The sequence below is a fragment of the Lygodium microphyllum genome, chromosome 27 (genome assembly GCF_053477565.2).
Source record: "Lygodium microphyllum isolate KBCC chromosome 27, Lygodium_microphyllum_v1.1.10, whole genome shotgun sequence".
Taxonomy (NCBI): Eukaryota; Viridiplantae; Streptophyta; class Polypodiopsida; order Schizaeales; family Lygodiaceae; genus Lygodium; species Lygodium microphyllum.
This window is the reverse complement of record NC_141161.1, coordinates 66,818,120-66,890,208: the sequence shown is the minus strand read 5'-3', so window position 1 is coordinate 66,890,208 and position 72,089 is coordinate 66,818,120. Positions and strand designations below refer to the sequence as shown.

Here is a 72,089-nt window from a genome sequence, read left to right as displayed (position 1 = left end):
TTGAGCTACGCTCATCCCGCTAACTTGATTTTGAGTGAGAAACATCTTTTGAGTTTTACAGGATGATGGAACCACATATGGATGATCTTATGGCTGAAGACGACCTACCTGAGCCTACGATGGAGCAAAAGCTGGACTTAATCATGATGCAATTGGAAGAAGAACGAAGGGCTAGGCAAGCATTGCAAGCGCAACTGGCAAAATTACAAAGAGCGTCTACCGACAAAGAAGAACCTCAAGCTGAAGATTTGATTCGACGTACCATTGACGCCACTCTTGAAGCTCAAACCATTCACAAGGAATCAAAGTTAAGTAAACGAAGTTTCAAATTTCACACTTTCAATGGCATATGAGAAGGAAAGACTGTTCTAGCATTCATTAGTCAGTTTGATGACTATTTCCATGAGGAAACTTATCCAGAAAAAGATAAAATCAAGTGTGTTACTAATCATTTGGTAGACAGAGCATCACTTTGGTGGACTGTAGTACGCAAGAGCATAGAATGTCCTGCTACTTGGGAAGATTTCAAGAAGAAGTTCATGCAGAATTTCCTTCCACCGCAATTTCATGAGAAGGCTATCAAGCAATGGGATCTACTCCAGCAACGGGATCGTGAGCCTATACCTCAGTATACAGAGTGTTTTTGGAATGCACTCCTCCAGCTACGCATGCTTGAAGACGTACCAGAGATGACACATAAGCGAAAGTATATGTCTGGACTTCTTGGACATTACTACGCTGAAGTTAACATGTTCAAGCTTGCTACCCTTGAAGACGCCATTTCACTAGCTCACGACACTGAAGATAAGCTACGTGGTAGAGACAGACGACCACAGCAATTCCAAGCCAATGGTAATTATGGATCTAAACAATTCAATTCCAATTTTAGAAGATTTAATCCAGGTCGTTTCTCTTCATCATCTTTCCGCAAGAATTGGGCTAAACCACTTGCATTACCATCCAATGTCAATCCAAACCCTAAGCCTATTCCACAGCCAAATCCAAATGTACCTAGACTTCCCGCCATTGCAAATAATGTAACCAAAGCCAAGCCAATAGTATGCTATAAATGCCACCAGCCTGGACATCTCGCAGCAAATTGTCATTCAAAGAAGCCACCAGCTCATATTAACTATCTTGGAGCCATGGACGAAGACGAACATGAGGATATGCCTGATTTCACTGAAGATGAGGACGACACTACTACTATTTCCGATACTTTACCAGGTATGCCTACTCCACATTCTTTATTGACTATGAAATGTTTGGTGCATGGAAAGAAAAAGACTATTTTACATGATGACGGTAGTACTCATGATTTTATTTCAGCAAAATTGGTAAAGGAATTGAAATTACAGACTGTACCTACGCATTATCGCATAAACGCTGCATTTTTAGGCACTAGGTATAATGGTACACAAGAAGTGCAAGACTTAGAGATTCAAATTGGTTCATACACTGAAAGAAGAAATTTCTTAGTTGTTCCATTACAGTCGAGTGACATTATTCTAGGTATGCCTTGGTGACACCAGCATAATCCAGATATAGATTATTCCACACACACAATGAATATTAATTTTCAAGGAAAATCTATTATATTATATGGTATGCATGCATCTAATGTTTTTCCACTACTTTCGCATACTCAAGCTAAACGTGCATTACGCAAGAGTAGTAAATCCTATCTCATTTGGGTGAATGAATTGCAAGTAAAGGAAAATCATATGCACCCTAGGTATAAGGAATTTCTTGCATATTTTAAGGATTGTTTTGTAGAAGACCTACCACCAGGTTTACCTCCTTCACGATCATAAGACCATAAGATAGATTTGATCCCTGGCACACAACCACCTTGTAAAGCACCATATAGGCACAACCAGATAGAGCAAAAAGAAATCCAGAGTCAAGTTGAGGAATTACTAAATAGAGGTTTAATTCGACCTAGCAGTTCTCCATTCGGTGCACCTGTATTGTTAGTCAAGAAAAAGAATAATACTTATCGTATGTGTATTGATTACCGAGCTTTAAATAAGATCACTGTAAAGAATAGGTACCCTATTCCTAGAGTTGATGACCTTATGGATAAACTGCAAGGATCTTCTATATTTAGTAAAATTGACCTTAAGTTTGGTTATCATCAGGTGAGGCTAGATAAGTCTGACATATTCAAGATTGCATTTAAAACACAGTTTGGTCATTACGAATTTTTGGTCATGCCATTCGGATTGACTAATGCACCTGCTACCTTTAGTAGAATGATGAACTGTATCTTTTTGAAATATCAGTATTGTGTAATTGTTTTCTTTGATGATATTTTGGTGTTTAGTCAAAATGAGAAAGAACATTATGAGCATTTGTCATTGGTTTTTCAGTTATTGAAAGAAAATAAACTGTATGCAAATCCTGAAAAAAGTGAATTCTTTAAGACAGAAATTGAGTATTTAGGTCATATTGTATCATCTGATGGAATTAAAGTTGATCCTAAGAAAATTGATGCAATATTGAATTGGCCTGTCCCTAAAAACGTGCATGAGTTACGCTCATTCCTTGGTCTTGCTAGTTTCTATAGGAAGTTTGTACGTAATTTTTCATTACTTGCTTTACCATTAACCAAACTTCTCAAGAAAGGAATTGTTTATCAATGGACCGAAAATCAACAGAAATCATTTGACTTACTGAAACATGCATTAACCAATGCCCCTGTTCTACAGTTGCCTGACTTTAATAGACCATTCTTTCTAGTAGTGACTGATGCTAGTGGATCAGGAATATGAGCTGTACTTATGCAAAACAATCATCCTATAGCATATTCTAGTTGTAAGCTGAAACCCTCTGAGCTGAAATATTCCACATATGACAAAGAACTATTAGCAGTTGTACAAGCATTAAGACAGTGGAAACACTACTTAATGGGTTCAGAATTTATGATAAAGACCGATCAGCAAAGTATTAGACATTTACTTAGCCAACCTTAAATCTCTGACCGACATATCAAATGGGCTTCCTTCATTCAAAGTTTTCATCCTATCATTCAATACCAACCTGGAAAAGAAAATGTAGTGGCTGATGCATTGAGTAGAAGACCTGCCATTCATAATATTTCTGTCATATCTTTTGATTCTTTGATTGCTATGAAAGATACATATCACCAGGATATTACTTTTCATTCTGATTGGAATAAATTAGTTCAAAATAATTTCATTCATGTTGATTCATTCTCATATAATGATGGATTTATGTTTTATGAAAAGAGACTGTGTGATACCATTCCATTCCGATCTTTTGTTTTGAATGAAATTCATTGTCCCCCATATCAAGGTCATAGAGGTATCATATCTACATTACGTATGTTAACTGAAGATTTTTATTGGCCACATATGGATGCAGATGTATCTAACTTCGTTTCTGAATGTTTGATTTGTCAAAGAGTTAAGAGACATCATGGTAAACAATATGGATTACTTATGCCTTTGTCTATTCCATCTAAACCTTGGGAACAAATTTCTATGGATTTCATTACTGGTTTACCAAATACTAAATCTAACCATGATATGATTTGGACAGTTGTTGACAGATTTAGTAAACAAGCATATTTCATTCCATGTAAGAAAACTTTAACAGCATCACAAGCAGCACAATTGTTTTTGAAAACTGTTTTTACTAACCATGGATTGCCAAAAGTTATCATTTTAGATCGTGATTCTAGATTTTGTAACAATTTTTGGATTACACTGTTTGCTAACTTAGGCACAAAGATTGATTTCTCATCTGCATTTCATCCAGAAACTAATGGACAAACAGAAGCCACAAACAACACTATTCTAGATCTTTTACGCGCATGTACTATCTCTAAACCTCAGACATGGGACACTCATTTGCATTTATTACAGTTTGCATATAACAATACACCGCACACATCTACAAAGAAAGAACCGTTTGAAGTCATTTATGGATATAAATTATCTACACCTGTTGCATCTTTGTCTAATAGAATTCAGAGTGCTGATGATATTGCTAGTATGCATAACAATATATTTGATGAAGTTAAAGATATGATTGCTAAAGCCCAGCAATCATATACCAAACAAGCCAATAAGAAAAGACAAGCCATGAATTTCAAAGTTGATGATTATGTTTGGCTGAGAATAGAAAAACGTAGACTGCAAAGTGTAGATAGACATCCGGTTGTCAAATTAGCTCCCAGATTTTATGCACCATTTAGAATCATTCATACAATTAATGATAATGCATTCAAGTTAGAATTACCATCTCATTGGAAAATTCACAATACCTTTCACATTAGTTTATTGAGACCATTTAGAGGCCAATTACCTGTCCACCCTGTTTATGAAAACCCACCTTTATTAGAGGAAGAGACTGAAATACTTGAACCAGAAGTTATCATAGACACTGACTTTATGACCACTAGAACTGGCTGAAGGTATTCTAGATATCTAGTTAAATTTAAGAACCATCCTGTAGAGGAAGCACAATGGATGCACGGTAGAGACTTAAATGCTTTCCCCACTCTGTTATCTCCACATTGAGCTAATAGCAATTGAGGTCAATTGCTATCCCACCCCGGGGGTATGATGCCAGGAGGCATATTCCACGGTGGATTCCGTGAGGTTTTACGGTGGATTCCGTAAACTTTGATGACCGGGGCTCATACACAAAGAGGATTCTTTGTGTGAGAAGTTGATGGGGACGCTTGTCCTTTTCGGGCGTTTCATTAATTTAGTGTGTACATGGGTGATTCCATAGCGGGTGATTCCGCAAAATACATATTAAATTAATAAACGTTTATGAGTTTAGAGTGTGCACTCGTAATAAATTAAGGTTAGGATTTATTTCTAACCAGTTGATTTATTTATGTAGCTGAAGACTGCTAGGTATTCACTTTTGTCGGTTTAATTGTATTATTTTACTAACGATTGTGAATGCTTCAGTTGATGTGTAGAGATAGCAGCAGTGGCGGAGGAAAGCATTGAAGTCTAGCGAGTATTCGACCTATGTATTATATTTTGATAGGCGCCACGCCTATATTTTGTTATGTCTATTGAGGCATCGATTATTTATCATTATTTTGTATGCACCTATGCGCACGGATATGTTATTTCTATTTGGACATTGTGTTGGGCATGCCAGACTCTATGGGCACCGTCCATTAGCTTTATTTCTATTTTTGTAAAAACAAACTCAAAAGCTAAAAGCTTGATATATTTTTGTAAATTGGGCTATTATTGAGCATGAAGATGGAATATACATAAAATACATGCTTTGTGAAGTGCTCACACAAGGCATGGGGGGAGATTGAACCCAATTGGTCTCTTGCTCTTGTCGTTCATGCTTTTTACATTGTAATTTGTGCAAAAAGGTAGAGTTCATTGTTCTTGGGGACCTTCCGGGATTCACTACGTGAGCATACAATGACCGATTTGCGCACCATGAGGCAACTAGCAACATGCAGTTCCTCTTCCGTAAGGAATTGGTCAATGTAAGGATGGGCTAACACATGGTCATCTAAGTGTATGTTGCGTGTAATGGCCAAAACCCCAAACGAAAGAGGTGCCACATAAGTAGGGTCGTGTTCAATTGTTTTGATTGCCCTTCTTTGCTCTGTATTGGTCATGATGCGGTAGCCTTTTTTCTCCCATTGCAGTTGCAAGGCATACCACAGTTGTAAGAACAAAGAATCAGAGCTGGCAAGCTGTGTGAGCTCCTCCAGTTCTTGTTAAGGTGTGAAGAGTGAGCAGGCTTGCGGTACGAGGTAATTAGTCTTTTGAGAATGGCTTGCTCCTTTGAGATTTCTCCATTAGCGATTGATTCAGCGGCAATTTCGGGGAATTTGATGGTCAAAAATTCGTAGTCTTCCCAAGTGCATGGCAATGCACGAACATCAGAAGCAAGGGGTTCATCGAGAAGTCCTAGGTCAAGCCTCTCATAGCTCCTAGCGAATGTGGTGAAGTTGTTATCTAACACCTTGATGCATGTCACTATGTCATCTCTCGAGGTCTCAACAAGATCCTTGGCCACTGAAAGGAAAGATCGTCTTTCATACAAAGGCCTAAGACCTGCTGGTGGTGATGGTGCAATGGGGATGGACAGTGGTGACTCCATTGATGGCGTCACAGATGGGACTTTGCACTCAGAAGCACTTTGAGATGCTGCAGGGGGATCCAGTGGCATAGGAGGTGTGCTGCATTCTATCTGAGCCGGCGTGGGGGTGCTCAACTCCTCTGACTTGGATAATTCTAGTGCATCTAGCTTTGGATGATAAATGTGTTGGGATTCATTAATCACAACTGGTGCTGGTCTAGCTTGCTTTGTAGCCTGGGCTCCGTATGTGCAAGCCTCTCTAGCTAGAGTGAGGTTGCTTAGAGTTGAGCCTCTTGAATGTCCACTCTTAGGCACCCATATCCAGGGGTTTCCCTCATAGTATTCTTGTGCTCACAAGAGATCTTTGGGGATCCATCGCGGCATGGTCGTGCACCTACGTCGATAGCATCCGAGTTGTCTCTTAGGCTGTGATTGATAGTTTTTGCGTTTAGAAGCACGTTTCTGCGGTTTACAAGGAGACGACCCTTGTCGTTTTGGCACGCATATGAGCGTGGACTCCTTGGCCTTGTGAATGGCCTTGGTGGGCTTGTTTCTAGCAATTTGAGCATGGGGTGAGATATCATAGCCCTTCTCCCTAGGCTTGGTCATAGGCATGGTTTTAGGGGTCTCTATCGGTGGCTTTGCAATTGTAGAAGGATCAAGATAACCCTTGTTGAAAGTAGTCACTATGCGCACATTGCCTATATCAAGATGGATGCGATCTAGGTTATAGTCCAGATTATAGTTCATCTACTTTATAAAAGTGCGACCTAGTAGTGACTTATTACCGGCCCCTTTAGTGTTTGGCAACACATAAAAGAAGACTGGTATACTTTCAGACTCGATAGAGACAACCACTTTGCATTTTTCTAAGAGTGAGTAAGTGTTGCCCCCAAATGGGCCGAGTTTAGCATTTGTGGGCTATAATTTAGGTTGACCAATGTGTGTCCAATAGTCATGCATCAAGGTATTATATTCGGCACCTTCGTCGATCAAGGCATCAAAAGAATACATCCATTCTTTGCAGTGACTGTGATTCGTAGGTAGGTGGGTTCCACTGCTTCTTCATCTTGATCTGTCAGTTCAGTAATAGTGGCCATGCAGACATTGACAGGGGCTTCAAGCATAGGTGGATCGTGCAACGGATGGGAAGGAGAATAGTACTTTTTCATGCGATTGCCATTGAAAAAGCCTATTCCTTCACCTTCGAGCGTCTCCAATTCAACATTGCCTATTCTACTAATTGTACGTACTCGAAAAGGTCCTAGTCCTCAAAATTTCATTTTCTGTTTATGAACCTTCAGAGAGTATAGTAGAACGAGGTCCCCCTGATCAAAGTTGCACTGTTTGACATGCCACATCTTTCTTCATGCCTTCTCACAAATTAGAGCATGGGTGGCTAAGAGTTGAGTCTCCGTGAGATGCTCTAACACACTAAGTGGTTGGTCCAAGCCTCTCTTCCCTCCCAACACTCCTGGGCTGCTATCCTTAAGCTAGGGACAAAGAACTCTAAGGGTAGAATGGCCTCCGTTCCATAAGTCAACCTAAAGGGCATCTGTCCTATAGCTGTCTTATAAGCTATATGATAGGCCCACAAGGCCGCCATTAATTTGTTATCCTAGTCACTTCGTGATGTGGATACCACCTTCGTAAGCACGTTGACTAGGATTTTATTCGTGGATTCTGCTTGGCCATTTGCTTGAGGGTAGTAGGGCGCGGACCTTCTATGAATGATTAGAAAGGTCAAGAGCAGGTGGGATATCACTTCATTAATGAAGTACGTGCCTTGATCACTTACTAGTTCAATTGGACAACCAAAATGTGAAAGGACCTGCTCCCACAAGAACTTCGCAGTGGTTCTAGCGTTGTTCTTTCTAGTGGCTCTTGCATCTGCCCACTTCATTAGGTAATCAGTTGCCACAATGTAGCGTGCCTGGGAGTATTGTGCCGCAGGACTGATAGGTCCAATGAAGTCAATGCCCCATTTTTCGAAGGGCTATCGTGCTATTACGGGGGTCAACTCCATCTTATCCTTGTGCACATACACCTTAGTCCTCTAGCACTCATCGTAGTGTTTTACAAATTTAGCAGTATCAAAGAATAGGGTGGGCCACCATAGTTGGGATTGTAGCACCTTACAGGCTATTGTATCCCCACTAAAGTGTCCTCCAGCTATTCCACCATGTGCTTCTCTCAATATATCATGCATCTCGTGCTCACACACACATCTACACAACAAACTATCTTGTCCTAGCCTATAGAGTTGGCCGACGATCAATTGGTATGGCTGGATCTTTAAGATAAGTCTCCTTAGCCTAGCTTTCTCAATAGGTCTCTCAGGTAGACCGTCCTCTAGCACTTGAACTACATCATCGGCCCAATATAGCATCAGATTGGCTCTAAACAAGTCTATTTCGCTAGACAAGCCAAAGAGATGAGCGTCCGGTAGGTCGTCATGTATGCCTTGTCCAACAGCTTCTCTTGTGGATATGCAGGACATGTGATCAGCCATGTAGTGCTGATTTCCCTTACATACAACCATAGAGAAATTGAATTTCAACAAGAGAAGTAACCATCTAGCTATGCGACCTATAGCACATGGCTTGTTCACGAGATAAAGCAAGGCTTGATGGTCAACGAAAAAGACGAAGGGGGTGGCCAACAGATAATGCCTAAATTTCTTTACAGCAAACACCATGGCTAATCCTTTCCTTTCTGTAGTGGAATGGTTCATCTCCGTTTCAGTGAGCTGCCTGCTAGCAAAACTGACAGGGTAATCTAGGTTATGCTTAGCAGGCTGGCATAGAACAGCTCCAATAGCAAACTTAGAGGCATCTATGTGTACATGAAATATTATGCTCCAGTCTGGGGCTCGTAAGATTGGTGCAGTGGTGAAAGCCTTCTTCAACTCTTCATATGCACACTGGCATTGCTCAATCCACTCAAATACGATCAATAGCTTGTACAATGGTCTAGCAATCAGTGCGTAATTCAGTACAAAGCGTCAATAGTATCCCGTATAGCCTAAGAAACATTGAATGACCTTGTAGTTAATGGGTGGTGGTAGGTCGATAATGACCCTGACTTTTGAGAAGTCAGTGGCAATGCCGTTCCTTGACACTACGTGCCCTAGGATACATTCGTGCTTCACCCAGAACTGGCACTTTAAGGGGTTCAACGAGAGGTTGTATAACCGACACCGTTCAAAGACAACTCTCAACTTTTCTAAGTGTTCGGCCCAACTAGAATGTACACATAAGTCATCTACGAACACCTCTAGCTCGCGTCTAAGCATATCCTTGAAGATGGTGCACGTTAATCGTTGAAAGGTCGCAGGTGCATTAATTAGCCCAAAGGGCATAACGATGTTGGAAAATACACCCCACTCCTTGGAAAAGGCAGTCTTGTGCCTGTCGTCAGGGTGCACATGCACTTGATTATAGCCAGAGAAGCCATCCAGGAAGCTGTAGGCTTCTTTGCCTACTACCCTCTCCAGCATGTGCTCGGTATACGATAAGGGGTAGTTGTCCCTCTTCATAGTGGCATTAACTTTCTTGTAATTCACGCACACTTGAATTTTACCATTCTTTTTCATAATGATCACTATAGGTGATACCCAATCCGTGTGCTCAATCTCATATATAAATCCCGCCTTCAGGAGCTTATCAATTTCCTCCTTCACTGCATAGGCATGTTTGGGATTCATAGGGTAAGGTCGTTGCTTTGTTGGCACTGCATATGGAATCATTGGGATATTATGGGTCACAACCCTAGGATCGACTCCTTTAAGTTCCTTCAAGGACTAGGCAAACACGTCGACATACTCTCATAGGAGAGCAACAAGTTTAGTCTCCTCATCCTTGGTCAAGTCGTCAGTAATGAACACAGGTCGAGGCTTCTTGCCTTCCCCTGCCAAGTTGACTTTCTTGACCTTGGCGGGTCCCTCAATTGGCTCACTAGTTTGCCCTTGTCTCTTTGCTCCCAGTAGAATCACCACTCTATCACCCTTCTTAAACTTTGTGAAGCGTTTGGGGAGATCCTACGGCTTCTTTTGCCTCTCTGCTTCTTAGTTCTTAGTTCGCTTCCTGGCCTCCTCCTTTAGTCGTCTGCGCCTTAGGTGGACTGGCAAGTCCCCTTTGGTGCGTCTGACCTTAGAGGGTTGGGGTATTTCGGGATCACTCTCCGTACTGACTTCTGACTTCGAGTTAAACTCACATCCCTCGCTTGAAGAAGGAGTTTCACCAGGGGGTTGTAATTTAGTAGGTGTATCCATCTTAAACACTGGAACTACCAATGGTTGCGCCAATCCTGCTTGCTCGTAATCCATGGCTCCTATGTGCTCCAACCAGGATCTATCTCACTCCATCCGCATGACTCCTCTTTCATTCTAGCCTGCCCTTTCCCTTCTAGGCCTAGAGTCTGCCTTGATCTATTCGATCGTTCTCTCTTCAGTGTCATATTCTATCGTGTCTAACTCTTCTTCACTCTCGTCTCCAATAGAGTGGCAGTCCTCGTACTCCTCATCATCAGAGTCTTGCCCCTTTGACTGCTTGTCATCCCCCAGGCGGCTTTCCTCTCCAATCTCCTTTTTGTCAGTGACTAAAGCCTAATTGTATAATAGGTTCAGATCGTGAATTTTGGTCCATTTCCACTCAGGCTTAGCCAAAAGATCACTTAGGGGTTTTGGATTGGCAACCATGTTTCCCTTCAGTTTATCGGTCAGGTACTCTATGATTTCTTGAAGCTCGAGCTTGTTGGTGGGGATATGGAACGAGACCAGTTTCCCTAGGTTACGTGAGCTTCCTGCCATCATGCAGAGTGGCACAATGGGCTCCCTTGCTAGCATGCTTGGGGATTTAGCAGCTTGCCTATATAGCTCTTCCTCATCTGAGAACGGTAGGTCAATGGTTGCCAAGACGTGTATCCAATCCCACTCGTCCTCAGGGCAAGGGATGTACTTGGTCAATGACCCATAGGGTTTGCTTGCCTGTGCATCTCCTTTTAGCATGGTTGAGATAGCATCAAGGTCGGCTTGGGTAGTCTTCCAGGTATCCATCTCAACCCTTACTACTTTTGTTCTATTCCCCAAGAAGATGAGATTGTTACCCTAATCTTCAATAACTCAAGCGTTCCTCATCTGGCCTAGCAGTATGTCGTAGTCCACTCCCTTTATGACAATGAATTTCATGGAAAACTGCACCCCTGTGACCTTCACTGGCCAACTCTTTAGGACCCCAAATGGTCTGACCTTCATTTTGTTGGCCAATGTGACATTGAACCTAGCCATTTCCACGGGTGGGTTTCCCCAGGCCTCTAGAAGTGTGTGGCTTAAGATACTGACACTGGCGCCTATGTCCACGATTCCTTTTCGTGTTACATCCCCCAAGGCTAAGATAGGTAAGACTGCATGCATCTCAGTGCCTTCCCAGAAAGCATTGACGTGCAATGACCTTGGAATTGAGTGTAGCATTAGGCTTGGAATCTGCGTGATTGCGTCCTGCTCTTGCAAGTCAGCAGTAGTGTGCTCCTCTTTTCCCTCCACCCAATGCTTTAATTCTTGCCATAAGGAAGGGTGCTACCGAAGCAGATCTCCTAGGCTCAAGGTTACTGGCGTGGTTACTAAAGTGGTGAGGAGGTTGCTGGGTGGTTTCCTTTCCCCATGGTCAACACTCTTTGGCCATATGTCTTGGTTAGCTTGCTGACATGCTTCTTCCTGGTCTTTCCTCTATGGCATCTCATGTGATGTGGGTGTGTTCCCCGATTGAGGTCGCGATGGTGAAACGGGTGTACTCACACTAGAGAGATCTTCAATTTGGTCTTCCAATATGGGCTCTACGTCCTTAAGGTGTTCTTGGGTGTCCTTGACCCACTCCTTGACTTTGGCTATAGCCTCGAGTTGCCGTTTGGGGTGGGGGTATTCCCCTACCTTGGCACTCCCTAGTTCTGCTATCTTAGGAATTGAGGTCTCTACCTCTGCATCAGTGACCCTCTTTCTTGTCACTAGCATTGTAGCTTCCTCAGTCTTAAGGGTAATCTTTACATTTGTTCTCTTTCTCCTTCTCCTCTGGCTTTTCTTTCCCAACGAGGTTGCATCTAGGTTACTTGGCCTAGGCAATGAGCTGTCTATTTTTTCTGTGCTCGTGGCATGACATGTAGTGGGATGGGCGTATCCTCACTGTCAAAGGTCTCCACACCGAACAACCCCAAGGGTAATGAGGGCACATTGGCAGAACTAGTTGATGGCTTCCGTCTAGGATAGTTAGGAAATATGTGTGTGATTCCACACTTGGTGCATCAAAGGTCAGCTTTGTCCTTGTTTGCTTGTTCCCTTTCCAGGCAGCGTGATGAAATATGGCTTGGATGACCGCAAGTCCAGCATGAGATTGGATCTTGGCTTGGTCCTCCAAAGCCTCAGCCTCTTCCTCTACCTAGCGCCGTCACTGGTACTAGTCAGTAGTCCATCAAGTCTGGATTGCCTTCCTCATCATAGGATATGTATGGGTTCACATAGGTCTCCTCTTCACTAGGTTCTTCCACATAGTGAACAGGAGCGTCACTCGGTGGATGGGTCACATAGGGCCCTAGTATGGAGGGTTGTATTGCTACGCATATGGGAATCTCCTTGGCAGTCTGCAATGCAATGCATCATGACCGAACCTACCGTAGTTCGAGCACAGCCTAGATCTAGGATCTTGGCACTAGGCTGGGAGGTGGTTACCGCCACAGTGTATACACTGCACATGTGACTGCATAGGTTTTCTCATTTGGTCTTGCAATCGTGCAAGCTCCATTCTCACGTCAGCCAGCTCCTGGACTTGGTCAACAGTCTTTCCCTTATCCTGTATGCTAGAGTTCTCTCTCTCTTCTGAAACTGTTGATCGCTCTGGAGCTCTCTGACTTGTATTGTCCCGACTGATGTTCCTCATGCTTCGCTCCCTAAGCTGATCGTCCACCCTTATTGCCTCTTCAAAGACTCTAGCTAACACGTCTCGGTGTAGAGTGGAGCTACTAGCCAAAGCCTTGTAGAGCTCCTTGCTTCGAATGCCATTTATAAATACGGTAGACACAGCCTTCTCGTTAGGTCGCTCATTTGCAGGGATCCTCTTGAAGAGGCTACGCACATGAGTGACATAGTCCCTTATGTCTTCCTTTTTCCTTTGACTAACATTCATCGACCGGACGATGAGATTGTCAGAGTACCGTGCCTCAAAGAATCTCTTGATAAAGAGGTCCTTAAGACGGGGAAAGTTCGTGCACTCAGTTGCATCTAGACTAGTGTACCAAATCCTCTCCTTATCACCTAAGCACAAACCGAAAGCTTGAGAGCGTTGTGCAAGGTCCATGAGACCATTTGCTTCGCAAACTTGTTCAAATTTCTCCACAAAGCTATATGGGTCATTGCTAGGTTCATACTTATCTAGCTGCTTTGCTACAATAGGGATTCTAGATTGCCCCTTTGCCCATTGCGTAACCCCTAATCCTGAGAGTAATGTGGTGGCTAAGGTTGTTGCGCTCTGCTCAGCGGACATATTGTCCATGAGCTGCTTGGCTACAAGTTCACTCAATTATAAGTCAGCCTCTGCTGCTCATTCTCTCTGCATTTGGCCCTGCTTTGGCTGCACCAGCCAAGGCTAGCACACGTCGGGCCTCGTACATGTCTACATCTTGTTGGAGTTTCCTAGCCTTTTGCTCATGGTTATAGGCAATTATGCTCTCTACAGCCTTTCTAATCGCCTTTCTTTCCTCTTCTAGGCTTGCTACCACTTCCTCTACTGGTCTGCCCTGAACTACCATCTTAGTCAACAAGTTGTACTCATTGACTAACTTCTGCACTAAGACTGGGAATTATCCCAAGTCCAGTCGGTCCTCTCCTTGTCTGCCTCGTGATCCTGACATTGCTCCCACTTTCAGCTCCACAAGGTTGTCGATCAATTTGAGTAGCTTCGGTAGCGTCCGATCCTCTATGTTGTCGCCTTCTGGATCTTCGTGTCCTCTTAAGGTGCTACTTACGGGGCTCTCAGGCACCCAACTATGTTTTGGGATATTCTCCTAATAGTGGGTTCCTTGATGTTATTATATCTCCTAATGAGTTCATTGTTATTGAAAGTAGTTGTCAATATTATTCACAAGTTGTGCTTCGTGCTTTCTAGTGCTCAGTGCAAAAATAGGCTTTTTCTTTTCTTGTAGTGCACCTTTGGTGATAAAATCAAAAGTGAGGTGTGGATGCAGGCAATGCTCAATGCAAACTCCACTCTTCCCCTCACGTTCATAGCCTGATATGGCTCTAAGTGCAGGTTCTAGCTGATCTAAGGTCTTACTGAAAGTCCATGCTGCGTTCTCTATTCTGCTTCAGGGTTGGTTGGTTGGTTGCCGAAAGTCAAGTGAAGTTCTAAATTCAGTTCGCTCATTGTCTAGCTATCTCGGGTGAATCCTCGATTATCCTGTCTGGTTTTGGCTTCTAAGGGCTAAATTGTTGAGATGGCAAGCTCGACATGTGCGGATATTGATGATGGACCGCCTGGGTAGATGGGTCTGCATGTCTACACTTAGCACGTTGGTGGTCATTATGATACTCACATGGCCACTGACTTATCACTTATTATATTTAGTTTGTTACACCTACCTACAGCTGGCAAAGACATAGCACCAGTCGATTAGTGTAGTCGATTATGCACTGTTTGACTTAGTAGGCCACTTTCCTTTATATTGTATCTTATCTATACTTTGTGTACATTGTATAGTGTGTGGAAGAAGAAGAAAAAACCAGCAAGAAAAAGTTTTGGCCTCCATCTCTCTTCTTGTGTTCTTGAGTGAGCTTCCTTTTGTGTATACAATGTGTATTTGGTGCCACAGCTCAAGCAAGTCCCCCCACCACGCGATTGTTGACATGGTATAAGAGCTGCGCCACTGAGAGAGGCTGATTTTGAAGGCTAAAGTGAAGGAGAAGAAGCAAGGTTCGAGTAAGCAAGCCATAGGTAAGAAGCTCTCCCATTCTTCCACTCTCTCTCTTAGATAGTGCCTATGGAGGCATCGAAAGCAGGGTCGAGCAAAAATCTCAGATTGCTGTGAGATTTGGTGTGCAAGCAGATCACTGTATATTCTATAGATAAGCCATTTAGGACTTGCTGCAATTATTTTGGGCGTCTAAGGCCGTTTTAGAGCCGCAAGGTTGTGGACAATAGTTTCAGGGTACACTGTGATTTCGGTTATATTGACTGAAAGTGGGTGCACAGGTTACAGATTGCGAATCTGTAATTTTTGAGGTGTTTGCAGGAAGCAAACATAAGGTTTATATGCAAATAGGTTGCAGATTACATGTACTATTTAGCAATCAGTGAAAAAGGTTGCTTGGCGTAGTGCTATGCACGTGTTGTGAAAGATTACAGAAGACTAGCTTGCTGTGTTGTATCCTTGTTTGTGATAATGGCAAAGAACAGTGGAAATTCCATTATTGAGAAGCTCGACAAGAACAACTACCCTTCATGGAAGTTTGGTGTGACGAACTTCCTCATTGGAAAGGGCCTTTATGAGTTTGTCTCAGGTGAAGAAAAGGAGCCAGAGCTGGGTATCCCTCCGATTGCAGATGAATTAAAAGCATGAAAAGAGTGGAATGCAAAAGATAAAAGGGTGATGTACTGGTTATCTGCAGTCATTGATAATACTATGCTGGGACATATCATGAATGCAGAAAGTTCACATGCAGCTTGGACAATTTTTGAGAGCATGTTTTCAGTAAATACAAAGGCACGAAAGATTCAACTCAAGCAAGAGTTGAATGCCTTGAAGAAAGGGAAAATGTTTGTCAATGAGTATGTGTTGAAGGTAAGGAGCATTGCAGATGCTTTAGTAGCGATTGATGCAATGTCGGATGATGATGATTTGGTTTTATCCACTTTGAGTGGCCTTAACAATGAGAAGGTATGGAAATCATTTGTTACTTCAGTATATGTACGGAAGCCATTTCCAGATTTTGATGAGCTGATCTATCTCATGATTACTAAAGAGATCAATATGCAGGGTGATTCGTCTGAAAGAAATGGTGAACAGGTCCAAGCATTTTACTCGAGTTTAGGAAGGGGATGTGGTAGATCCTCTTTGAGAGCCGTGGTATGGGACGTGCTGGCGATAACCAGCAAAACAGGTTCAATAAATAGTTTGGTGAAGTGCAGGTTTCTGGAGGCAGAGGAAACTTTAGAGGCAGGGGGAGCTCTAGAGGAAGAGGTGGATGGCAGAATAGAGGTTCTAGCAATTCTGCTATTATTTTCCATTATTGTGGCAAAACAGGCCATATTGCAGCCCATTGCTATGCAAAGAAGGATGATATTCGCAGCGGTAAATTGTAGCAAGGGAACTATGCATCCTCTTTACAACAGAATGAAGACAAAAATGAGCGTCTGTTTGCTATGCAGCATATGATGAATGCAGTTATAGGAAAGGGGGACACATGATTATGTATGGTATGTCAATTCAGGTGCATCTAATCATATGACCAATCATGTTGAATGGTTTGGAGAGATGCACGACTTGCAAAACCCAGGTTATGTGCAGATGGGTGATGATTCATGCCACCCAATTTCACACATTGGAAAGGTTCCCTTGTCCTTGTATGATGGCTAGACAAAGAGTCTTGACAGATGTATTACATGTGCCATCAATTACAAAGAATCTAGTATCTATTGGCCAAATGGTAGAGCAAGGGTTGCAGGTCCGATTCAATGCAAAAGGTTGTTTTGTAGATGACTTTAGTGATAAGTGCAGGTTGGTCGCAAAAGGAAGTAGAGTTGGCCGAATGTTCACTTTAGATGCTGGAATTCCTGCAATTGATGTTGTTATGTATGCTAAAGGAAAAGGAGTAGTTGCAGATATTGAAATATGGCATAAACGTATTGGACATGAAAATGTGCAAAGGCTGAAATTAATGCAGTCCAGAGGATTTCTTACAGGGTTGCCTTCTTTTAGAGTTGCAGAATTGCATAAAGTTTGTGAAGCATGCCAGTTTGGTAAGCAGGTGAGATAACCCTTCTCGCATGATAGAGAAGTGAGCAGAAACATACTTGATGTAGAACATACAGATGTCTGGAGGCCTACACAGAATGTATCTCTTGGTGGCGGCAAATACTTTGTCACATTTATTGATGAATGTTCAAGGAAGCTACGGGTATACTTCATGAAGAAAAAGAGTGATGTGTTTTTATTAGATACTCTTTAGAGCAGAAAGGGTATCGTTGTTATAACCTTGTCACAGGTGAGTTTAGAGTGAGCAGGGATGTTATCTTTGATGAGATGGGAAGTTGGTATACAGCTGTTGGTGATGTTTTGGATGATGATAATGATCGGGACAGCTATGTGTAGAAAGATAAACAAGAATCACGGAGTCGTAGTGGACTAGAAACATCATCTGGTACTACACCTACAATGAGCCCTTGTTCTGGGAGACTAAGGAGTAGCTCCACATCTTCAGGTGGATCTATAAGTGCTATAGAGAAGGACAAAGGAAAGAAGAAAGTGTTGGATGGTAATGATGCATCTACCAGTCATTTGGGATTTGATGGAGATTCTAGTGGTTCAGAGAGTTTGGATAATGAGCTTGGTATTCCTTCAGTCAGGACATCAGGTGTACAGAGAGCTCATAGTAACATAAAGGCTCTATTGAGTGATCCGGTGGTACGAAGATCTAGCAGGGTCAAATACCCTGTTAAAAGATTTGGTTTTGAAGGTTATGCAACTCACCATTATGCTTATATGGTGAAACTAGTTGAGGATGTTGAGCCCACTTGTTTTGAGGATGCTGTTGGTCATGCTCATTGGGATGCAGCAATGGATGAGGAGATGGCTGCATTAGAAGCCAATATGACTTGGGATTTGGTACCCTTACCTAAGGGTAAGAAAGCTATTGGTTGTAAGTGGGTTTACAAAGTCAAGCATAATGTAGATGGTTCAGTTAGTAGGTATAAGGCTAGGCTGGTTGCAAAAGGCTATGCTCAAACATATGGCATAGATTATGAAGAGACATTCAGTCCAGTTGCTAGGATGGCAACTGTTAGGTGTGTGATTGCCTTGGCAGCAGCCAAAGGTTGGAGTTTGCAGCAAATGGATGTTAAGAATGCCTTCTTGCTTGGTGAATTGCAAGAAGAAGTTTATATGGAGCAGCCAGCAGGTTATGAGGATTTAGAGCATCCCATATATGTGTGCAGGTTAAAGAAGGCACTCTATGGGCTGAAGCAAGCACCTAGAGCATGGTCGAATCGAATGGCACTCCAAGGATCTCCCTGCAGCTCTCTCTCTCTCTCTCTCTCTCCCTGGCTCTCAAGCTCACTCTCTCTCACAAAGCAGAATGTCAAATGTGGTATTTCCTGGTTCCCTTGGCCTCTTATTGCCCCATCCCAGCCTGTTGTAACCTTAGAAGCTAATCCCTCACACTCTTCCAACCAAAAATTTGAATTTGTGCCCCTATTTCCCTGTTTCCAGTAGCAGGCAGAACCCTTTCTGTTTTCCTTCTTTTTCCTATCCTAATCTTAACCTAATGCAACAGAAATAAAAAACAGAGATGGAGATGGATGGTCCTACTCTAATATTTAACAACAAATCAAAATACTTACTTGCTCCAAGGATTAAAACCTCCTAAATCTCCTAACTATCTCGAGCACTAGTTCGGGCTGCAAACCCTACTTCTATGCTCAATTCGATGCGTGTGGCACTCAAGGCTCGATTTCGTCGGTCCCAACAATGGAACCAAAATGAAGGGGAGCTACAAAGCTCTACCTCGAGACCTACGGTCCGCTTATTGATCAAGCATTTCAAGTTGAGCGGCCATGGCTACCTCTCACATAGCTGATGTGCAATGCCTACCTTACGGGTGTAGTGAGCTTACCTTGATGCTCGATCGAGTTCCCTCCTCTCTCTTGCACTCCGATAACTCCAAAATCCTTGCGGCAAGCTCAAGCAAGCTCAAGCCTTCTCCGTCAAGCTCCATCCTCCATAGCCGCGCGAGAAAAGAGAAGAGAAGAGAAGAAGAAGAGAGAAGATGGGGAGCTTCTTTTCCACGATCCCTCACTCTCACACACTCACTCCTTCACTCCCTCACACTCCCTCAATCCCTCACTCAAGCACAAGCAAGAAGGCAAGAAACAAGAAAAGAAGAAGAAGAAGCTTTGGCCACACACAAGAATGAGCTTCTCATTCACTTTTCACCTTTATATACAAAAACCTAAATCTCTTTTGGGCGGTCATCCCCTTATCCCCTTTTTTACATGGCCGGCCGTGGCCTAGGCCCTTTTTCCCATTGTCCTTCTATCTTCCTAGCTTCTGTTCCACCGCCCGTCTATATTTACAAAATGCATGGGTGAGAGCCCGACGCTCCTTAAATTAAATCACGATGCGCTTGCGCTCTTTTACAAAAATATTGACTTGCGCTTTTCCTTGTGCGCCTTTTCCCTTATTTAGGACTTTTATGCGCTTCTTGTGTTTCTAGATTTTTCTTAGCACGCCTTTGTCTTCTGTTTGACTTTGCCTTGGCCTTTGTCTTCTCCTTTATCTTTTCTAGATTTTTCACCTTATTTGTTTGACGGTTAATAGTGTATTCACTTGGGATACAAGAAGATAGTTGCAAAAGGAGATGATATGTTGGTGGTCAGACAGGTTCAAAACATTTGGAAAGCCAATAAAGATATTTTGAAGGACTGGCTGTTTAGGATAAAAGGCCTCATGAGGCAGCTGCAAAAATTTGAAATTCGGCATATTGGTAGGGAGAAAAACCATAGAGCTCATGAATTGGCTGAAAATGCTCTTTCTCAATATGTTACAGCAATGAGGGTGGATAATCCTAGATATGAGGGTAGGGAGAGCCTTCACCTGATTGAAGAGTTTTTAAAAACTGGGGAGTTAAAGTCATTGACTGATAAATACAAAAGGTATGCCATTGTTAGAATGGCCAGGGCATATGTGCTCATAAATGATTAGTTGTACATGAAGGGGATTGATAATGTACTAAGAAAGGTACTGGATAGTTCTGAGATTCCTAATTGTTTGTCTTCCTGTCATGAGGAAGCATGTGGTGGCCATTTTGGTTTTGAGCATACCAAAAGGAAAATTCTGCTAGCAGGACTTACTTGGCCTAATCTAAGTGTTGATGTTGCTCATTGGAGTAAAAGTTGCCATGCTTGCCAGTCATATGCAAAAAGGGTACTAATCTAGTGCTAAAGCCATTGTTGCCTATGGATCGTTTGAGAAGTGGGGTTTGATTGAACCTTTGCCTGGTACAAAAATAGGAAAGTCTTACATCATTACTGCAGTTGATTTTATGACCAAATGGCCTGAAGCTAAGGCTACAAGAAATTGCAAGAAAGAAGATGTAACTTAGTTCCTCATGGAGGACATATGCTGCAGATTTGGAATACCACTAGAAATAGTGACAGATCAAGGTCCTGGCTTCAGAAATAAGCTATTGAGAGATTTAAAGAAACTAGATTTGAAACACAGATTTACTACTCCTTATTACCCTTAGTGTAATGGACTAGTAGAAGCATCCAATGGAACGTTACAAAATATTCTCTTTAAGATGGTGGAAGATCATCCTAAAGATTGGGACAATTATCTACATCAAGCTTTGTGGGCTTGTAGAACAATGTAGAAGATAAGTACATGATTCACTTCTTTTTAGTTAGTATATGGTCAAGATGCTTTATTACCTATGAATGTCATGTTCCCTACGATGGAGTTTGTAAGAAAGCATCAGTTAGATCAAACAAAATTGGGAATTGATAGAGGATTGAACTTGCATACCCTACAATTGGATAGGCAACAAGCAATGAATTGTTATGAAAAATGGATTGTGAAGAGAAAGGAATGGTTTAATACACATTTGAAGAAGAAGAATCTTGAAGAGGGAGTGCTGGTTATGAGATATGAGAGTAGCTTGGACTCTACTTTTCAAACGAAGTTTCGAGTTAGATGGGAAGGACCTTTCCTCATGAAGCAAAAGTTTGAAAATGGCACTTACTTGCTACAAGATTCAGATGGGATTGTTCACAATAGTAGAATCAATGGGTTCCGTCTAAAGAAATATATCTGCAGAATCCTGTAAATAAAGAGGATGTAGGCAATGCACTTACTATACATAAAGTAGGTTGCTTCGAGTTTGCTGTTTGGGGCCGATTTAGTTTTCTAAAATCTAGTGTTGATTAGATGGTGGTAAATGATGGACAGCATATTAAAAGTGTGCTTTGACACCTACTAAAGGTCTCTGTCAAGTTTGGTGTTGATCGATCGAGCAAGAATGTGAGAGTTATGGTCTTTGGAAGGTTGATGTCTGAAGTAGACTGCATGCAGGAATTTATGACTACAGACTGTGTAGAGCTGTTTAAGGGCAACAAATCAAGGAATTTGACTTTGAATTATTCTAAAGATTTATAGATTGGAAAGAGAGCTACAACTTTCCTTTTTTGAAGCTTGGCGATCCGATGTTTGGTTAGAAAGTTATGAGTTATTCTGTGCAGTGCTCTATGAAGTAGATTTTCAAAAAAAGGTGTTTGTCTTTGTACAATGTTTTTGAAGCTTTTAATAAAGGTTTGTTCACACTGTGTTCCAAAACAGGGGGTGGCTTATCATGGTGAGTGAAAAAATGAGCAACCGGGGACATGATACTTCATGAATTCAAGTGGGGTAACACATGCAAATATTATATTTTTGTCTTTCTAACACGTACCCGTAGCGGGAGTCGGGTTGATAAATGGAAATCCCAAGTGGTATCATGCATGTTTGACACATGGTTGAGATATTTCAATTTTTAGACACGCGCTTCATGCAGGAAGAGAAGGAAACGTGTTCTCATTTCTGATTTTGAGTCCCTGAGTGGAATTTTATGTGGCAAGGGGTATGTTTGCCATCTAGCAATTAAGGGGAAGCAAGGGGCCACTTGAGGGAAAAAGCAAAAAAAGTGAATAGTTTTTTGGAAGAAGGGAGGAGAAGTGTTTGACACAACACAACAAGAGAGAGAGAGAGAGAGAGAGAGAGAGAGAGAGAGAGAGAGAGAGAGAGAGAGAGAGAGAGAGAGAGAGAGAGAGAGAGAGAGAGAGAGAGAGAGAGAGTCTGAAATGGGCCAGCACTAGCTATAGCACTAGCCGGACCTCATGCTCATGACACACAAACACCCTCACGGCCTCGTGGACCAGGAGCGTCAATCTAATGCTGAAGGACAAACTGCCCTAAAGCTTAATTCATGCATTTATAGTTTATAGTCCAACATTTCCCTTAAACTCCTCAGAGGGAGATCCCAAAGTACATAGGCATAATGCCTCGTCACACGGACATGGGGAGGCACTCCACCTACTAATAGTCGGAGCCCCACTGCAGCTCTCCTACATCTCAGGGATTGGCCCTTTGATGCGCTATTAAGCATATAACACATATGAGCACAAACTCCTTTCAAGGTACCAATATTTTACGTTCTAGGATGTATCATTCCTCACTACAATTTCCCCTTAGGACCCAATGGCTAACCTATAGCTTAGGACATCCTCTCACGCTCATCGTTGGTCACAACCTAAGGAAGACAGGTGCCATGCATCCAAGAGGTTTTTCTGATACCTTTTAATTATTGTGCTTAATGCAAATTGTGTATGGCTATGTGCTCGGACAAAAGAAAAATCAGCATCGTACATAGTGCATAAAGCATTCTTTCCATGAATTTTACTAGCGCGTGCTGCGTTGAAAGGAGGCACCGAGCCACATGCTCATGCTACCATCCTCTTTATTTAAACCGTTTTCTATATGCCAAATGCAATGCATAAATCAAATCTTTTCTTTATCTTTCAATGTTTCAGCCCCTCTTCATCTAACTCCTAGCATTTTGCATCATTGATCGGTTAGATAGGGTTTCTATACATTTTTCCCTTTTAAAAGAACAATAAATACACACAAAACATAGAAACGGGGACAAACCAAGGCCAACCTCCATGCTTTGCCATCGTTATACATTGCACAAACATAGATATAATTTTCCCTAATTTTTCTCAGTCCATTTTTATTTTTTCCTAATTTTAAATCCAATTTTTTTCTTTTTTGGCATTTTCTCTATTTTTTAAAATAAATAATGACTGAAAATGAAAATTGATTGTGGGCTATGGCCCTTAGGTTCATTGAAAGAAAAAACTCAGATTTAGTTGGTGTAACATATCATTTTTCTCATTATAGCAAAAAATCCATTTTTACACTTAAAATGCGCGTTTTCATGTATTTTAACACTAATTCCAGCCATATAGCCTTATATTTTCTGATTTTCAAGTTGCAAATAGTTGAAACTCATGGCAAACAATGTCATAATGAACTTTCATCCCATATGAACAAGATTTCATAAAGCAAATAGCATAAAAAGATCAATTTTCTTCATAAAAATAGCATTACCGCTTATTTTCAGATCTCGATTTCTTGGTCTTGATTACGGGACTGATTTCCAGCATGCATTTAATGATCAGCATCTTCAAGAACATCACTCTTCATGTCTTCATCCATCCGGAAGCAATCCGATCTCATCCGGACAAGCTTTCCTCCACCATTCTTCATTGTCTTCTTCCACACAAGAATAACCCCTTAAGGGAGAGAGAGGGAGGAGAGAGAGATTTCATAAAGCAAATAGTATAAAAAGATCAATTTTCTTCATAAAAATAGCATTACCGCTTATTTTCAGATCTCGATTTCTTGGTCTTGATTACGGGATTGATTTCCAGCATGCATTTAATGATCAGCATCTTCAAGAACATCACTCTTCATATCTTCATCCATCCGGAAGCAATCCGATCTCATCCGGACAAGCTTTCCTCCACCATTCTTCATTGTCTTCTTCCACACAAGAACAACCCCTTAAGGGAGAGAGAGGGAGGAGAGAGAAAGACTAAAATCAGAGATCTCCATCCAGGCCACCATTTGACGGGCGAGAGGCGGCGATAGAGTCAGCATCCAGGAGGGAATCAAGCCCCATAATCATGGGGGGTGGTTGCTCACAGGCTGGAGAATCCATGATCAACAATGGGGTGCAATTTTCGATGCCATTCTGGTGTGATCTTCTCCACGTTTTTTCTTCCTCAAGAATGCCATGATTTCATGCTACACCCAAATGTTACGTCTCCCCCCCCCAAAGGTCATGACCACTTGTCAAACTTTGGTCCACCTCTTCAAATCTTGCCCATTTGTTGGCCATTTCCCTGTCCGGTGTCCAAATCGAGTGCTGTAAATTTTTGCGCATCCAGCTTGACATCTTGCATTGGCCGGCAACTCCTAACAACCCGCACGATAGTCTGAAAAATTATCAAAAATCAACAAGTGTCGCTCGGGTGCCTTTAAAGCACTTGATGCTTAAAATCGTCCTAGTTGGAGCCGCCGCCTTCGACGTTGAATATTTTTCCCTTGATATTCGTAATTTTTGGATATTTTTAAGCACTTCTCAGCATCAAAACTCCGCTCTCATTGGCGACCATGAGATAGGGCGACTCAGCCCGTTGAATGCTACAGTAAATTTGCACAAAACAACCAAAGGAAGCATCAAGCTGATACAAAATAGATACATACTAAACATAGCACAACGCTCACCCTACCCCCTGACAGAACCAAGGCATGAAATCCTCAAGGAGTAGGCCTAGCATAATCTGATAAAAGATCCGAAGCTAGTCATTAACCGACTGCTCCAACACGGCCAAACTAAAAAGAACTATCTAAGAGGTTGCCCTAAGTGGTGGTCTGAACTACCTACCTAACTAAGGACAACACAAACAGGAACTCCTACTAGGCGAGGACTCCTATAGCCTGATCAAGAAGTATTTTCTTTTAGTACATTTCTTCTTTTAGGGTTTTTATTTTCCATACTCGGGCGTGTAAAAAGGAGGGAGCTGAGCGTAATGACCCAAGGAGAACAAGGCATCGGCCTTAGGACCTGTCTCGCTACCCAAGAACCTACCAAGCCCTTGCAAGGCAACACTTAATCCTTTTTTGATGCTCACTTTTATTTTCACTCCAACCTTCCTGACTTTCTTCTTTTCCAGCAAGATGCCACCCCTAGGAAGACAAGGCATCGGCCCCAGGTCTGACTCGTCCCCAGGAACCTACCAGGCCTTCCGGTAGGCGATGATCAACTGCTCATAAATTTCCCTTCTTTTTTTCCTATTTTGATAGGGGTTAGAACCCCTTTTTACACACCTCTGTATATAGCAACTTTCTTTTGATATATTCAGGGTTTCTTTTCCTTTATCATCATTATTTATTCTTCTGGCAGGCTTCTCTAACTGCCTCACAACTAACAAGAACTCCTAGAACGGCTGCCTAGCAGGCTAGCAGAATAGGGTCACTAGAACTCCCTTCTAAAACAGGTATTTTGATGTCGGGCAATGTCTTTACAGGAGGCAACGACTACTTAGACCTCCCTCAAACATACTGAACCTAAACCTCGGGATTTCATGCCTTGGACGTCGGTCCCCAACAAGAAATGAAAAACCCCTTAACAAGTACACAAACACATATAGTATAAAAACCACAGTACTCATAAAGGAAAGATATCACCTGGATAGGGCCACGAGAAGCGTCCACGCAACAAAAGGCTCCTTCCAAGCTCTTCTTTCGAACCTGTCTAGCACAAAACTAAAACAAGAAACCATTAACCGTACCTGCACTAAACAGACAACTGGCCCTCTTGGCCTAATGAACTAAAGCACTTCACTACAAAACTTGATTGGCCCTCGTGGCCTAACAAAATAAAGCAATAACACCTCGCAAAACTGGCCCTCTTGGCCTAACGAAATAAAACAGAATAGCACCTACACATCCTTCCCTGGAATAGCACATATATACAATAATAAGCTCCTTTCCAAGGAGGAAAACATAGGGCTCGTAGCCCTAAACTAAATGCATAAGGTTATGACCCATCCCTCCTGCATATATAGCAAGAGGCGTACACATAATATGTTGTCTAATCAACCTATGGGTCCAAGATAACAACGGTAGATTGGTCGCGGCTACTCTTTGCATCACCCATATCAACCATCATCTGCCATATATTGCATGCTCTGATAACATTCCCACAAGCGACCGGGTCCTGTTTCATTATTGATCACAATATCCAAACTAGGACCACAATTGAAGAAGAGGTCTTCCTCATAAGCAAGATTTTCCATTGAATCCGCAAACTGATTCCAGTAACGTGGAATTAGCTGAAAAGACACTCTCTCAAACTCTTCAAGTAGGGTCATAGCAGTCCGATGATACATACAAAGAATGGGATTCCGCACTGTGTATGTCCCATCTAGCTGATTTAGGATCAACTGGGAATCCCCTTTTAGTAACAACCAACAAATACCACCTTGTTTGGCAATATGCAGTCCCATAATCAAGGCTTTTTACTCTGCCATATTGTTAGTAGATCCTATCCCGAGATAAGCAGCTAACTTCATCGTAACTCTACGTCGGGGATCTCGGATTACTACTCCAACACTCCCTTTTTTATTAGGCCCCTTAAACGCTCCGTCAAAATATAATGTATACGTCCACAATGGGTTTACACAGCCTGCATCACGAACTCCTCGATTCGTAATTATGATAGTCAAAATTCAACATGTTGAGAGGATGAATTGATGGCTCCATCCCACCTTCTTCATTGAACTCAACAGGGATACTTGTCAAGAGTCGTAAGCAGTGATGGCAGAAGACTTTGATCTCCCACACAAAGGTTCCGTCTTCTTGCTCAATCACTTTGTATCCTTTGCTCCACCAGATGAGTTTCCCCTGATGGTATCTCTGCTCCAGATATGGGTACTCCAAATAAGGAATTAACCGCCCCATCAACCGTCTTTAAAGCTCTTTTCCAGGTCTCAAATCATCCCCAGCATGGACCTGCAATGCATTTTCTTTGTATTAGCATACTTAGAAATAATAAGGTTTCATCTTATTAAGATTAACCTTATTTTTAAACTCTACTCCCTGTAAATCAGCCTAATAGAGCCGTAGACCTATTTTTCCCTAACCTGACAATCTTATAGGGACCATCCCATTTAGGTTCCAGCTTCCCTGGAAACAGCTCTCTACGCGCATCATAGTAGAGGACTAATTACCCTTTTTTAAAGGTATATTTCTTCACTTTAAGGTCATGCAACTGCTTCATCCAACGTTTAGCTACCTCCTGGTGTAATAAGCTCTGCAATTTCAATTAATCCAGGTGGGCTATAGTCGTGAAACGTTCAAAAAGGGAATCCTTATCTCCCAAAGAATGGTTAATTGCAAACCGTATGGTTGGCAACTCGATTTCAAGGGGTAACACACACTCTTCCCCATAAACCAATTTAAATGGAGTATGGCCGGTAGCTCGCTTGAATGTTGTATTGTACGCCCATATTGCCACATACAACTTCTTGTCCCAGTCTCGTTTCTTCTCAGAGACTATTTTAGACAAGATACCCACAAGCTGCTTATTAGTACTTTCGACTTGCCCATTTGCTTGCGGATTATAAGGGGTCGCTTTATTATGCTTGATTTGCCAAGCTTCAGTCAAGCTTTTGATCACTTTATTCAAAAAATGTGTTCCACGGTCCGACACTAATTCCTTCGGGGGACCGAAACGGCAGATAATCTACTCTAAAAGGAAACTTGCAATCTCTTTTGCATTGTCCTGTCTCGTCGCCTGCACTTCTGACCATTTTGTAAAATAATCAGTGGCTACTATAATGTACCTCTTCTGAGTAGTAGACGACGGGGTGATAGGACCCACAAAGTCAATGCCCCACTTCTCAAATGGAAGGATAGCCATAATAGGCGTGAGTGGTCGTTTCCTATTCTCTCGGCTGTCATGTCTTTGACAGGTATCACATCGCTTCACATACTCAAAGGCATCTTGGAAGATGGACGGCCACCAATATCCAGCTCTTAAAGCTTTCTGCGCCGTCAACCGTCCCGCAAAGTGCCCTCCACATGCAGAGTCATGACACTCCTCCAAGATGAAAGGAACCTTGTCAGGCATCACGCATCGACGGTAGATATCATCAACACCCTGCCGATATAGTGTCCCCGCGATCAAGGAAAACTTCAATGCCTGTTGTTTGATTTTCCTCTTTTCAGACTTTTAAAAACCAGCTCCCGTCTCTCCTGTTGATAGATAATGCGTAATAGCAGCATACCAAGATGGGATAGAAGTTGTATCGATTTTAAACATTTCCTCAATATCACTTCCTTCAGGCAAAGTCTCTTTCGGCTCCCCGAAATCCACAAGGCATTCCACAATACCCTGCAACCTCGGTGGCTTACTCTTAATCTCATAATCGAACTCTTGCAAAGTGATTAGCCACTTTGCCAGACGATCAGGCGGCTGCAGCTTATTCATAAGCAATCTAAGTCCTTCCGCCTTCGTATAGAACACTACCTTTTCATAGAGGATGTAGTGCCTGAATTTCTTAGTCCCAAAGACCATCGCAAGACACAACTTCTCCATGTAGGTATAATTGATCTCTGAAATGCCCAATTTCCGACTAGCAAAGGCTATCGGATGATACCACTTTTTCTCCCAGATTTGGGCTAAACAGCAGCAGCTGATACTATGCATGGTTGCTGCTGAAAATATGTAGAACACCTTGCCTCTTTTAGGTGCTTTTAAAATGGGTGCTTTTACTAGCTCCTGCTTCACATCCTCGAAAGCTACCTTACAAGGGTCGCTCCACTCAAATGAATAGCTAAAGGATAATAAGTTTGTTAATGGCAACGTTCTTTTTGCCAAGGCATTTATAAACCTCCAATAGTATCCTATCGACGACAGAAAGCTATGAACCTCTTTCCGAGTGCGTGATGGACTCATAGCAACTATGACCTTGATCTTTTCAGGGTCAGTTGTTGCTATCTCTACTGAACTGACCACATGGCCTAGCAATAACCCATAAGGTACTCCAAAAACACACTTCCGTGGGTTAAGAGCGATACAAAATTGTCTGCATCGCTCAAAGCATTTCCTTAAGATGACCAACATCCTTTCCCTTACAGTGGCTGCCCGTAGGTCATCAATAAATACTTTCAACTCATCTGGGGAGATGTCACCAAAGGTCCTGTCTGCTGTTCGTTGCCACGATCCAGGTGCATTGCATAAACCAAAGGCCATCACATGGTACGCAAAAGTACCAAAGACAGTAATAAAAGTTGTTTTCAACTTGTCTTCTTCTGCAATTGCCATCTGGTTATATCCCGCAAAGCAATCCATGAATGAATATATCCCCCTACCCGCTAATTGTTCCAAAATCTGGTCAATAAATGGCAACGGGTAGTAATTCTTAACCGTCTGCTTATTCAGCTCTCTAAAATCTATACATAGTCGGATCTGGTTGTTTTTCTTCTTCCTAATAACAATTGGTAAACACCATTCCGTGTGCTGTACAGGGAAGATTAAACCAGCTTTCCGTAACTTTTGTAACTCCTCAAACAGCCCGTCCCTCAATTCAAAAGGCATACGCCTTACTTTTTGATGCATAGGACGACTGCCTTCTTTTACAGGAATAGTATGAACAGCTAGGGTGGGAGGAATGCCTCTCAGCTCATCATAACTCCAAGCAAAGATGTCGCGGAATTCTTGAATCAAGGACACATAGTCCTCCTTTTCTGCTGAACTGAGCATGGAACCTAATTTAATTGGCCGCGAATCATTCGGTGTGCCAAGGTCCAACTCAATCACATCCGCATCTCTTATCCTATCTTGCGGCTCTATTGGTTCATTTAGAGTTATCTGATAGCTATCCTCTGTAGTGGACCCCTCTTTAGATTTATCACTGGATGATGTCTCACTACCAGATGGATCATCTGCTGTCTCTAATTCAGTAGGAGATAAAGGAGCTCTCTCACTTTGAGGAGACTCAGGGTAAGCATCGACTATTACTCGATTGGCACCTCTACCTAGAATCACACGACCGGCGGGTATATCGACTTGAAAGTTTGTTCGTAAGATCCAAGGCCTACCTAGCAAGACTCGATAGCTAGGACGTCCTGCAAATCTTATCACCCTAAAGTCCAAGAAGCATTCTACACTCGCAACTGTAACATGGACCTTAGTAACGCAACCTTCTGGTTGTCTTAGACTATCATCAGCCATTCTCAGAAGGGTGGAGCTATCTTTTTGGATGCCTAGGCCCAACCTCTCCATCAATTCTGAACTCATGATATTGACGGAGGATCCAGTGTCTACAATAGCATGTTCCACCAATATTCCATCCACATAAGTTGGAACCCTAGGGCAGTTCTTTTCAGCATGGTCAAACCAATCTTCCCCTACTCGTGCTATGCCCAAGGGTTCTACAATATACCCAATACGCAGGATCTTCTTAAATTCCTTGGGTACTCCTGGAGATAATTTGATCAATTGCAAGAGGTTCACATCTGGTTTAACTTCACAAAGGGAACTTGCTAAATCAAAATCATGATAGGTAGCCAAATCTCTCTTTTCTCGCCAAACCATCCTCTCTTTGGGTCTTTGGACCGGTTTCGGTGCTTCTTTCTTAGCTCTTGCCTTCTTTCTTGGCACTTCCTCATCCTTCTTAAGGTCGCCTTTCTTGTCAATCGGCCTTAGCGATCCCTCTTCTATACTAGGATTCTGGACCTGCATCCCCTTATCCCCTTGTTTAGGGTTTGCCTCAACTGGTTTTTCCTTATCTTTGTCAACCTCTTTAGCCTTTTGGCCTCTTGTCACGGCTCTTAAGTTAGAGGTTTCAGCATCATTGACTCGTACAGCCTCAATAAGGCTGACTCCGTTGCCTTGTGGCAACTCTTCTATAGTTGTTTTTCCCCTCTGCAATATTTGTCTTGGTGCATCATTCTGCTACAAGTTATTTCCTTGCGCTCTATGATTCACTGGGCCCGGTTGTTTACTCTCTTATTGGAGAGAACCAATCTTACTCCAACAGGTAGCAGCTAAATGGCCCGAATTCCCACAAATGCCACATTTCACATTTGGACAGTTTCTGGGGAAGTGCTGTCCACCATACCATTTACAACTGAATCTAGAGGGTCCACCCTCTTCAGGGCGTCGACTCCCTATCAGATTTTGTTGCTTCTTTAAGAAATTAACGTCGACAGCTATTTGTCGATATTGTTCGAAAATCATATCGGTATAATACTTCATCATGTCCTTAACTTCGCCAAGGACATTAGATGCACTCGACTCATAGCCTTGATCGTCAACCCGTCATTCCATTGGCCTAACAATCTAATTTGGCATTGGTTGTTGACCCACAGGAACAACATTAGAATTTGAAACTTGGCCTCCCACATTTGGTGGAGCCAACTGACTTGCCATAGGCATGGTCACACTGGGAGGAGCCGGTAGTAAATGTACATTTGAAACCACACTCCCTCTCCCAATAGGGTTAGTCATAGGCATCCCTTGACTTCCATTTGTCAATGATGGATTGCTGCCAGGTACTAAACCCCCATTAACATTTATTCGAGAGAAGTAGGCTGTTTGTAATCGTGCTTCTACTCCCTCTGCCCGCGTAATAGCGGTGTCTATGTCTGCCAAGGCCACACTACTCAATTGTACTTGGATATTAAAATCCAACCCATGCAAAAAGTATTGCAATTGGGCAGCCGGCGGAATGGGATTATAAGTTTGCAACTTACGAAATACTTCCTTCAACTTCTTGGCATATGCTTTCACATTCTCGTGAGGATCTTGGCGCGTTACATTCCGCTCGGAAAGCTGCATAGAATTGATCAATGGTGGTTATGGTTCCAGACTCTATGCTGTGATACCATACCGCAGCCATTCCTTTTAATGTCATATTGAAGAAAATCATAAGATGTCCCTCGTCTTGGATGCGATAATTGAACATCAATCTTTGAAATTCACAAATGTGAAATTCTTCATTCTCTTCGGCTAACCCATTAAAAATGGGCAAGGGAACTCCTAAGGCGGGTAAATCCGACGTCCCTGCAGGAATTGCAATAGGTTGTGCCATGGTGACAGTCGGATTAGCAGTAGGAGCATGAAGTGACGGATTCACACCCCCACTTGAAGTCGGTAGACTTGGTGGAGGAGGGGAAGAACTTACGCTTCCTCTTGCACCTAACGGAATATGTGGAGCAGTTGGGTGACTAAGACCACTGCTTCGTATACGTACTGGGCTACTCCTTTGAGGAGAATAACGGCTTACGATCTCTAACCACCATCTAGCCCTCTTAGCACATTCTGCTTTCTAGATTTCGGCTTGACGGTCCTTGTCAGAGGACATAAACCAACTTCCTTTTGGTCCCTAGAAACCTCGGATCCAAAAACCACCACTTATAAGTGGCTCTTGGTAGACGCACCGCTGATGGGACCTAAAATGGGCTAGCACTGGCTATAGCACTAGCCGGACCTTATGCTCATGACACACAAACACCCTCACGGCCTCGCGGACCAGGAACGTCAATCTAATGCTGAAGGACAAACTGCCCTAAAGCTTAATTCATGCATTTATAGTTTATAGCCCAACATTTCCCTTAAACTCCTCAGAGGGAGATCCCAAAGTACATAGGCATAACGCCTCATCACACGCACATAGGGAGGCACTCCACCGACTAATAGTCGGAGCCCCACTGCAGCTCTCCTACATCTCAGGGATTGGCCCTTTGATGCGTTGCTAAACATATAACACATACGAGCATAAACTCCTCTCAACGTACCAATATTTTACGTTCCAAGATGTACCATTCCTCACTACAATTTCCCCTTAGGACCCAATGGCTAACCTACAACTTAGGACATCCTCTCACGCTCATCGTTGGTCACAAGCTAAGGAAGACAGGTGCCATGCATCCAGGAGGTTTTTCTGATACCTTTTAATTATTGCGCAAAATGCAAATCGTGTATGGCTATGTGCTCAGACAAAAGAAAAATCAGCATCGTGCATAGTGCATAAAACATTCTTTCCATGAATTTTACTAGCGTGTGCTGTGTTGAAAGGAGGCACCGAGCCACATGCTCATGCTACCATCCTCTTTATTTAAACCATTTCCTATATGCCAAATGCAATGCATAAATCAAATCTTTTCTTTATCTTTCAATGTTTCAGCCCCTCTTCATCCAACTCCTAGCATTTTGCATCATTGATTGGTTAGATAGGGTTTCTATGCATTTTTCTCTTTTAAAAGAACAATAAATACACACAAAACATAGAAACGGGGACAAACCGAGGCCAACCTCCATGCTTTGCCATCGTTATACATTGCACAAACATAGATACAATTTTCCCTAATTTTTCTCATCCCATTTTTCATTTTTTCCTAATTTTAAACCCATTTTTCTCCATTTTTTGGCATTTTCCCCTATTTTTCTTTAATAAATAATGACTGAAAATGAAAATTGATTGTGGGCTGTGGCCCTTAGGTTCATTGACAGAAAAAACTCAGATTTAGTTGGTGTGACATATCATTTTTCTCATTTATGTAGCAAAAAACCCAATTTTACCCTTAAAATGCGCGTTTTCATGTATTTTAACACTAATTCCGGCCATGTAGCCTTATATTTTCTGATTTTCAGGTTGCAAACAGTTGAAACTCATGGCAAACAATGTCATAATGAACTTTCATCCCATATGAACAAGATTTCATAAAGCAAATAGCATAAAAAGATCAATTTTCTTCATAAAAATAGCATTATCGCTTATTTTCAGATCTCGGTTTCTTAGTCTTGATTATGGGATTGATTTCCAGCATGCATTTAATGCTCAGCATCTTCAAGAACAGGACTCTTCATGTCTTCATCCATTTGGAAGCAATCCGGTCTCATCCGGACAAGCTTTCCTCCACCATTCTTCATTGTCTTCTTCCACACAAGAAGAGCCCCTTAAGGGAGAGAGAGGGAGGAGAGAGAAAGACTAAAATCAAAGATCTCCATCCAAGCCACCATTTGATGGGTGAGAGGCAGCGATAGAGTCAGCATCCAAGAGGGAATCAAGCCCCATAATCATTGGGGGTGGTTGCTCACAGGCTAGAGAATCCATGATCAACAATGGGGCTCAATTTTCGGCGCCATTCTGGCGTGATCTTCTCCACGTTTTTTCTTCCTCAAGAATGCCACGATTTCATGCTACACCCAAATGTTACATCCCTCCCCTCTCCCCTCCCCAAAGGTCATGACCACTTGCCAGACTTTGGTCCACCCCTTCAAATCTTGCCCATTTGTTGGCCATTTCCCCATCCAGTGTCCAAATCAAGTACTGTAAATTTTTGTGCATTCGGCTTGACATCCCGCATTGGCTAGCAACTCCTGACAACCCGCATGACAGTCTAAAAAATTATCAAAAATCAACAAGTATCGCTCGGGCGCCTTTAAAGCACTTGACGCTTAAAATCGTCCTAGCTAGAGCCACCGCCTTCGACGTTGAATATTTTTCTCTCAGTTTTCAGATGATAGTAAGAGTCTTCTTTTGTGTTGTTTTCTTCTACTGCTTTGTGGGGCAGAGAGTTTGCAGAGCAGTTCTGGTGTATGGATATGAGTGAAAGACAAAAGAGGACGGTTCTTCATCATGCTGAGAATGACGTTTGTTAGTTATTGAGTGAGGCTTCCCGTCAGCACCAGAGAAGAATGGAAGTGGAGGGTCTATACATTTGAAACTGGGAATGTAGCAGGGAATATGTATTATGGGCAGGTGTTGAATGCATAGACTGAAATTAGTGGAAATCTGAAAGGATTTGTAGCTAAGAAAGTAATAGACCAGAGTTTGTAAAGTTCGAAGCTCCTGTGACTCTTCATCAATGCAAGATTGTACTTTTGGAACAGAGTAGTTGTGTTTGCTGTATAGAGCATGTAGGAATTTACGAGTGCAGACTGTGTAGAGATGTTTCAGGGCAGCAGATCAAGGAATTTGACTCTGACTTGTTTAAAGAATTATAGATTGGAAAGAGAGCTACAACTTTCCTTTTTGAAGCTTGGCGATCCGATGTCTGGTTAGAAAGTTATAAACTGTTATGTGTAATGTTTCATGAGGCAATTTCTGTGCTCTATGAGGAAACATGTGAATTCACCAGCATTTTCGTCACTAATGGGACCTCAAATGGGCCGGCACTGGCTATGGCACTAGCCGGACCTCATGCTCATAACAGACAAACACACCCTCACGGCCTTGCCGGCCAGGAGAGTCTATCTTCTGCCAAAGGATGAACTGTCCTAGAGCTTAATCCATGCGTTTATAGTTTTGTAGTCCAACGTTTCCCTTTCTATAAACTCCTCAGAGGGAGAACCCTTACACATTGGCAATAAATGCCACAATAATCACATACATGGGAGGCAACCTCTTGGTGGAATCACCACAGCCCCCCTGTAGCTCTCCTACATCGCAGGGATTAGCCCCTTGATGCGCTGCTCAACATATAAAACAAACGAATAAACTCCACTCTTTCATTTCGAAAGTATTCCAAGAGATACCATGTGTCCTTACCAAATAATCCCCCCAAGAAACGAACGTCTATCCTATGACTTAGGATGTCTTTCCACACTCAAACGTGGGTCATTGTCATTGAAAACAGGTGTTATGCATCCAGACCTTTTATTCCAATACCATGGTTTACATGCACATGCAAATGTGAATGATCCTAAAGTGCTCAAACATAATTTTCAATCAGACACGTGTTGTGCACAACCAGGCTTTCCAATGCTTATTCACTAACTCGTTGCAACGATGTAAGGATAGCACCGAGACAACACTCATGCTACTATCCTCTTAATTAAAATACAACAACTGTATGTCACGATATGCATCAGAAAATCAGCAACAATCAGCACGCAAATCACACCATTCAAACATCCCAACCCCCTACGTTTAGGTATTGCTTTCGTTGCATAGGTGTAGAGGTTCATTTTGGCATGTTTTGATGTATAAAAAGCAATAAATCACAAACTTTGACAAGGAGATAGGGCAAACTGAGGCTAAACCTCATGCTTTGCCACTACCATACATCCACAAGCAATCATTATATTTTTCCTTATTTTTCCAAGACGTATTTCTATTTTTCCCCTTATTTTCCCCATTTTCTTGATTTATTTGGCAATAAAATATGATATTTTTGATTTTTATTGTTCCAATCACTTCAGCATACTAACATTCAATTTATCTTCCATTTTTCCCCCATGGGAACACCTTTCACCCACCCGAAACGGAAAAACCACAATTTTACTGCTTAAAGACCGCATTTCGGGTTTTCGGGAATTAAATAGAGCATGTAAGTCATTGCAAAATCAAAATTTTCTGATACACAACAATTAATCATGATGCAATCAGCACACAAACAAAATTTCATCCAATAAAAATATCATTATCATCATCATAAAGTATAAAAAATCCTTCATTTTCTTCATAAAAATGGTCATACCATGTTTTTACAAAACCCGAGACGCCTTGAATGACTGCATAGCCAACAAAAAAAAACCCGAGATGCCTTGAATGACTGCATAACCAGCCCAAACGGAGCCTCCATTGCTCTCAATCCAATGCTGTACATCAACCTTCAGCATCTCCATCAATCTCCACCACCATTTCCTTCATTCTCCCTTCTCGGTTCCTCCTTCAAGATGGTGCACATGAACAGCCCATAGGGGGGAGAGAGAGGGAGGAGAGAGAAAGACTAGATTTTGATCTCTTCATCTAGACAGCCATATCTCGCATGAAGACCGGTGATAGAGTCAGCCAAGAGGGAGAAGTTGAGGCCCAATGTCGGTTGCATGGAGTACTTGCAGCCTCCGAATTCAAGATCCATGAGGGGGAGCGAAATTTGTGCCTACATCTTCACGCCATTCTCTCCATGCTTCTTCACGTTCTTTTTCATCAAAAATGAAGGGGGGGGGGGGGGGGGGGGGGTTTAAATCCCAAAGGGCACCCCCCCTTTGTTCCTCTCAATGTCTACCTTTTCAAATCTTGGCCAAGTTTTGGCATCTTTCTCGTCCGGCCTCCGTTTCAGCCTCTGAAAAATCCCGCACATCCGTCTCGGCATCCCGCACTGACTGGCAACTCCTAACATCCCGTACGGCAGTCGAAAAAATTATCCAAAATCGGCAAGTGTCGCTCAGGCGCCTTTTAAAAGTCATCTTTCACTTGGTGCTTAAAATCGTCCTAGCTGCAGTCGTCGCCTTCGATGTTAAATATTTTTTCCCTAAATTTCGGATTTTTTGGCAAATTTTAGGCACATCCCAGGCTCAAAACTCCACTCTCATTGGCGACCATGGGATAGGGCGACTCAGCCCGTCGAATCCCACAACAGATCTGCATAGAACAACCAAAGGAAGCATCAAGCTGATACAAAATAGATACATATTAAAACACAACACAATACTCACCCTACCGCTTGACAAAACCAAGGCATGAAATCCACAAGGAGTAGGCCTAGCATAATCTGATAGAAGGTCCAAAGCTAGTCACTAACCGACTGCTCCAACACGGCCAAACTAAAAAGAACTATCAAAGAGGTTGCCCTAAGTGGTGGTCTGAACTACCTACCTAACTAAGGACAATACAACGAGGAGCTCCTACTAGGCGAGGACTCCTATAGCCTGATCAAGAAGTATTTTCTTTTTAACACATTTGTGCTTTTAGGTTTTTATTTCCCCCATACTCAGGCTTGTAAAAAGGAGGGAGTTGAGCGTGTAGTGACCCAAGGAGAATAGGGCATCGGCCTTAGGTCCTGTCTTGGTACCCAAGAACCTACCAAGCCCTCGCAAGGTGACACTTAATCCTTTTCTGACGCTCACTTTTATTTTCGTTCCAACCTTCCTTACTTTCTTTTGTTCCCAGCGAGACGCCACCCCTAGGAAGATAAGGCATCGGCCCCAGGTCTGACTCATCCCCAGGTACCTACCAAGCCTCCGCAAGGCGATGAGTAACTGCGTATAAATTTTCCTTTCTTTTCTATTCTATTTTTATAGGGGGTAGAATCCCTTTTTACACACCTTTGTATATATTTATTTTAGTTGAGATATTCAGGATTTTTTTTCCTCTCTACCATCATCATTTTCCTTCGACAGGCTTCTCTAATTGCCTCACAACTAAGCAAGAACTCCTAGAACGGCTGCCTAGCAGGCTAGCAGAACAGGGTCACTAGAACAGCCTTCTAAAACATGTCTTTTGATGCCTGACAATGTCTTTACAGGAGGCACTGACTACTCGGCTCCCCTCAGACAGACCTAACCTAAACCTGGGACTTCATGCCTTGGACTTCGGTCTCGAATAAAGAAAAGAAAATCCCCTACAAGTACACAGACACATATAGCAGAAAAAACATGTTACTCATAAAGGAGAGATATCACTTGGATAGGGCCACGAGAAGCTTCCGTGCGACATAGGCTCCTTTCAAGCTCTTCTTTGAACCTGTCTAGCATAGGACTAAAACAAGAAACCATTAACCGCACCTGTACTAAACTGACAACTGGTCCTCTTGGCCTAATGAAATAAAGCATTTCTCTACCAAACTAATTGGCCCTCTTGGCCTAACGAAATAAAACAGAATAGCACTTACACATCCCTCCCCGAAATGGTACAGATATACAATAATATGCTCCTTTCCAAGGAGGAAAAATAGTGCTCACAGCCCTAAACTAAATGCATAAGGTTATGACCCATCCCTCCTGCATATATAGCAAGAGGCGTACGCATAACATGTTGTCTAATCAGCCTATGGGTCCAGGATAACAACGGTAGATGGGTCTCGGCTACTCTTTGAATCACCCATATCAACCACTGCCTGCCATATATTGCATGCTCTGATAACATTCCCCACAAGCGACCGGGTCCTGTCTCATTATTGATAGCAATATCCAAACTAGGACCACAGTTGAAGAAAAGGTCTTCTTCATAGGCAAGATTTGCCAATGAATCCGCAAACCGATTCCAGTAACGTGGAATCAGCTGAAGAGACACTCTCTCAAACTCCTCAGGTAGGGTCATGGCAGTTCGATGATACATACAAAGGATGGGATTCTGCACTGTGTATGTCCCATCTAGCTGATTCAAGATCAACTGGAAATCCCCTTTTACTAACAACCGTCGAATACCACCTTGCTTGGCAATATGCAGTCCCATAATCAAGGCTTTATACTCCGCCATGTTGTTAGTGAATCCTACCCCGAGATAAGCAGCTAACTTCATCGTGACTCTACGTCAGGGATCTCGGATTACTACTCCAACACTCCCTTTTTTATTAGGGCCCCTGGACGCTCCGTCAAAATATAATGTGTACGTCCACAATGGGTTTACACAGCTTGCCATCACGAACTCCCCTATTTGTAATTGTGATAGTCAAAATTTAGCACGTTTAGAGGGTGAACTGACGGCTCCATCCCACCTTCTTCATTAAACTCAACAGGGATACTTGTCAACATTCGTAAGCAGTGATGGCAGAAGACTTTGATCTCCCACACAAAGGTTCCATCTTCTTGCTCAATCACTTTATATCCTTTGCTCCATTAGATAAGTTTCCCCTGATGATATCTCTGCTCTAGATATGGGTGCTCCAAATAAGGAATTAACTGCCCCATCAACCAGCTTTAAGCTCTTTTGTAGGTCTCAAAACAGCCCCAGCATGGACATGCATTGCATTTTCTGTGTTAGCATACTTAGAAATAATAAGGTTTAATCTTATTAAGATTAACCTTATTTTTAAATTCTACTCCTTGTAGATCAACTAGTAGAGCCATAGACCTATTTTTCCCTATCCTAACACTCCATGTAGGTGTAGTTGATTTCTGATATGCCCAATTTTCGACAAGAAAAAGCTATCAGATGATACCACTTTTCCTCCCAGATTTGGGCTAAACAGCAGCTGATACTATGCATGGTAACTGTTGAAAATATGTAAAATACCTCATCTATTTTAGGTGCTTTTAAAGCTGGTGCTTTTACTAGCTCCTGTTTCACATTCTCGAAAGCTACCTTACAAGGGTCACTCCATACAAATAGATAGCTAAAGGATAACAAGTTCGTTAATGGTAACGTCCTTTCTGCCAAGGCATTTATAAACCGCCAATAGTATCCTATCGATGAGAAAGCTATGAACCTCTTTAGGAGTGCGTGGTGGACTCATAGCGACTATAACCTTGATCTTTTAAGGGTCAGTTGTGCGATCCCTACTGAACTGACTACATGGCCTAGCAATAGCCCATAAGGCACTCCAAAGACACACTTCCGTGGGTTAAGAGCGATACAAAATTGTCTACAGCGCTCAAAGCACTTTCTTAAAATAATCAACATCCTTTCCCTTATAGTGGCTGCCCCCAGGTCATCGATAAATACTTTCAACTCATCTGGGGAGATGTCACCAAAGGTCTTGTCTACTGTTCGTTGCCATGATCCAGGTGCATTGCACAAACCAAAGGCCATCACATGGTACGCAAAAGTACCAAAGACAATAATGAAAGTTGTTTTCAACTTGTCCTCTTCTGCAATTGCCATATGGTTGTATCCTGCAAAGCAATCCATAAACGAATATATTTTCCTACCCGCTAATTGATCCAAAATCTGGTCAATAAATGGCAACGGGTAGTAATCCTTAACCGTCTGCTTATTCAGCTCTCTAAAATCTATACATAGTCGGATCTGGTTGTTTTTCTTCTTCCTAATAACAATTGGTGAACACCATTCCGTGTGCTGTACAGGGAAGATTAAACCAGCTTTCCGTAACTTTTGTAACTCCTCAAACAGCCCGTCCCTCAATTCAAAAGGCATACGCCTTACTTTTTGATGCATAGGACAACTGCCTTCTTTTACAGGAATAGTATGAACAGCCAGGGTGGGAGGAATGCCTCTCAGCTCATCATAACTCCAAGCAAAGATGTCGCGGAATTCTTGAATCAAGGACACATAGTCCTCCCTTTCTATTGATTTGAGCATGGAGCCTAATTTAATTGGCCGCAAATCATTCGGCGTGCCAAGGTCCAACTCAATCACGTCCGTGTCTCTTATCCTATCTTGTGGCTCTATCGGATAATTTAGATTTATCTGATAAATATCCTTTGTAGTGGACCCCTCTCTAGATTCATCACTAGATGATGTCTCACTACCAGATGGATCATCTGCTGTTTCTAATTCAATAGAGGATAAAGGAGCTCTCTTACTCTGAGGAGACTTAGGGTAAGCATCGACTATTACTCGATTAGCACCTCTACCTAGAACCACTCGACCGACGGGTATATCGACTTGACAGTCTGTCCGTAAGATCCAAGGCCTACCTAGCAAGACTCGATAGCTAGGACGTCCTGCAAATCTTATTACCCTAAAGTCCAAGAAGCATTCTACACTTGCAACTGTAACATGGACTTTAGTAATGCAACCTTCTGGTTGCCTTAGACTATCATCAGCCATTCTAAGAAGGGTGGAGCTATCTTTTTGGATACCTAGACCCAACCTCTCCATCAACTCTTTACTCATGATATTGACAGAGCACCCAATGTCTACGATAGCATGCTCCACTAATATTCCATCCACGTATGCTGGAACCCTAGGGAAATTCTTTTCAGCATGATCAAACCAATCTTCCCCTACTCGTGCTATGCCCAAAGGTTCTACAATATACCCAATACGCAGGATCTTCTTGAATTCCTTGCGTACTCCTGGAGATAATTTAATCAACTGTAAGAGGTTTACATCTGGTTTGACTTCGCAAAGAGAACTTGCTAAATCAAAATCATGATAGGTAGCCAAAGCTCTCTTTTCTCGCCAAACCATCCTTTCTTTTGGTCTCGGGACCGGCTTTGGTGCTTCTCTTTTAGCTCTTGCCTTCTTTCTTGGCACTTCCTCATCCTTCTTAGGATCAACTTTTTTGTCAACAGGCCTTAGAGGTCCACCTTTCACGCTAGGATTCTGGACTTGCATCCCCTTATCCCCTTGCTTAGGATTTCCCTTGACCGGTTTTGCATTATCTCTATCACCTCCTTTAGCCTTTTGGCCTCTTGTCACTGCTCTTAGGTTAGAGGTTTCAGTGCCATTGACGCATACAACCTCAATAAGGCTGACTCCATTGCCTTGTGGCAACTCCTCTATAATGGTCTTTCCCCTTTGCAATATTTGTCTTGGTCCATCATTTTGCTGGAGGTTGTTACCTTGCACTCTATGTTTAACTGGACCTAGCTGTTTACTCCCTTGTTGGAGGGAACTAATCTTACTCCAACAGGTAGCGGCTAAATGTCCCGACTTCCCACAAATATCACATTTAACATTTGGACAGTTTCTAGGGAAATGTTGTTCGCCACACCACTTACAGCTGAATCTTGAGGGACCACCCTCTTCAGGGCATCGAATCCCTATAAGATTCTATTGCTTCTTCAGGAAATTGACGTATCATCAGCTATCATCAGCCATTCTAAGAAGGGTGGACCTATTTGTTGATATTATTCAGAAATTATGTCAGTGTAGTGCTTCACCATATCCTTAACTTCACCAAGGACATTAGAGGCACTCGACTCATAGCCTTGATCGTCTATCCGTCATTCCATTGGCCTAATAATTTGATTGGGCATTGGTTGTTGACTCATAGGAACATCATTAGGGTTCGAAACTTGGCCTCCAACATTTGGTGGAGCCAATTGACTAGCCATATGCATAGTCACACTGGGAGGAGCTGGCAGTAAAGGTACATTTTGAACCATGCTTCCTCTCCCATTAGGGTTATTCATAGGCATCCCTTGACTTCCATTCATCAATGGTAAATTGCCTCCAGGTACTAGACCCGCATTATGATTTATTCGAGAGGAGTAGACCGTTTATAATCGTGACTCTACTCCTTCTGCCCGCGTAATGGCGGTGTCTATATCAGCCAAAGCCACATTGCTCAATTGTTCCTGAATATTGAAATCCAATCCATGCAAGAAGTATTGCAATTGGGAAGCCGACAGAATGGGAATGTAAGTTTGTAACTTACGAAATACTTTCTTAAGCTTCTTGGCATAGGCTTTCACATTCTCATGGGGGTCTTGGTGTGTTACATTCAAAACATGCAACCAATATTGGCCACCTCTTTCAGGGGCATATTCTGCTTGGAAAGCTGCATAGAATTGGTCGATTGTGGTTATCATTTCAGTCTCTATGCTATGAAAACATACTCCAACCCTTCCTTTTAATGTCATGTTAAAGAACATCATGAGATGTCCCTCATCTTGGATGTGGTAATTAAACATTAATCTTTGGAATTCACAAATCCCTGCAGGAATTGCAATGGGTTGTGCCATGACGACAATCGGATTGGCAATAGGAGTTTGAACTGATGGGATCACACCCCCACTAGAAGTGGGTTGACTTGGCGGAAGAGAGGAAGAACTTATGCTTCCTCCTGCACCTAAAGGACTATGTGCAGTAGTTGGGTTACTAAGACCACTGCCTTTTATGCGTATCAGGCCGCTCCTTTGAGGAGAATAGTGACTTACAATCTCCAACTGCCGTCTAGCCCTCTCAGCACATTCTGCTTTTTGTATTTCGGCTTGACGGTCCTTGTCAGAGGACATAAACCAACTTTTTGGTACCTAAAAACCCTAGATTCGAGAACCACCACTTATTGGCAGCTCCCGACAGACGCACCATTGATGGGACCTCAAATGGGCCGACACTGGCTATGGCACTAGCCGGACCTCATGCTCATAACAGACAAACACACCCTCACGGCCTCGTGGGCCAGGAGCGTCTATCTTCTGCCAAAGGATGAACTGTCCTAGAGCCCAATCCATGCATTTATAGTTTTGTAGTCCAACCTTTCCATTTCTATAAACTCCTCAGAGGGAGAACCCTTACACATTGGCAATAAATGCCACGATAATCATATACATGGGAGGCAACCTCTCGGTGGAATCATTGCGGCCCCACTGCAGCTCTCCTACATCGTAGGGATTAGCCCCTTGATGCGCTGCTCAATATATAAAACAAAAGAACAAAATCCACTCTTTCATTTCGAAAGTATTCCAAGAGATACCATGTGTCCTTACCAAATAATCCCCCCAAGAAATGAACGTCTATCCTACGGCTTAGGATGCCTTTCCACACTCAAACGTGGGTCATTGTCATTGAAAATAGGTGCTATGCATCCAGTTCTTTTATTCCGATACCATGGTTTACATGCACATGCAAAGATGGATGATCTTAAAGTGCTCAAAGATAATTTTCAATCAGACATGTGTTGTGCACAACCAGGCTTTCCAATGCTTATTCACTAACTCGTTGCAACGATATAAGGATAGCACCGAGACAACACTCATGCTACTATCCTCTTAATTAAAATACAACAACTGTATGTCATGATATGCATTAGAAAATCAGCAACAATCAGCACGCAAATCACACCATTCAAACATCCCAACCCCCTACGTTTAGGTATTGCTTTCGTTGCATAGGTGTAGAGGTTCATTTTGGCATGTTTTGATGTATAAAACACAATAAATCACAAACTTTGACAAGGAGATAGGGCAAACTGAGGCTAAACCTCATGCTTTTCCACTACCATACATTCACAAGCAATCATTATATTTTTCCTTATTTTTCCAAGACATATTTCTAATTTTCCCCTTATTTTCCCCATTTTCTTGATTTATTTGACAATAAAATATGCTATTTTTTTATTTTTCTTGTTCCAATCACTTCAGCATACTAACATTCAATTTATCTTCCATTTCCCCCCCATGGAAACACCTTTCACCCACTTGAAACGGAAAAACCACCATTTTACCGCTTAAAAACTGCATTTTGGGTTTTCGAGAATTAAATAGAGCATGTAAGTCATTGCAAAATCAAAATTTTCTGATACATAGCAATTAATCATGATGCAATCAGCACACAAAAAAAAATTCATCCAATAAAAACATCATTATCATCATAAAGTATAAAAAATCCTTCATTTTCTTCATAAAAATGATCATACCGTGCTTTTATGAAACCCGAGACGCCTTGAATGATTGCATAACCAGCAAACGGAGCCTCCGTTTGTCTCAATCCAATGCTATACATCAATCTGCAGCATCTCCATCAATCTCCACTACCATTTCCTTCATTCTCCCTTCTCGGTTCCTCCTTCAAGATGGTGCATATGAACAGCCCATAGAGGGGAGAGAGAGGGAGGAGAGAGAAAGACTAGATTTTGATCTCTTCATCTAGATAGCCATATCTCGTGCGAAGATCAGCGATAGAGTCGGCCAAGAGGGAGAAGTTGAGGCCCAATGTCGGTTGCATGGGGTACTTGTAGCCTCCGAATTCAAGATCCATGAGGGGGAGCGAAATTTGCGCCTGCATCTTCACGCCATTCTCTCCACGCATCTTCACATTTTTTTTCATAAAAAATGAAGGGGGGGTTAAAATCCCAAAGGGCACCCCCCCTTTGGTCCTCTCAATTTCCACCTTTTCAAATCTTTGCCAAGTTTTGGCCTCTCCCTCGTCCGGGCTCTGTTTCAGCCTTTGAAAAATCTTGCACGTCCGTCTCGGGATCCACACTGACTGGCAACTCCTGACATCCCGTATGACAGTCAAAAAAATGATAAAAAATCAGCAAGTGTCGCTCGGGCGCCTTTTAAAAGCCGTCTTTCACTTGGTGCTTAAAATCGTCCTAGCTGTAGCTGCTGGCTTCGATGTTAAATATTTTCCCCCTAAATTCTAGATTTTTTTGGCAAATTTTAGGCACATCCCGGGCTCAAAACTCCGCTCTCAGTCACCAACTCAATTTCCCATGAAAGTCATCATGATTTTCCATTGCTATGTCAGTGTAAACTCGGTTTTGATGTAGTAATGGAATGTCTACAGTAGTGAAATTGTTGTAGCAGTTGAATGGGCATGAAAATTTTCCATATAAAGCTTTGATTACCCATATATTTGGTTTGTATTTATGTGTGCTTTGAGGAAAGAAGAATAGAGAGAGTCTACAATTGATTTTGTACTGCTTGGAGCAATCACGCTTTGTGGAGTAGTTTGCTTTGTGGGGTTGCCATCCGTAAAAAATAGGAGTTGTGTGAATCTTAAAGCTCGTATTGTTAGAGTTTCTACCATGGTTGTTTCAGTTTTAGATTCTCTCTAAAATTGGTAAAATCTGAGCTTGAAGGTTTGAGCTGTTTAAGTGTTGAGTTGAAGTCTTAGAGAGGAGTGTGTTGAGTGATGAAGAATTTTGGATCATGTGTTCAGTGGTGTTGTTCCATGGGTTTTGTTGAGGGAAGATCCTTGGTCTTGATCCTCTGGTGTTGTCTTGGGGGTTGTTAGAGGCCGACTACCCAATTCTCCTACCAGTGTGCCAGGGTGATTCTCCTCTATTGTGAAGGGGGTTTGACCTGCGGAAAAAGGGAATAAGTTGTGGGGAAGAGATAGAGTGTGAGGCCACCCTCTAAGGAGGGAAAAGGAGGAATCTCCCAGAGCCTTCCCTCTCTTTCTCTCTCTATCTCTCTCTCCCTCTTTCTCTCTCTCTCTCTCCCCCCTCTCTCCCTCTTCTTCTTCTTCTTCTCTTCTTCTTCTCCTCTCTCTCTCACTCTTTCTTCTTCTCCCTCTTCTCTTCTTCTTTTTCTCTCTCTCTCCCTCTCTCTTCTTCTCCCTCTCTCTCTCTCTCTCCCTCTTTCCTCTTCTCCCTCTTCTCTTCTTCTTCTCCTCTCTCTCTCTCTCCCTCTCTCTTCTTCTCCCTCTCTCTCTCCCTCTTCTTCTTCTTCTTCTTCTTCTTCTTCTTCTTCTTCTTCTTCTTCTTCTTCTTCTTCTTCTTCTTCTTCTTCTTCTTCTCTTCTCTCTACTCACCTACCATAAATCCATGCAAGTCTAGAGGAGGGGCTATGGAATGTTGTGGTAAATGACCTCTACGCCACTAGCTTTTCCAAGGAAATGGCACCATGAGCTTGATTTGTTGTTGTAGTTGGTCTCGTTCGATTTGAATGAGGTGGGCTTGGACCCCTTCTAGTTCAAGTTTATGCTGGCATGGATCTAGTGTAAGCTCTTAAAGAAGAGGGCCTTGGAAGGCCTAGAGTTGGGTGATACTAACCAACTTCATGATGTCAAAGGTGGGGATGGAGGTGTTTTCAAAGAGTGGATCATCAGGATTGGGATCATGACCTCCCTGATCAGTGGACCTAGGCAATCTAGCATGGGTCTACTGAATCCTAGCTCAGACGAAAAATGCTGGCCTTCTTCATGGCCTGGGCCATTCTAGCCCTCTCTTCCTCTAGGATGTGTTGCCAAAGAACGTTAGATTCCACCTTATAGTCCCAGTTTAGATCCAACACCATTTGTTGAAGCACCTGGACCTGCTTCATCGCTTTTGCATTTTGTTCCTCTAGCACCATGTAGTGCTCCACCATGAACTGCCACATGGGGTCAGTGAAACTTGTGCCTATAGAGAAGTCAAAGATTTATGGGGCAGGGGCCAGTGGCAATGCATCTTTTGCATTGATAGGCTCCTCTATGGCAACTTTCTTACCTTTACCAATGGGCAAGGGAAATGTGGCCTTGATTGCTTTGGTCATTAGGTAGGTAGTCCAAAAAGAGGGTTTTTAGGCAGGGTGACAAGTTTGCACTTGGTTGCGCAAAGCCTGATGCACAGTAGGAGTGAGAGGGAGTAGAGCCAATAGGGGAGCTATCAATGTGCTATGATGGATGGGGGTGAGGAATCGAGGTAGATGGATGAGCAAGGAGTGTGGGTTAGGAATTAGAGTCCTCTTGATCCAATTAATTGGGCAAAGGTGGGAGTTGCAAACAACATTTAGTCATGGCGGCCCTAAGTTCACATTAGAGCTTCTTCCATCCATCTAGCCACTTTGCTTTATAGTTGCACTAGATCTCTTCAATGGTCTCTAGGGAGAGCAGGGTTGCACCATCCCGATTCTATACTCCTACTACATGAGACTAGAGGAAGACATTCTCTCGCTCCAACTGTTGCACTCTATTCCTGTGTGTTGGCATGCCTCCAGCCATTGGCAATGCTCCTAGAGAGTGGCATCCTTTTGCTGGAGTTTCTCGAAGAGGGTGGTGTTGGCCTGCTTAAGGTGATCCACCTAGGCCATTAGATTGTACTACATGTGTTGCTGCCAAGTTAAGAAACCATTAATAAAGTTCAATGAATGGTGCAACTAAACTTAGGTGGGGTCATGATGAGCTGTTGGGAAAAGTTGGTAGGGAGGGGCGGTAATTGCATCAATCATATCAGTAGATCCATAGTCATGATTTTTTGCATTTTGCAAGTTTGACATTGCTATTTCATCGATGTCCAGAACCAATGTGTATCTCTCAGCATGATTTGGCTTCAAAGATTCCAAATATTGTCTAGTAGATTGAATTGTGGTTTCAAAGTCTTTGAGATATTTCCATTTGAAAAGATACTTAGAAATATGGTTTTTGCACATTGGAGAAACTTTCCAACTTTGCAGATTATTTAACTCATTGAGTTGAAAACTTGAGCAATAGTTAGCAACCCCCATCTTAGCAGAATTTAAGGTTGAATGCTATTCACAAGATGATGGCATCACATCAAGAGTGATGATGACTATGACAAAGTACAATACCCACAATGGTTGCAGCTAAGATAATGATGGTCAAGGCGAATGATGATACAAGGATCCTTGATCCATATGTAAGACAATCATTGTGGGTACTTAAAGCATTTTTTGGAACATTTTTGGGCTATTGACTATGAGCATTAACCTTGACATAGTGATCAACAAATAGAGTGGATAGATCTAGAAAAATGCGCATGTTTATTGATGTGAAAACCAAAGAATTTCCACCCATCAAACAGAGAATTCTTAGCCATCAAATGCTTGGATTTGTCACACCAAAACATCATGGATGCTTGGCAAATGATGTAGGATCATTGATATATGCTTGGACCTAACATTGGTTAAGTTGAATATTCAGATCTAGGACGTATTAACAAACTGAAAAATGTCTTGAATAAATGACAATGAATGCTTGGAAGCTTGAAGCTTATCTTATCTTGGTTGTTGTCTACTGATACTTGGAACTTGCTACATGAATGTCAGATGGTTTATGGGCTGATGAGCATTGAATGCTCAAATCTGGATTGATTTTATTGCTGGTTATACAGTTGTAATATTTCTACAACAAAATATTAAAGGACCTAGATCCTGCGCAAAAGCGACTCAAAGTAATCTCCCGCAACAAAAAAAATTTGGGCTAAGTGCTCCATCCGCATGCATTAACAAACACCAACCCCGCGTCGTGTATAGGAAGCCGTGGCTCAAAATCCGTAGTTCACCGCGGAAACACCCCTTCAAGGGAAAAATGATAAAGGATTATTTGCAAAATTTTTTAAAACTCCCTCCCATTTAGCTGTTGCAAGGCGGGGAGAGGGAGTATGAGCTAGAGTTGTGGAGGGGCATGGGGAGGAGGGCATGCACCCTGCCACTTGTGTGGCCACCCCCCACCTTCCTCTCATATAAACCCCGCCCTCCCAAGCTTGGTGGGGGGGATTGATCGTGTTGCTCGCCGTGAGGAGCTACCCGTCGCTGCCAGTCTGTTGCTGCCGCCGTTCTGGCCACGCCGCCAGGCTGCCGCTACCGTCGTCACCATCATCATCATCATCATCATCATCATCACCCTCATCATCATCTTCATCATCGTTATCCTCATCATCTTCTCCATCTCATGTCATCTCCCTATTTCCAGAAGCTTGAGAAGCTTCTATTGAGGCTTCTCTAGGCCAAGTTCACTCGTGCCTCCCGGTTTTTTTAAAATCGTGACTTGCAAGGCCTGTGTCCTATGCAAAGAAGGAGATATCGGGCAATAACAACTCCAAGACTCAGAAGGGGTGCCAAGGGAAAGTTTGCCGAGTTGAAGATTACCTTATTAATGGCCCTTAAGCAAAAGTCGAGAGGAGCACACACGGGAGCTTCCACCCAAAGTAGGAGAGTGGACAACGCCCCGGCATTGAATGCCCAGGTTCTAAAAATTAACCTCATATGGAAAGGATGAATTAAGCATGTTTTAATTCTCGTAAGGAAGTTTAAATGCATTGGGAAATTTATATACTCATTCGATCTACAAAGTTTAGTTGCATGTCGAGTATTTGCAATTGCTTGCACTTCCGTGGTCAAGGGTAGTTGCAATTCTGAACGTATGATGCATAAGTAAAAAGACGGAATTGTGCAAAGGCATCCTTGTTGCTTCACGCAAAGGACATGGCATATAATGCATAATGCACTTATTTCCTGGTTATGACTCGTGTATAAGATAATCGTAGAACGGCCATTAAATGATATCCGAATAGTTACAATGCATGGAAAGGATTTATGAACTTTGCAAATCGCATGCGATGATAGTTACATGCTAGGTTGGGTTAAGTGATAAAGGAAGGATTACATCAATGATGGACTCATGGCATTCACTCATGCATGGAGTTCTTTTATCAAAGTTTGAATTTGGGAAAGGATGCATCTTCATTAAAATATTAAAGCTTTGAATTCGATGCATCAACGTAGGGTTTGTAAGAGTTAGCTATGAATGTCAATCATTATAGTATAGGGCAAGGAAAAGAAAGATCACTGTAGATCCTTTAGTCACATAAAGGCAAAAAGGTCTATGGTCTTGAAATTGCATGGAATGATACATCTCACTCATCTTGCAGTTACCTACATCTTTTAGGGGAAAGTACTTGCAAATTTAGAAGAAAGTATTTGCATATTTAAAGGGAAGATCATCTTTAATCGTGGGTTGGTTAGATCAACTAACTAATTCGCGTATAATTGAGTAGCTTACATGAAAATCATAAAGGTACGATTAGTTAGCATATGACGATCACCTCAATGTGCTAGGTAGGGTTTTGCTATGTTAAAATTCTACCTAGTATCGCACTTAGGATGCCTATCTAATATTTCCAATCTCAAAGGTCCTACCCACATTCTCGAAATGTTAGGACTATCTAATCACCCGCGCAAGAATGATCTAGGGTTCTCACCCTAAGAATCAATTGACCAAATGCTAGTCCTCCGCAAGGAATTTAGGGATCCTAGGGCCAAAACATTTATCGGCCTAGTGGGTTAGGGTTTTGGATTGGGTCAATAGGACTCCCAAGCCCTATACCTTGATCAAAGGTATTCTTGATCAAGGATTAACGTGTGATGAGAAAAATAATCCCACAAGTTAGGTGCTGACACCTATCTCGTGCTACAAGCTGCAACGTCATATGCTCTTATGTCTAAATCACAAAATAGCACTGCTACACCTTAGACCAAGTTTGAGAGTTCTAATCACAAGTCTAATTTTCTAGAAATTGAGTAGGTCTAATTTTCTAGAAATTGAGTAGTCATCCTGCTTCAACACTCTTCCTTGAATATTGATTTGTGAAGCTAGGGTAGTAATGAATTGCCAAGAAAGCAATTGACCAACCAAGTTAGGGCGACAAGGTTGCCCAGGATTTATTGACTATAATATAAGGAAACGACCACTAGAATATTCGTGATTGTACACTTAGGTACACTGTTTGTACTTCTTTGCTCAAGGAGCTAATTTAGAAAAAAACAACTAATGCTTCAGGTTAAAAGCCTAGAGGGAGAGGTAGTACCAGTTACCTTCGACTGTTTGCCTGACCCTATCCAAGGGGGTTGTTAGCCACGCCGGGTATGTGGACAAAACCCACCGCAAGAGGTCTCTTTGTGGGTGCTGCTTGGAGCAGGAGGATGCTTGGATGCCAGGGGAGGCTCTGGCCATAAATTCCTTGCCTCCAGATCCTGCACAAGAGGCCAATGTGACTCCAGATGGGATATCGAGGCCCGCATACTAGTCAACGGGCGAAACTTGGAATAGCGATCCTCGAGGATTGCTAGAATATCCTTCGGGTAGGTTTATTTGATGTATTCCAAAGACTGATAAATAAAGATCAAATGTTGAAAAATGAACTTGCTTGACATTGTTTTCTGTGTCAGTGCTTAAGTTACGTGAAGGAACCAGTGATTAATTTGGTTAATTAAGAAAGCTATTTTTGCTTGTCAAACTAAATGTGGTAGGTAATTAGATAACTAAAGCAACCCGAGGAAAGTGCGATGGACGTGACTCTGGGTCCGTCCTACAGAAGGGTGGTCCCCATTGGCCGAGAACTTTTCTCAAAGGAAATTGATAGAGAGGTAGCAATGACCTAGAATCAATAGAGCTAGAGTCCCGATTTATGCTGTTTTAGGAGAACGGAATGGGACTATGCCTTACGGGCAGAGAGGTTGAGCTTCCCATCCCTCTTGTTTCCCATTCTCCTTGAACCAAGTGCAGTATAAATCCGCTTTGACCCTGATGTTTCTGTGCAAAGTAGTTCATCTGGGGCTCGATGTTAGCTATCTCCTAGGGACTTGACTATTAGGAAAACCCTGATTCAGGTCAGTCCTAAGCGAGAACGGCCAGGTGCTTCCACTTCGTGGCACTCGGGGAGACCTAGATTGCAAACCCCGTGACATTCCTTGTGAGTGCCGAGCGGCGCTTTCTAGACTCTCTTCATGATGGGCTGCTAAGACGTGTCCTACAAGTGGACAGGGGGACACGTTATAGTTGGTATCAGAGCGAACCAACAGGATCTAATATTTACAAGGAAATTTAATGAGGGGAAATAGAGCAATATTGTCGTTAAGAACATTTCCTTACTTACTTATGGATGCTGGCCTGCAGAGTCGCGAAGCATGGAACAAATTTTTGGTGTTCCAGGTTATGTCTATGACTGCAATGCGTGCTTCGGATTATCAACGGAGGCTAGACATGATGAATATTCTAGACCGTATCTACAATCCTTCACCCTTGTACGTGGAACAGAGATGGACGGGTGAATCAAGAATATATTACATAGTAGCCCATCGACTTGCATACCTTCAGACCAACTTGAAGAGAATCAAGTGGATGGAGGATTTAAAGATCGTGAAGCTGTTCATCTTTGTCGAGGCTTATGCAAAAGCAACCCTACATGTGGGCGGACGGAAGGTCAAGCAAAACAAATATATGTACGAGGAAGTGACTCAAATAATCCCCGTCGACAGAATCAAGGTGCTGGGACGTTATGAGAAGAACGAGTATCAAAGGAAGGGATACCCCAAGCTTCCTATGACCTATCGATTCCTGAAAATCCATGACCCCTCTCCATATTATTACTCAGTCCCCATAGCCGAATGTAATACAATCCTATTTTTCTCAAACTGATGTATTAGCTTGTTCTACCTTCCCAAAAATAAATGTACTCGAAAGGGCTATGCCCACATGAATGAATAAGATTTTTTTATCACTGTCTGTCATGGCTGTAAGTGTTGGTAAAGGAGTTAAGTGATTAGGTCACTTGACTAAAATCTGAACTCGGCATGAGGGTTTGATTTGTTTGCTGATTTGTATTTTGGAGTTTATTTGCTATTCTAGGTATACACAATCCTTCATTAGGGTCTATTCTCATATTCTAGAAGTTTGTGCGACCTCTCATGACCAAAATCGTTAGAATCGAGTGATTTTTGTCAAACCTTGAAACTCGTCCATAGGAATCAGACATTGTTACCAAAGTTTGATTCCCAGAATCGAATTCGGACGGCCGGTCCGATTCCCTAGAATCGGACGGTCTGATTTTCAGACTCGGCCCAACCCATCCTTTCCGATCGGACATACCCTATCTAATTTTGAAAATCGAACATCCCATAATTGGACCATCTAGAATTGGACACTCCAAAATCGGACGCACAAAGATTGGACCAACCCATAATCAAACCAAGACCAGCCCAAAATCGGATGCACAAAAATCGGACCAACCCACAATTGGATCAACCCATAGTTGGACCAACCCACATTTGGACCAACCAAAAATTAGACATTTAATTTTGATAATCGAACTCTTGAGAATCGGACTGAAAATTGTCAAAATTAAACATGTGAACAGAATACAAATTTGACGCGTCTAACCCCTGAAACTGACCTAGAGACTGTATAGAGCTGAAAGCACATCATGGACCTATCACTCGGATGAAATCTAGAGCAAGTAGTTCAAAACTTGGCTATGAATGGTCCTTCAAATCGCACATGGTATTTAGCATAATGGCCCTATGGACCAGAGGGGATTTCCTCCCTCGGACCCTCGTAGAGGGGCCTCTGCCCCCTCCGCACCTCCCCCAAGTAGACTGGAGAGAAAATGCGCACCGTGACAAATCCTCCAAATTAGATCCTAGTGTGGTAATGGCTCTGCACAAGCATAGATTCTCACTTGCAAAACAACAACCAAAAGCCCATACCCAAACAGAGACCTTAGAACCTCAATGGGCCAATCTATCCAACAAGGGCAAAAAGGCCACACCACAAAAACATATATATGTTGCATTCATACTGCATCTAGTCAAAGTGGAATGCAACAACATCAAACTAGAACTGCGAGGATGACTAGACATGACAATCATGAGGATAGATGCACTTTGAATGGCACTGTACACATAACCCAAGACATCAGTAGAGAATCCACATCTGGTTGTGCAATTGGGGACTCAAGGGCATGCATCAGAAGGCTTAAATTTATAAGCTAAGACCCGGAAGATGAAGACATAGTACCGCCTACTTACCTTAGGGTCAAAGTCATTGCAAAAAGAGAGCATACTGTTGATGCTCTCATCGATGAAGGAGCTGATTTTAATATCTTGACCTATGAAGCATGGACCCTACTAGGCCAACCAGAGCTCACATCGACTAATGCAACTCTTAGTCATTACGGGGGACACCCATAAGCACTTATAGGGAAGTGCATAATCCTTGTAACTATTGTAATGGAAAGCTTGCCTATCCTATTCCGTGTTCCTCTAAATAGTGCTAATTGTGGAAAGGAAATTCTCCTAGGAAGACCCTTCAAAAGGACAATAAAGTGTGAGGTCAATTATGTAGCACAGAGGATACACTTGACACTACTGGGTGTGAGGATAATCACAACCTTTAGTAAGGGTGACCTCATCAAACCTTGAGGGAAAGACAAGGAACTATTGAAACGGAAAGCTTGCCTATCCTATTCCATGTTCCTCTAAATAGCGCTAATTGTGGAAAGGAAACCCTCCTAGGAAGACCCTTCAAAAGGGTGATGAAGTGTGAGGCCGATTATGTAGCACTGAGGATACACTTGACACTATCGAGTGTGAGGATAATCACAACCTTTAGTAAGGGTGACCTCATTAAATCTCGAGGGAAAGACAAGGAACATTCTGACATACCAGGAAAGCCTAGTAACAAGAGCAAGGACTTGTTGAAAGAGTTGATACAAGCGCATGTTGAATAGAGAAAACCAGTGAATGAGTCCATGCTTAAAACAATAAGGTCAAGAGACAATGCCAAGGACTTACAAATGTAGTAGAAGAACACAAAAGAAGCCCAAGCCTTATAGACAAAGGTATTGATGGAGAGCCAACACAATGTTGTGATAGATATATAAAGTGTTGCTACTTGCTCAAGGGTATTACGCTAATCAATGGATTTGGGTACCAAAACCCCCTGTTAAACCACCTGTCACAATTGAAGGCCAGATCGTATAAAAAATGAAGAAGCGTAGGAGGAAATCTAGATGAAGAACTAAGTCTCAAGGCAAGAAACCAAACATGACTATTCGAAAGGAAGATCCTTTGCCTAGCATGCTTAACAAGCAAATGTCAAATATGACTGTCGAGTGTGCACAAAGACCACTAGCGCCCAAGGAGCCTTTGACTTTCCAAGAGGATAAGGAGCACCACATGCACAATGCTGCTCATGATAAGGCTGATTGCTCAACAAAGAAAATGACAGAATCATCTAACAACCATGAGCAAATCTTCCAGCTAGTGCCAAGTCCACCTAGGAGTCCCAAATCTCCTACACCTTCTTTTCCTAAACAGAAACATGAAGAAAAATAGTAGTTGTCAAGTACAATTGCTCAATTTCAATCTCTATCTCCATCTGAGCTTCCAAATGTCCAAGATGCGGGACATGACACCACCCTTAGCTCTTAGTCTAAGGATATGCTTGTGCAATCCACTGTGACTAGCTCATAACTGATGCTCGATTTGCACAAGTGAATGAGCAAAGGGTAGAAAAAGACATAACCACTTTTGATCTGCTTAAGGACTTGACACCGTAGTCTATCAATAGTAGCCAATCCATTGAACTAGCCACTATTACTTCCAATCAGGAATCACAACAGTCACATCCTTTGGCCATGACGATGTCCCTTGCAGAATGTGTCCTTAGCAATTTGCATGCAAAAGAGATGTTCCAACCAACATCCTTGATACCTTGAGCACTTCCAAAGCACCTAAAGCCTAGCCCTGAGGAGAAATATCTCAAAGATTTGGCCAAGGAGATGGCGCATCTAACCAATGAACCAGAGATGAAGTGCATGATGAAGCTTGATCACAAGCTGACAACCATCACACGTGCATACGTCCATGAAGAAATTGGAAGGCCAACACCAGAGCACAAAAAGCTCATAGCCAAACCCCTAACTTGGGATGAGCAACAACATGTTTGCTCCTGCTATGAAGCTGTTCACTGAAGAAGTCATAAAGGACATCCCAAAAGCCACAACTAGAGAATTGTGCTTGGTACCCTCACTCTATACTGCTCAATGTGTGACAAACGAGGAAAAGCTTGAAGGAATCAAAAGAAAAGGGAAAGGTCAAGGTGACTTTGTGCAAAAATGGTACTCCAACCAAAGTTTGGCAGCCAAAATTGGCCATCGACTAATGACACTTGTTGAGCAAAGGAAAACCCTTTGGACGTCAATACATGATCCCATGTGCGTTGCTGCAACTTCATTACCAGTGTTGGCAGTGGTCCATGGGTTCCAACTTTCTCCCACTATCCAAAAACATCCATTGTACGATAAAATGATTCTAGAAGAAGATCTATACGTGGCTAGTAGGCTAGGATTAGGGAGCATGGTACTTGATGTTAGTGCATATGTCTTCTGTCTCATTCAAGACCCTGCAATCCTAGATCTCTATGCTTCCCATCAATACAACCCTGCCTTCTTCACCTGGATTCATCCAAGCCTACATGACAAGAACCCTAAACCATCTCTTGGTTCTATACTAGAGTCACTCAAACCTTGTGAGCAAGAGAAAAACAGCTCTAAACACAACACCTACTCTGATAAGAAGAAATGGAGGCATGTTCCAATGAGTAAGCAAAAGATTCTAGAGAAAATGCTCAACTAGGAGCAACTGCCAATGCAATCGATGAGGAACTAAAGAAAGGGGAATTAGCTGAAGAGCTAGATTCTCCAAAAAGAGAGGCAATTGTACCCTCACAACCTAGCAAGGCTGTTCAATAGGCCATAACTATGTCACACACTAGAGAAAGAGAATGCTAAGGCCCAACCAAGAATATCAATGATGACTGACCTAGTTCAGGGTCCTGAGTCTTTAAAGGAAACACCTCAATTGCCCAAGAAAAAGATGAGAAAGAAAAAAAAGTAGTTGTAGATGCTAAGAATATTGAGACCAAGAGTGTTGAAGAGCTGAGGAATAAAGCATCGAGTCCACCCACCAAGGAACCCATTGCCATCTCTCTTAACATCGGTGAAAAATTAGACACATCCATGTGTTTTGATAAATTAAAGCAACCATTACCATCAACAGTTTCTTGCAACACTCAATCCACTGACAATAGAACTTACATTGACCAATCAAGAGTGGATACAACACTATCACAACAGGTTGACGAAACTATACTAGTCACATCCGAGGAGAACCATGACACAATAGCAGTAAAGCCTTAGAAGAAACATGAAAACCCTGAGGACATAAGAAATCCTAGCATTGACCAATCTTGCTCATCTAGGCATGAGCCCCCATCTATGCAAAAGCCTAGGGAAACTCCCAGAACCTTGCATGAGATAGCAACCGAGCAAGCCTTCATAGAACATAGAAGTGCTAGAGAGTTCTTGACCAAGTTGGAGGCTAAACACAAATTATTCACACGTGCTTATGTCCTTGCGGACATGGGCACATTTCTAAGGGAGTAGATTGAGGAATACTTGCCATATCTGCTATCCTGGAAAGAGCAAGAATATCTTAATGAGCACTATTACAAGCTCTTACATGAACGCATGCAACTCATCTCTGATGAGGAGACAGATGAACTACACGTAACTATGATATTCAACGGAGCACTTTGCCAACCAAATCACTTAGAGGTAGAGCAACTAAAGAAACAATCAAAGGGTCGAAGTCAATTTGAAAAATTTTGGTTTGAAAACTGCATTACAATCACCAAAATTGGAGCCCAGAGTAATCTTAGAGGAGCGATTAGCCGAATGGCAATCCACAACCTATGTGGTGCCAACTTCCTTTTGAGTACTGATTGTCGTTCGGGGTATGTACTTAGCTGGAACTAGCCAAGAAAACTCTCTGATTGATAAAATTCTCACTGAAGAGGAGCTACATGTTGCAAGTAGACTTGGACAAGGTGCCATGCTACTCGATGTTGCAAAATATCTGTTGTTATTGCTTAGGCTGCCACGATTCCTAGATGTGTGTGCCACACTCCAGTACAATCCTAAGCTCTACAATTGGTTTTTATCCTCATGAAGTGACATGGATTCATAAATGTGTACATAAATAAAAAATAAGTTTTGTGACCGTGTATATATAATACAAAAAAAACAAAGCCAGCACACACATAAGCAATGATAATCAAGCGCAGGTGATATGCATCGAAGTCAACACCATGGGATTTAGATAAGTGATGTCTCTTTGAGATGTACCTGTTCATTATAATTGAAGCATATGACTTGCATGTACTCTCACGAGTTGTCAAGTAGATACAGGACGACACAAGTCTTTGTAGAAAGCGTTCAATGTCCAAGTTACAACAAGACCACCAATCCCACAAAGAGCCATTATAGAAAAAGCAACAAGAATACCAAGAACAAAGAGCCATGATGGAAGTCCCACTGCTATTAGAAGAGAAAATCACCCTTGGAGAAAGCACACATTGCATTTGAGCATGGCCCAAAGCATAGTCATTGGTTACTCTCTCTTTCTTGGCCAAACTCTACATTTGGCTCACTGTAGTTGCTACCTCAATTGCACCAATATCTCACATGTTACAAAGAGGTTTGCAAAATCTCGAGTGTATCTCTCCATCTCAACAACTGTTCCTCTAGCATCGAGGCTAGTAACACAATCATCCTTGTAATATCCATTTTTCATAGCCTTTGGATCTCGGCATTTCTTAGTTCAAATGAAAGGCTGATAGCCTCAATGTATTGCATTGATTGTATTCATTTAATCAAAAAAAAGGGAAAAAAGAGAGAAAATAAAAATAAAATAAAAAAGCACTCATGATCACAATGCAACACCTAGGGGTCCTCAAATTAGGTACGTCTAGTGACCTTGGTTGGCTGGCTCTATCCCTAGTCCCTTGGCCCTTTACACATCCTCCACAATTGTTCAAGGCACATCAAGGGCATGACATACCTAGGGAGCTTGTATTGCCTATGGTTAAACATGTCACCCTAAACCATTCGCACAATTATTTTTCACACTCCATCTCAGTAGTACCATTGCAATCAATAGTGGTAAGCAAGGCACGAAGGACCATGGCAAGTACATTGTACTCTTCAAACACTACAAGTAGCCAATAGCTACCAAAAGCTAAGGTGTCAATGAGCTCAATTATGCTACATTGGGTTGTCAAAATCACAAATGATGTCTCAGGAAGCCTTCGAGTGTACTTCTCCTCAACATCAACAAATTTTTCTAGCCCATTGAACCCTTGCTCCATCCACACATTGCTACGAGGGAGTAGACCATCAGTCTTCTAGCTACGTAATATCTAAGTATGCAAGTGCATTCATATAATATCTGCACCATAATCTATACACAGCTTGGGTCCTCAAGTGCAGGACATTAATCTTGGCTTTTGCCTAGATTTCATCGACTTGTCTCCCAAACTAATCAAACTATGTCTTGTGTATGATAAGAAGACTAGCACCACTAACCCTTAGGGAGAGACCATATGAGAGGTTTTCAATTGTAGGTATTGAAGACTCCAACAAAAGTACCGTCAGCTCTTCATCAACACTCAACTTTGAACTCTTGTCCTTTATCATCATGCAAGCCCACAAAAGACTCATCATGCACAAAATCCCAAAAAAACCAACACCTGGGCTAGCCATGAGTGCAACTACCAATAAAGAACAACCCTATCACCAACTTCAACAACCCTATCACCCGCCAATCATGCCAACAAAGTACCCCCAATGACCTACCTCTACCCAAGTCACTCACATGTTTGATGATTTTGTATGCTTCATAAAACTTGTGTTCCAACGTATTACTGGAGCCATCCTTCAAGGTATAATATTGTGACCTAGGTACCTTTAGAAGTACTAGGTCTCTTTCTTGGAATTCCATGGGTTTTCTTTTCTCATTAGCATAAAGCTTCGTCTAATCCTAGGCTTTCTTAAGATTCAACTTACACTACTAAAGTAGGGCCTACATGTGATCCAACTCTTCTTTTCCTTGAGGATTTATCTTCTCAATGAATACAACTATAGGAAATAGCATCTTATACCCATATAAAGCTTGGAAGGGAGAAATACCAATGTTGGAATGGGTAGAAATATTGTAGCCAAACTCAATCAAATGTAGCCACGAATGTCAAATATGTTGCATATTACAACACAAATATCTAAGGTAGGTATCAAGCCACTTATTAACTCTTTCTATCTGGCCACCATCAATTTGAGAATGGTGTGCTATAGATGAAATTAACATGGTTTCCATTGAGCTGAAAATTGCATGCCAAAAGTTGCTTATAAATTTGGTGTCCTTGTTCTAAACAATGACCTATAGGAATTCATGTAGTTTAAAGGCACGCTCCATAAACCAATCGTCTACTTGAGATGTAATAAACTATGAATTTGTAGGAATAAAATGGACAACCTTGGTAAGTTTATCAACCACCATATATATAATATTCTACCCCTTCTTGGTTGTAAGTAAGAGAGTAATAAAGACCATAGTTATGTGCATCCATTTATATCAAGGATAGGTAATGAGTGCAACAAATCTATTGACTTATGATTGATTTCCTTATTCTATTGACGTGGCACATATTTAGAAATATAATCCCTTACATCTTTCCATAGGATCCTACACTAAAAGGTCTTGGAAATTTTATCATAGGTCTTAAAAACACATAGATGACTAGATATAGGTGTGGGAGCTCTCGCTCAACCACCAAGACCCACGGACCGCTTATTGTTTCAAGCATTCCAAGCCGAGCACTAATCGCTACCTCTCACATAACCGACGCGCCATTCATATCTACAGGTGTAGTGAGCTTACCTCCGTGCCATTCGAGTTACCTCCTCTCCCGCGCACTCTGGTAGCTCCACGATCCAAGTGCAAGCTTCAAGCAAGCTCCATCCTCAAGCTCCACACTCCAAGCTCCATTGCCGCGAGCAAGACAAGAGAAGAGAAGAGAAGAGAAGAAGAGATGAGAAGATGGAGAGCTTCTCCTCCTTGGTCCCTCACCCTCACACACTCACTCCCTCACACTCTCACACTCCCTCTCTCAAGCACAAGCTCAAGCAAGCAAGAACAAGAAGAAGAAGAAGAAGAGGAGAGCCACTTTTTGCCACACACAAGAATGAACTTCTCATTCACTTTTCAACTTTATATACAAAACCCTAAATCCCTTTTGGGTGGTCATCAAATTTTGGCCTGGGTTCCTTGTATAGCAATGGGTTAGTGAAGCAAGGGGCTAAGTTGATGGAAAAATTTGTCGATGAAGACGGGGAGTACACTTGAAGATTGCTTGAGACATCATTATGGTCTTGTCAAGGCAATGTAGCATAATTGAGCTTCTTGATGTCTTAGCTTTTGGTAGCTAGTGGCTACTTGTAGTGCTTGGAAAGTATGGTGTACTTTTCCATTGTCTTTCATGCCTTGCTTACCACTGTTGATTGTAATGGCATTGAGATGGAGTGTAAAAGAATTGTGCAGGTGGTTCATGGTGACAGGTCTAACCATAGGCGAGGCGAGCTCCCTAGGTATGTCCTGCCCTTAATGTGCCCTGAACAATTGCGGGGGACGTACAAAGGGCTAGGGGATTAGGGATGGAGCGAACCGACCAAGGTCACTAGACGTACCTAATTTGAGGACCCCTAGGTGCGGTGCTGTGATCATGTGTGCTTTTTTTTTTCCTTTTTTTCTTTTCTTTTCTTTTCTTTCTTGCTTTCTTTCTTTCTCTTTTTTTTTTGGTGGAAAAAAAAATGAATACAATCAATGCCATACATTGAGGCTATTAGCCTTTCATTTGGATTGAGAAATGTTGGAATCTAAAGGCTATGAAGAATGGATATTACAGAGAGGATTGTGTCACCAGCCCTGATGCTAGAGGAACTGTTGTTGAGATGAAGAGATATACTTGAGATATTGCAAACCTCCTTGCGACACACACGATGTTGGTACAATTGAGGTAATGATTGCCCTGAGCCAACTATAGAGCTTGACCTAGAAAGAGAGCGTAGCCCATGAATATGCTTTGGGCTATGCGATGTGGGCGGTTGGCAAGGGTGGCTTTTGCTTTCGACAGTATGGCTTTGTCGCGGCTCTTTGTGGCGTCGATGGTCTTGCGGTGATCGGGCATTGAACACTTTCGCACAAAGACCTGTCTCATCCTGTATCCACTTGTCACTTCATGAGAGTACATGCATGGTATATGCCGCAACTATAATAAACCAGTGCAATGCAAGGAGACATCACTTATCTGAATTCTATGGTGTTGACTTAGATATTTATCACATGCGCTTGATTAGCCTTTTCTTTTGTTAAAGACGTGAAATATATTAAACGCAGGTATGAAAAGTTCGTACAATTCGGGAACATGTCAACACTGAACCATTTAAAGGCAAAAAGTTCTAGCCAGGTAGCATTTGATAAGCCTTTATTCAACATGGGGCTACTCCATTTGTACGAGGTGGGGTGAGTGTGGGTGGTCGGGTGACTGGGGCTCTGCTGGTGCATGGCTCTTGTGGGGTTGGGCAGGGAACATGTCGGTCGGGACCTGAATGGTGTAGTCCCGGGCCGCCACCATTTCCAAAATGCCTTTAAATAGTTCATTGAATTCTTCCCTATCCCGAGCTACCCTTTCTGTCCTTGAGCATCTGGTGCTCGAGCGTACGTTGGGGGTTTGTGCCACTGGTGTTGCCACATTGTGTGCGCCTCCTTGAGCGTCCGTTCCCTTGGCCCGCAAATTCTTTGGCCTTCGTCCGGGGCGGTGTCGCTTGGGGCCACATTTCTTGGCGTACCTTTTAAGAGTGGGCACGTAGCGCACCGGCGGAGCGGCGTGTGCTGCATGTTCCCTCGGCTGCGGAGAGCATCCTTGCAAGCTAGCTGCCCTTAGTTCTCCATGTTTTCCTCGCGGGGAGCCTGTAAGATGCGAATCAAGGATTAGGATTTGTTACATGATAAGACCATTCATATGTAAGGGATTATAGGATGAGAAGGGGAGGGGTAGGGCATGCAGTGCTTGTTATAGAGGGATGGCCCTCGTGATGTATAATTAGCCTCCTGCAATTAGTAGATCTTGGCTCTTGCTGAGTTATGTCTATTGGTGGTCATGAATTTAGGCAGGGCTCAGCCTTGGAAGGATAGACCGTGAAGGGAAGAAGGTGCATAGAAAAGGGGCTGCACCCTATCTACACCATCAGAGTTGTTGGTCAAGGCTTCCTATGGTGGTAATATGGATTGCATGCCCTTCGCTTGGAGGTGGGGATGTTCACATGGCTTTTAAATGCGTGATGAGAGGAGGACTTGAGGAGCTTAGCCTGTCAAACCGAACTCTTCTCCTTGTACTTAACTATCATTGCTTGTGTGTGTTGATATTGTCTATACACGGTCACACAAAAATCAGTGTTTATTTATATACATATTTATGTATCCATGTCACTTCATGAGGATAAGAACCAATTGTAGAACTTGGGATTGTACTGGAGCGTGGCACATGCATCTAGCACTCGTGGCAGCTTACTCAGTATCGATAGATATTTTACCACATCGAGCAGCATGGACCCTTGTCCAAGTCTACTGGAAACATGTAGCTCCTCCTCAGTGAGAACCTTATCAAACAAAGAGTTTTCTTGGCTAGGTTCAGCCAAGTCCGTACCCCGAATGGCAGTCAGCACTCGAAGGGAAGTTGGTGCCACATAGGTTGGGTCCCTTTGGGATCGCCATTTGGCCAATCGCTCCTCAGAGACTGTCATGATTTGAGCCCCTAGTTCGGCCATTGCAATGCGGTCCTCACACCAACACTGTTCAAATTGACTTCGGCCCTTTGTTAGTCGCTTTAGTTGCTCTATCTCTAAGAGATTTGGTTGGCAGAGCACATCATTGAACGTGACAGTTAAGCGCAGTTCGTCAGCTTCCTCGTCAAAGATGAGTTGCATGCCTTCATGCAGGAGCCTGTCGTAGTGCTCGTTAAGATGTTCTTGCTCTTCCCAGGATAGAGGAAAGGGCAAGTAATCTCCAAGATGCTCCTTGGGGATTATGCCCACGTCTGCAAGGACGTAGACTCGTGCGAACACCTTGAGCTTAGCATCTAACTCAGCTAAGTATTCTGCGATACTTCTATGTTCAACGAGGGCTTGCTCTGTTGCCATCTCATGCAAGGTTCTAGGAGTTTGTCTAGGCTTTAGCATAGCTGGGGGTTCAGGCCTATATGAGCAAGATTGGTCAACGCTAGGATTGCTCATGCTCTTGGGGTTTCCATGTTTCTCTTGAGGCTTCGTTATTGCGTCATGGTTCTCCTTGGGTGTGACTAGTGTGAATTCGTCATCCCGTCGTGACAGTGTTGTATCCCCCCTTGATTTGTCAATGCAAGTTCTATTGCTAGTGGATAGAGTGTTGCAAGCAGCCATTGATGGTAATGACTGCTTTGATTTGTCGGAGCACACGGATGTGTCTGAGGTTTCACCACTGTTAGGAGAGGCATCAGTGGGCTCATTGGTGGATGGACTCGATGCTTTATTCATCAGCTTTCCAGCACTCTTCGTCCCAATGTTCTTGGGGTCCACAACCACCTGCAACTGTTGTTGTTTTCTCCTCTTTTTCTTGGTCAGTGCAAGTGCATCTAACGGCTCAGGACCTTGGGCCAGGTCGACCCGCTGATGTGCTTGGTTGGGCCTTAGCATTTCCCTTCTCTAGTGTGTCCTCATGGGACCTAATTGTGGCCTAAGGAATAGCCTTTCCAGGTTGCGTGGGTACAATTGTCTCCCTTTTGGGGGAGTCTAGCTCTTCTGCCCATTCCCCCGTGCTCAACTCCTCCAGCCCAGGTTGTAGGCGCTTTGGAAGTGCTGGAGTTGTTAAGGAGGTAGGTCACGTCACCTCCTTCACAAGTAAGCTACTAAGGACACATTTCGCAAGGGGCGTTGTCACGACCAAAGGCTGTGATTGTTGGGGTCCTTGATTGGAAGTAGTGGTGGCCAGTACAGTGGATGGGCTACCATTGGTAGACTGTGGTGTCAAGTTCCTAGGGCGATCGAAAGTGGTCATGTCTTTTGTTGCCCTTTGCGCATTCACTTGTGCAAATTGAGCAGCAGCCCAAGGCTGCTGTTGTCGTGCTTCTCGTGTCCATTTAGGTGAAGAGGATGTGGGAGAACCGGTTGGTCCCGTATGATGCCTACATGTTAGGGGAATGTATGCCTATTGTTTGGCAACCATTTGGAGCTGATTTTGGTGATGAAATTTCTCAGATTTGATAATCATTCTTGGCTGTAATAAAAGTAGGCTGAAGCTATTACATATGCCTTGGGTTATGCCTATTGGTTCTGGCCTATGTCTTGGATATATGCCATGAAGTATTGATCTTCGGGGTACGACTTCGAGCTTGGATTTCATTCCAGATGCTTTTGGAAGAGCTTTAAAATTACGAACTCATTGACATGGTTCATGCTTGATAGTGGTATATGCTTTGACAGTGATGCTCCTTGGGTTTATGCATACCCGTTGCCTACGGCTTGATGCTCATGTCCCGGTTGATTACCCTATGCATACGTTGAGCTTGAGTGCTCATTGAAGCTCTACCTTGGATGCATTTTGGATTATCTAGAGTTGTCTTGGATGTTACTTGGCTCGTCAAAGTTTGGATTGGGATGTACTTGATGTCTTACATGCTTATGGATGCTACATACGGATGCTCTACCGCCTACATGTTCGGGATGTACTATTGATGTATTGTCTTGGACTTATGTCATGGCACTGTGTCTTGCCTTATTTTGAGCTCTTGAGCTCGTACATACGACTTTTATGCTAGTGGGAGCATTCTTGAATGCTTATCAAACATTGAGCAGGCGGTGCTTTTATGCATTGAGCAGTTACATGCTATTGAGCAGTTACAGACACTTGAGACTTTGGGATTTCTTACCCTTCGGGATGATGCATGGTTTATATGTCTTGGCTCACTATATGCTTATGAGCTAAGTCTCAGATTTGGATCCGTATCTTTGTGAGCTGATAACTACTTGTGTCAAGTTTTGGTAGTGGCAGGAACACTTTGCCCCATTGACTAGGGGTGTGCCTACTCACTGACAGATGTTTGTATGACATGTTTGGGTGTTGGATTCATGCTTATCGACTGTCATATGCCTATGTTATGCCCGCATGATGTCAGATTTTGTCTTCGCAGTATTTGATTAACTTGGGATCCGACTTTGGCATTGTTAGCTCTCATTTACTAAAATCTGTAATTTATTACAGCAAGCATATATGTGTTGGATTCATGCTTATCCACTGTCATATGCTTATGAGCTGAGTCTCAGATTTGGATCCGTATCTTTGTGAGCTGATAACTACTTGTGTCAAGTTTTGGTAGTGGCAGGAACACTTTGCCCCATTGACTAGGGGTGTGCCTACTCACTGACAGATGTTTGTATGACATGTTTGGGTGTTGGATTTATGCTTATCGACTGTCATATGCCTATGTTATGCCCGCATGATGCCGGCTTTTGTCTTCGCAGTATTTGATTGACTTGGGATCCGACTTTGGCATTGTTAGCTCTCATTTACTAAAATCTGTAATTTATTACAGCAAGCATATATGTGTTGGATTCATGCTTATCCACTGTCATATGCCTATGTTATGCCCGCATGATGCCGGCTTTGGTCTTCACAGTATTTGATTGACTTGGGATCCGACTTTGGCATTGTTAGCTCTCATTTACTAAAATCTATAATTTATTACAACAAGCATATATGTATGGAATGCCATGGATTTTTCATGCTGAAATATTCTAAAATGATGTATTTTTACTAGTACTTAGTGGGTAGCAGCTTTGATTACACTTTTCTTGCCATTTTCTCTCGATTTTGGTGATTTTTTGGTCATTTTCTACAGTAAACAGCAAGCAATTTTTGAACTGTCTACACTCTTCTAGGCTGCATTATGGCGAGTTAGTCCACTGATCATGCTATTTTCAACATCACTAAGCTTGATGGTACGAATTACTCTTATTGGAAGAGCCAGATTTGGCAAGTGTTGGTGCAAAAATTGTAGATCAAACCATTGAGGTTGAGCGGGCATCCGCCTGCAACTATGCCAGATGAGGAATGGCTTGAGCTTGATGAGTTATGCAAGTCCACTATTGTATTATCTCTCATAGAGCAGGTTCATTACAATGTATTTGAGGAAGAACAGAGTGCATGGCAGTTGTGGGATAAAATCAAGAATCTCTATGAAAAGAAAAGTCCAGCGTGTCAGATGTATTGGCTAAAGCAGCTTATGGATTTGCGCATGAAGGAGAATGTGACTATGTTTGCTCACTTGAGCCAATTCCATGCTATACTCAAGAACTTGACTTCGCAGGACATCACTTTTACAGAGGATGTCACTCCTCTTTTCTTACTTGGTACTCTTAATGAGTCATGGGATGTATTCCGCACTGCATTATGTGCCTCTACTGCTACCTTGAAATTATCTGATGTTGAGAGTGCTCTTCTGTAGTAGGAAGAGGTTAACTGTAAGAATTTGGATGCCTCTTGTGTGTCGCATGCTATGACAGTTAGAGGCAAGAATGATGGATATGGAAAGCATGGCAATGGCATGGCCATGGACGAGATTCTCAAAAATCTCGGTCCAAGTCTCGTGGGAAGTCACATAGCAAATCCCGTGGTAGGAATGTAGATGTTACTTGTCACCATTGTGGGAAAAAGGGCCATATTAGGCCACAATTGAAAGGTGAGAAGGATCGAAGCTTGCACACGAGCTGTGGCGGGAGAGCAAGAGCAAGAAAGGGAGAGACAAGAAATGGGAACTCCAACAGTCACAATGTGTGACTGGGCCTTCCTTTATTTACTAGTCACTAAAAATGAATGTAAAGAATAAAGTGACGTGACGGGCGCCCGCCATCTGCAGTGTGCAGTGGCGGGTACTGTCAGTGTAGTAATACACGGGGCGGCACGGTGGAGACGCCTTTACCCCAACAACCTCCCACTTAAAGGCAAATCTACCCCAGTGAGAGAGAAAAGAAAAGAAAAAGACAGTACAATTGTACATAGGTACAAGGGATGAGGAAAGGCAACATCTCATCCAACGCCCATCAATCTCCTGAGGAAGGCAAAGCGCTCAGTAGTGAGGCTTTTCATGAGCAGATCTGCAGGATTCTCGTCAGTGGAGATCTTGAGAAGGTCAATACACTTGTCCTCCACGACACCACGTATGAAGTGATACCTCACTTCAATGTGTTTCGTCTTTGCATGGAAGATCGGATTCTTAGCCAACTGAATGGCACTCATAGAATCCGAATGCAATGTAGGTATAGCATCAATCCCAAGGTCAGCAACTAGATGGCCTAGCCATATGGCCTCCTTGCAAGCCTCAGTGTGGCTGCAACATGCTCGGCCTCAGTGGTAGACAAAGCCGTACACTTCTGAACCTTGGACATCCAAGAGATAGCACCTCCAGCATAGGTGAATACATAGCCAGAAGTGGACTTCCTACTATCTACATGTCCTGCATAATCGGAGTCAGTGTACCCCACGACCCCTGTATCCTGGCTGCCATAGCAAATACACATATCTGTTGTACCCTTCAGGTACCTCATGATACCCTTCACGGCATCCCAATGTTTCCTACCATGTGTAGCCATATAGCGTGCCACAACACCAACTGCAAAGGCAATATCTGGACGAGTGGCTATCATGGCATACATCAAACTGCCCACGGCTGAAGCATAAGGGATCTGGGCCATCTCGGCCCTCTGCTCATCTATCTGCGGACAATCGGCCTGTGATACCTTCACATAAGAAGGCAATGGACAGCCAATAGGCTTTACGTCCTGCATGTGGAAGCGCTCAAGGACTTTATGAATATACTCCCTCTGTGACAAGTAGAGGAGTCCCTGATGCCTGTCGCGTCTAATGCACATACCAAGTATGTGAGAGGCCTGTCCCAAATCCTTCATCTCAAAGCTCTTCTTCAGCTGAGATTTAAGAGCATCTAGCTCATCATGAGCTTTCCCTGCTATCAGCATATCATCCACATAGAGTACCAAAATAAGCAATGAACCAACACGGGCTTTCTTCGTGTAAAGACACGGATCCATAGCACTCCTGCTGTAGCCCTGTGACTGCATAAAGGCATCAAACTTATGATACCATTCCCTAGGTGCCTGCTTCAAGCCATAAAGACTTTTCTTCAACTTGCACATTAGGTGCTCCCTGCCAGGTTCTGCAAAGCCCTTAGGCTGCTCCATATAGATCTCATTATGCAAGTCCCCATGTAAGAAAGCCGTCTTGACATCCATCTGATATAGATCTAAGTCAAGCTGAGCAACCAAAGCCAAGACCAAGCATAGGGTGGTCATCTTAACCACAGGAGAAAAGACCTCATCAAAGTCTATACCATGCTCCTACTTAAAACCCTTTGCTACCAATCTAGCCTTGTATGCCGGCTTGGGGTGTCCAGGGGTACTTTTCAGCTTGTACACCCACTTGCATGGTAAAGCCTTCTTGCCCTTAGGCAAGGCAACCAAATCCCAAGTCTCATTTTTATGCAAGGAGTCAATCTTAGACTGCATAGCCCTCTCCCAGGAGTGACTGTCACCCCTGCGCATAGCCTCATCATAAGTGAAAGGCTCTCTTGCATTTGTAACCAAAACATAATGCATAGAGGGCTAAAATCTATCAAGTGGACGTCTGTCTCTAGCAGACCGTCTCACTACAGGCTCTGCTGCCTGCCCAGTTGCCTGTCCAACACCCTGACCATGAGCATTGCTGCAGCTGTAGGCTGTCCAACTGGTTGTGCAGGAGCTCTAGGCTCCTCCTGAAAGATCACTCTACGGATCTCAACCACCTACTCAGGCTGCCTGTGCATCTTGTCTTCATGGAAGACTACATCATGGCTGCGTACTATTTTCCACGCCTGCAGATCCCATAGGCGATAGCCCATCTCTCTTGAATCACCATAACCAAGAAATATGCATTTAATGCTCTTTGGATCCAACTTACTCCTCTTGTCCTTGGGCACATGGCAGAATGCCTCACATCTAAAGACATGGAGATGCGCATAAGAGGGTGGCTTACCAGCCCAAATTTCCTCTGCAACCTAGAAATCCAATCCACTAGAAGGCGATCGGTTTATGACATGCACTGCCGTACTAACTGCCTCAGCCCAAAAGCTCTATGGTAGGCCTGCATTGCTAAGCATAGACCGGACATGCTCTTGAATAGTCCTGTTCATGCGCTCAGCCAAACCATTCTAGGCGGGGGTGTAAGGGGCGGTCAACTGACGCTTAATACCCCTGTCATCACAAAACTGCTCAAAAGCACATGAGACATATTCTCCCCCATTGTCAGTCTTAAGGCATTTCAGCCTATACCCAGTCTGGTTCTCAACAAGAGCAAGCCAACACTGAAAGACTGCCAAGACATCGGACTTTTGCTTTATGGGATAAGCCCACACTTTCCTAGAAAAATCATCAATGAAGGTAACAAAGTACTTCGTGCCACCCATAGACATACATGGCATGGGCCCACAAACATCTGAATGCACCAAAGCCAAGGGCTCACTCATGCATGGCCTACCCGATTTCTTATGCGTAGACGTATTCTGCTTACCATAAAGACAATGATCACACGAGTCAAAACGTGCATAGTCCAAAGGCGAAAGATACTGCAAACCAGATAACATTTTCATTCCCTTCAAAGACATATGCTCCAAACGGGCATGCCAAAGTGATACATGTGGGATAGAACCCACTGCCAAAACATGGTCTACAGAAGACCCAGATACAACAAGAGGATAGAGGCTGCCAGCCTTGGCGCCTCTAGCAAGCACAAGCCTGCCTCTGGTAATCTTCCAGGCAGAATCCCCAAAATAGACATGAAACCCTGCATCATCCAACTGTCCTGCAGACATAAGACTGCGCGTAAGCGCAGATACATGACGTACATCCCTAAGCAAAAAGGAACTGCCAGTGGAAAACTGCAACTGAATATCTCCACAGCCCACAATATCAAGAGACCTGTCATCTCCAAGTCTGACTGATCCAGATACAATACGGTAAGAGTGAAACCACTCATGGTAAGGCGTCACATGGAAGGACGCACCTGAATCCAATAACTAGCACTGTGCATACATACTAGGTGTCTCAGTCAAGTGTGAGGCATCATAAGAACTAGCTGCACAAGTATGAACTCATCACTACCATCGGAATCCTCGGTCTGCGTGACATTAATTTCTTCAATCTTGACGCTGGACTTCGCAGGTACTATGCTGCGATCAGAGGACTTCTCCTGCACTTTCTCTTTCCCCTTATCCTTGCACTTCTCATTGCGCAACTCATGACACTGTGGTCTGATATGGCCCTTTTTTCCACAATGATGACAAGTGACATTAGCGTTGCGCCCACGCGACTTACTATGCGACTTTCCACGAGATTTAGACTGACCCTTCTGAGAGTCACGGCCACGACCATTCCCACGTTCATTCCTATCATTCTTGCCTCTAACTGTCAAAGCATGTGAAACATGAGAGGCATCTAAGTTTTTGCGATTAACCTCTTCCTGCAGAAGAGCACTCTCAACATCATTCAGTTTCAGAGTAGCACTA

General features: G+C 42.8%; 1 protein-coding gene across 1 annotated transcript; it reads right to left on the bottom strand.

The window, feature by feature from the left end:
* Positions 1-48,136: 48,136 nt before the first annotated feature.
* Positions 48,137-48,478, bottom strand: LOC148012421 (uncharacterized). The gene has a single exon (XM_087669156.1). The coding sequence runs from the start codon at positions 48,476-48,478 to the stop codon at positions 48,137-48,139; it is 342 nt and encodes a 113-aa protein (XP_087525282.1).
* Between the last annotated feature and the right edge of the window lie 23,611 nt (positions 48,479-72,089).

What these genes read in the sequence shown, in the direction of transcription:
- LOC148012421 (XM_087669156.1), bottom strand. Translation starts at nt 48,478, where the DNA reads ATGGGGGTTGCTAACTATTGCTCAAGTTTTCAACTCAATGAGTTAAAT.